The sequence below is a fragment of the Crassostrea angulata genome, chromosome 8 (assembly GCF_025612915.1).
Source record: "Crassostrea angulata isolate pt1a10 chromosome 8, ASM2561291v2, whole genome shotgun sequence".
In the NCBI taxonomy this organism is placed as follows: domain Eukaryota; kingdom Metazoa; phylum Mollusca; class Bivalvia; order Ostreida; family Ostreidae; genus Magallana; species Magallana angulata.
This window is the reverse complement of record NC_069118.1, coordinates 35,960,437-36,032,525: the sequence shown is the minus strand read 5'-3', so window position 1 is coordinate 36,032,525 and position 72,089 is coordinate 35,960,437. Positions and strand designations below refer to the sequence as shown.

General features: G+C 34.0%; 1 long non-coding RNA gene and 1 pseudogene across 2 annotated transcripts; one reads left to right on the top strand and one right to left on the bottom strand.

The window, feature by feature from the left end:
* Positions 1-14,147: 14,147 nt before the first annotated feature.
* LOC128157900 (uncharacterized) lies at positions 14,148-36,537 on the bottom strand. 2 transcript variants are annotated; one of them, XR_008239879.1, is made up of 3 exons: positions 33,282-36,522; positions 31,626-32,871; positions 14,148-14,370 (listed from the first exon to the last, which is right to left on the bottom strand). It is a non-coding gene; the product is annotated as an uncharacterized LOC128157900 (long non-coding RNA). The 2 variants fall into 2 exon arrangements; XR_008239878.1 differs by lacking the exon at positions 14,148-14,370 and having other exon boundaries at positions 30,573-32,871; positions 33,282-36,537.
* A 12,142-nt stretch (positions 36,538-48,679) lies between these two features.
* LOC128157896 (uncharacterized) lies at positions 48,680-58,595 on the top strand (annotated as a pseudogene).
* The last annotated feature ends 13,494 nt before the right edge of the window (positions 58,596-72,089 follow it).

The following is a 72,089-nucleotide window of genomic DNA, read 5'->3' as shown; positions in this document are numbered from 1 at the left end:
TTTTCAGAGCTTATTGGTAGTTACTATTTCTCCATATTTAAGGAAAATCGTTGAAATCGACATTTCCGGTACCGAGTTATTCCCCTTTTTCCCCAAAATATAGGCATTCTTGTGCACGCAAAGGCTCTGAAACTGCTCACAGCATGTGTTACAAAGTCACAAATCTTTAAAATAGAGAGTTTGAACGTTGTCCTCCCGAGTTTTGTTTTTACAATTTTTCTCCTTTAAAGTTTCAAAAATTAATTTGAATTTGTTTCAAAAAATGCTGATTTTTGGTTGTGTTTTTGTTATGTAGCTCTTTAGTTTAAAATTTTCTATTAACACATATAGAACAAAATATGTGCAAAATATCAAGGGCTTTCACTTGACACCATTGAAAAAGGGCTGGTCCCTTAAATTAGGGGTCTAGAGCCCTTAAAAGTCTTCGCTTTATAACTAAAAAATGGTTAATATTTCGCTATAGCTGTCGATAGAAAAGTTGTTCATTATTGTGTTATCAATGTCGTTACAAAATTATTTTGTACTGGTAATGCGTAATATGAGTGTAAAAAGCTTGTCTTGTTAACATGTACCTGTATTCATTTGGCAAGTAAGCGAATCGTCTTCGTGCGCATAACGTACATAAATTAACAGCTGAAAGTGTACCAGTACATACGGGATGCTTTGATTCATTTGAAAAAGTGTCTAAAAAGTAATACGTGTACATGTTTTTTTTGGAGTCACCTCTGTTAAGGTCCTACAGTGGACAACCGTTAAGAAAAACAAAAACGAGAAAATATAAACATTCTTTTTCTTATCTAGTGAGATACATAAACTAGATTTAAAAAAAAAACTTCCATGAAATAGATTTGAGTCATTTTACTGCAAGCATTTCAAATCGACCTAAATTCTTAGTTGTGTGCGTCATTACATAACCCATCTCGCCCGCGGCCGAGAAAATCGATCGCCTAGGTCGCGGCTGGACTACCTAGCGGTCAGCGGTTATCTAATACACAAGAATCGCCTCTGTCATATGTAATTTTATTTAGCCGCAAACACAAGAATTATACACAATGACATTAAAGCTAACTCTTCTTAATTTGAATTAAACGATAGAGTGTCAATAAGAAATCGTTCTGTTTAATCATAAAAGCAATGCCATTCTCGAACTGAAGCAGTATCAGACAGATAGATCAACTGTGGGATTAAAGGGGGAAAAAACTTATATTAATTAGAGTTTAGTCATTATACTGCAAACATTGTAAATCTTCCTGGGTTCTGAGCTCTCTATGTGTGTTTTACCTTTACGCAAGTTATCCGATCCCTCATCCGCGGCCGAGGAAATCGGTCGCGGCTGCACTACCTAGAGGTCAGCGGTTATCTAATAACAAGATATATATACAAGAACTGTTTCAATTTTATGTTCTTAAAGTTTGTTCACCTTCAATCTATTTAATTAAACATTAGAATGTGAATTGAGAAGCCCCTCTAAAAATTGATAAAAGCGATATCATTCCAAATCAGAAACATCATCAGACATAAATCAATAGTGAATTTGTAATTCTAAAATGTTCTAAAAACTATACATGTACTAATAATGTTATAGATAAACAACGAAAAACCACAAAGATTAAACCTTAAAATGATGATCACCCCTAGAACATAGCCAAGGAGATCCCGCGCGAGTGGACAAGTGATCTGCGGTAGCTTCGTGTTCTTCTACATGTACTTTATCACACGTGCATGTTTATTGATATTTTGTATGATTCCAACTATTTGTTTATTCGAGATTTGACCAGTACATGTAAGATTGACTTGTGTTTCAATTTAAGATTTTTTTATTTACCCACGAATATTTCCGCTAAATACTGCTGAGAGGTTTTATAGATATCGTAGAAAGTAGTTGATGTCTTCATAAGGTTGCACATAAAATGAGAGAGAGAGAGCGCTCAAAATTGGAAGCATTATTTAGCCGAATTTAGAAAATGAAACAGTCCCCAAGCGTTCAAGGCAGGATAAAAAAAATCAAATATCAAATTAACACATGCGGTAGAGGCAATTGCAACTTCTCTGGCCTTTCCGGCAAGTTTGAAAAAACACCTCGAATGTATTAACATCATCGGATGTTAGAATTTTATACAAAATGGAGTCGCTTCCCATTAAAATAAGTATCGGCAAGAAGTCTTGTATGTCGTTTCTGTGTTATATTTTAGTGTACATGTATATTGATACCTTTAATGAAGTATAGCTCTCAACAGATCATAAAATGTGTTGTAATTATATCAAGTTTTATAAAAAAGGGGGTTGTCATGGACGCCTAGGTAATACATTCGAAGTGTTTTTCCGAGCTTGCCGGAAAGGCCCGAGAAGTTGCGATTGGCGGTAGAGGCTGACACGATAAAAGAATTGTCCAGAATTGAGGGATTTAGTGATTATTTTTAGAATGTTCACATGAGTTTTTAAAACAAGATTTGTTTAGATTTTATCGGTTTCATGATCACAGTGCAAGGGCTTATTTTTTTTCAAAATGTGGCGAAGACCTATTTTTGGCGACTACTTAACATGTGTACATTTTTCTCCTGAATGTATGTCACTTTCCCACCCGTGTGTTTATTCGGTCAGTCTATGCTAAGTCAATCCGCTCCACGTGCGACCGAAAATCTCGTGTCGCGTCAGCGCACATAGCTCAGAATATTGCCCCCGGGCTGCAGATCAGCAATTGATAAATAATTGAGTAACATTTGGAAGGATGCTTTCACTGCAGCGGTCAATTGTTAAACAATAAGTGTCTAAATATTCGATGTCAATCAACCTCACATTAAAGGTGCGATATCGTAATCTGAGAATGTGGCTAAAATTTAACCTGTTGAACACGCTAAACTTCAATAGTTATGAACAGAATAAAATATATATTATCAGAGACATAAATAACTTAATAAGTTATTTATGTCTCTGGTTTTACAAGTTAACAGTTTTAAGTCAAAGATTAAATAAAATTTGTACTCAAGATTTGAGTTGTCTAAAATATAATAATGATAAAATTTTGTGATTAAACATTGATATATTTTATATACTTAAATTATACATAAACTGAAAGAATAAAAACTATTTTCATGAAGTATATTACAGTTCTAGAAATCTTTCCTTCCTTTACCGCTATATTTGCGCCTTTACACACAGTAGATGCTCTTTATGACCATAAAACAGGTAATGAAAGTCCATGCGGTCCGAACCATCCATGTGAAAATTAAATGTCTATGGTGTGTGGTGTCCAATTTTAGAGAAACGGTTGAAATTTAGTTTCAACAAAGAATATCTGTTTGAAATGCCCTGAGAAGATACGAAAAAGGTATCAATAGGACTTGAAGCGCGCACGAGGGGGGGTGGGAGTGTGTGCACTGAAGTCTTAATCTCGAACACGGTCGAAGAAGCATCACCATTATCTCCAAATAAGTTATTACATGCAGTTCTTGTTTTTCTGTCCAAAGATTCAGTTTTGTTCTTTCACATGCATGAAAACTACAGTAAAATGTCACCAGATGGAATTTTTTTTAATGTTGATCATCTGGCTTAAATTTTGTTCTAGGGTCATATCAAAGTAATTTTTTCAGTGCCCCATTCCTCCTTATTTGGCATATCGCAGTTTATATTGCTGTTCATTAATTAACTCTGAATGAAAAAAATACATATGAAGTATATGCTTCCTTTGGTGCTCTATCAATATTTCAATTCTAAGTAAAAAAAAATAGACACACGGTCTCCTTCAAGCGATTCATATTCTCTCGATTTCTTGCATAGTATACAATACCAGAGAACGATGCTGTATGTAGTAGCTTTTTACCCGATTTATGTTTTAAATAAAAAAAAAACTCATGGATAATACCGATCTGTTTTATTTGATTTTTTTAATCAGCACTAACGGCAGCATGAAAATAAAAAAGTCATGCACACTCGAATTATACTCGGCCTTCGGTGGTGGACTAAAGTATTGTATTTTGACAGTATTTAAGATTATCCTAAGCTATGACAAATTTATGAGCTATGGTGAGATCTTATGAAAAATATTTGGTCTTAAGATAGATTTTAGTCAAAAGTCGGTTACGTTAAACGAGCCCCAGGTTTATGTGGCAGAGTAGGAAAAAGTATGATTGGTCGTGCTCTTGTGGAGGGGGGGGGGGGGCATTTCCTTTGGTCCAGGTTGTGCATTAGGACAGATATTATTTTCCGGTTCTAACGGAAATGTCCTGGGGATGTATTCACAAAAACCAAACGCCAGCCATGGTAAAACGCAGACAACGAGTTGGCGCTGTGTGACGTAGTGACGTTATGATTATGATGTCAATTTTTACGTTGTGACGTTATCAGCAGTATTTCACTAAACACATAGATCATACGATGTATATTGATACAAATTATGTAAACAAGACTCATGCCATGGTTTTGTTTACACAGATTCAATATTACTGTAAAAAATCTTTTTCGAGCTGATTTGTCTATATCATTTTCAGAATATAAAAAACATTTCCTAACACATTCATTTTAGGTCTAAAACTGGAAATTTTCAATTCAAATTTCCTAACACATTCATTTTAGGTCTTAAACTAGACTTTTCAATTCAAACATTAAGGCTTTGTTTTCAAAGCAAAGAATTTGTAAGCTTTAACATCATCAATTAAAATCAGTTGAAAATTATTTTTGACCAAAATCGCGACAATGCCTCTTTAAAAATCATATCAAAAACGCGTCCAACCGAGCAATTAAGTGACGAAAAGAATAATTGGCATTATATATGGGATCTAGATAAAAAGCAAAAACAATACAGATAATATAAGTTTTACATCTCATAGAAACAATTAATTCTTTACAGACGAGCCATATTAATTTAATATTAGTAAATAGATAACTATAGGAGATGAAATTTTATTAGACTCCCAATTATACCTACAACGCACAATGCAAAACGTCGAGAAGAAAATTCCAGCTAGCTTAGCGACAAACCCAGGACACAAAAAAACTTTGAAAACTTTAGTAAGAATCAAAATCCACTTTTAATGCATGTATCAAGGAACATAATGTCTCTGTCAATTTAAAAAACTACAGAAACTACAGAACACTGTAAAATCCTGAATATTGCTTTTATTTGAACATTTATAAATGGTTTGGACAAAAATTTAAAAAACGCACGAGTCTTCTGTTAATTTGAATAATTAATGTAAAACTAAAGTAAATAAAAAGCAATGAAGTCAATGAAGGGAATTGTGATGATTATGAAATCGATCTTGACGATATTGTCATATCCCTGCGAACGAAATTTTACAAGTTTTCAGAAAACAATGATACCCCAAAGTATGACAGGTTATGTAAGGAATATATATGTACAACAGAATTACATGTTTTGTCATGGTAAATATACTTTTTTTTAATTTGGTTCATGCATTATGCTTATTGGTATTATTAAACCAATATTTGAAAAAAAAAGCTTTGGACAAGAAAATATGTAATTTGTTTATACAAATCATTTAATATCTGACGCTTTAACTCAATTTGATTCTCATTAAGATGTGCATGTTTACGCACCTTCACGTATGCCCCATTACAAATGTTATAAATGGATATGTATAAGCCGGTGTAAAGTAGAATTAATGACCTCCGTGGAATAATTGACCGGGGGTCATTTTTCAACGTAGAAAATTTTAGCATATTCAGTCTAGCCGAAAATGTTTGTCTATTAACTTGTTCCGGACAAGTTGCATATTGCATCACATTCTAAAATGCAATGAAATTCATCGGCTATACGTTTTGTTTTACAGCGAGGACAAAATCTTTCATTTAATGTAATACCTTCCCATCTTCCCAGTTTAACTGGCCTGTATGTGTGGATTATAATTAAGATTGACAGGATAAGAAAGTGATTATTTTAAAAACTGCACGTATTTGTAAAAGATTGGGAACATGCATCATTAATGGAGTAATTCATATTTTTTGAAAGACGTGGGGATTTTTTTACATTTCTTTTTCATTTGGAGACGCTAAGAAAGAAAGAAAAAAAATAATGGCGTAACGTCTTATTTGAAATGACAGAGAAAAAGATAAAAAGCCATTGTTTTCGATAATAACATTAGAAATTATTAATTAAACACAAAACTGCATCCCGCAACGCAAAAAAAAAAAAATGGTACGGCGCGTTGTGTCAGATTGTTACGTCAAAACATGAATTTGATAACGTCATGCTTAGCACTGAAGCGTAATAACGTCTTTTTTGACGTGGCAGCGAAAGGGTTAATTATGATATATTATTTATATTTACAGTAAAATTGAAAGAAAAATAAGAACTCTGAAAAGGAATTTTGTTTTTAAAGCACCCACCCACTCAACAGCTAGGAGTGTGATGACGTCAAATATAAACAGAACGACGTCATGTATGGTATGCCATTGCGCGCAAAAAATTATGGCGCTAATCATGAGTCAAGCCAAAATATAATATTGCTATAATAATTTGATTTATTTTATATTCTAAATTAATCTTATTATTTAATAAACTCCTCAAAATCACATTAAGATTTTAGTGATCAAACTTGCAATCTATTAGATATGAAATATGATAGTTATGGATGTGTAACATGTGTACACATTTTGAGTCATTGTATTCTAATAAATGGATAACTTGCACTATAGAACATGCGATATTTGTGAGAGTAGTTGCAGACATGTTTAACATACAAAATAATTAATCACGATTCGATACCTTTGCACATTTTTATTTCCATATCATTCTACCCATTTTTTTTATTCCAGTCTGCTTTTATTTCTGATACATGCAGTAAACTGCTTGGGATTTCCACGATTTTATATTCTTACAATATGTATAACGACCACATTTTGTACCTAATAAATGAATGGTCTGACATTCTTAATCATGATATCATTTTGAAGGTGATATCAAATAAAAATACTCCACCAAAGGAATTTTCAAAATTTTGATTATGGTTCAACTAATAACACCTTGAATTTTGCATTGAGGTCTATGGGCAACGTATGTTTTATTAAGATATTCTAAAAAGTAACTTGAAATTCGTAAAACTCTCTTGGTTAATGCATGCATAAACTTTCTCTTTATTAAAATATGAAATAAAATTAATCATTTACCGCAGATATTTTGAAGAAATTAAAATTTTCTTTTTTTCATCAAGGGGAAATAACTCTTTAAAAAATTTAAAGGTGCAAAATGACCGGTTTTTTATATGTTGTCAATCATGTGAATTTGGTTTATTTCACTTTCATTGCTATTTAGCAATACAAAGTTAAATAGTTAAAAATGATTCAAAATTGTACAATAATTCGCTCACGTGATTTAAAACAAAATAGAAACAATACAGGATAAATGCTCACATAAAATATGAAAATATACAATATCAGAAATATTGATTTACACATAAAAAGTAAACAAAATTAACTACGTTGAAGAGTTTCAATTATGGCAATAAACGTGGGATTAAAGAAACATACGTTTCGATCCAGGACAAATGATTAAATTTGAAATAAAGTTTATCTCATTCAGTTTCGCTTCAATTTTAATTTAAACACAATGACGAATTTATTGAAATGTACGTGAATCTGTATCGACATTATCAGGTTTACTATTAAGATGTAGTCCCCATTTAGTTTTGCAAGTGCCTACGCTTATTTTTAAACTCGAGAGCTTGCGAAGCTGATTATTATTTTATAGATAAGAGCAAAACGTCCCGGAAATCTTATTAAGCTTGCTGCCTATTTTCATAAATCGGAACGGGGCAGCAAACCTGAATCAAAGTAGAATATGCTTAACAATAATATGAAAACACCAAAGTGACAAATCATGTGTAGATGTACAGAAGAAAAGTAGTTAAAACAATATGATAAAAAGAAAGATCGACTTTTGGCGAAGTTTCTTTTTTATTTGGAACCATACATTTTTTAAATGCCATGTTCTTAGCTAATGATATTGAATAATTTTTAGAAACCATGAAGTCTTTTTAGCGCACATTCATTTTTTCTAAGATATGATTTATTTAGATAAAATGAATGTGCGTTAAAAAAAACTTCATAGTTTTCGTGACAGTTACATTTTCAATAATATTAATACCACATTAATAATTATATTAAAAAAATGTATTGATATAAATGCATAATTATTGTAGTTATTAAATAAAATTTTAGTAAGATATCTTCAAAAGCAAAAGAATATAACAAATAAAATGGAGCATATAACCTAACATATAAATGACGTTGATGAAATTATAACGTAACGTCGCAAGGCACGGTTAAAATAAATCCATAGCTTTAAATGCCAAATAAAGATAGTCATTGATAAATAGTTATTTGATCTTCATGAAACTTTAATCTTCTGACAAATATAAGTATAAATCAATTAAAATCTGGAAATTTGAACACAAAGGCCATTTTTCATGGACGCAATCATATGTAAAAACTAATAAATTTTAATTAAACTAACTTAAGTTATAAATATTGATTCGTTAATTTGCATTTCTTTACTGTTGAATTTTGAACCGGTTTCATGATCAAAAATCCACGATGCGGGTCAATTTTCGACGGATTAGGGTCTTTATTCAACACATTTAGTCTCAACATTAAACCCGGGTATCTTCGTTACATCGGAGATATGAACTCGAACGCTTACATAACCGCCTATGGTAAATGTATTTGTGAACTATACCCATGCATGTTATATCAATTAAAATGAGTACCGTATGTTACATCGCTCGCGTATGTTACTTTCGATTTTGTGATCAATAGTTGCTGTAAACATTATTTCTTGCATATAAAAAAAAAAAACTAAATACATTATTAATATCCTCGTTTGACACAGTCCTATATTACGTTATCAAAATGCCAACCGAATTTATCTTTTTTCATTTTTCAATACAGATATAAAATACTAATCTAAAACACCAAATATTGAAATGAAAATAAAATGTCTTCGTTCTGATTATTTATGTAGTTGGAAAAATCTAAAATAGCCTATTACTACAGTTTCGGTATCTGTAATCTCAAAGGTGCGTGAAATTATTTACACTATTTTCCCTAACAAACAAACAATTTTTAAAATTTCATTTAGCATTTATTTTGCCAGACACTTTATGTGGGGCAATTGTGCAGATTCTAATTTATATTTACAAAATATGCAATTTACATATTCCCCAATGTTAGTAATGGGGCCTTAGCCTGTTAGTCTCCTTTCTTTGTAATACCCGGCTGGGAGTTAGGACATCTGTGCAATGGGTGAAGACTTCATATAACATATACAGTTATATTGCAGTCACCCCCGAATGTCCAGCATTAACTCCTCCCAGAAGCCCCCGAAGGAACTCAGACACAGATATGAAAGGAGGTGTATATACATGTGAAAATAAATAAAAACATGTACTTGGTTGTCACCGTTAGGTGTCCGTACATGTTATACTATACCTGGGCAATTCGAAAATTTGCTCATATAAGATATACTTTATTTTCAATTTATAAAAATTTTATACATAAAAAATAAAACTTTATAAAAGTTCACTAATTAGTAGCGGAAATTAAGGAAACAAAATTACGGATTGCTTTTCCCGACATCAAATCGGCTCTGAAACAAAATTGCATACAAAAGTATCTTTAATTAATTTAAGAGGCGTCAGAACCGGGGGGGGGCGGTGGGGGGGGGGGGGGCTTGGAGCATTAGGCACATAGCATTAGGCAGAGTCATAAGTATACTTCCCCCCCCCCCTACGGATTTGGAATTTCATGATTTTCGAAAAAAAAAATTGGTAGCCCCTCTAAGCCCCCCTTAGCCCCTTTTGGTAGCCCCACCTAGCCCCCCCCCCCCCCGAACCGGGGGGTGGCTGGGGGGCTTGGAGTCCTAGGTATACTAGCCACCCCCTACGGATTAGGAATTTCATGATTTGCGAAAAAAAAATTGGTAGCCCATTCCCCCTCCCCCTTAGCCCCCCCTTTTTCTGCAAAGTTAGACCTGAGCATTAGGCACATAGCATCAGAGAGGGTTCATTTTTTCTCGCAGCAAAGATAATTGTTCCTAAATCAACCTTTATTAGATGGAAATATTGAGAAGTTGAAGTCATAGGTAAAATAGTCCCCCAACCTTCGGATTAGAAATTTCATGATTTGCGAAACATTTTTTTGGAAGCCCCGCCCCCTAGCCCCCCCCCTTTTTTGTTTGCAAAGTTACACCTAAGCATTGGGCACATAGCATCAGAAAGGGTTATTATCCCCCCTTTTGCTCGCAGCAAAGATTATTGTTCCTGAATTTACCTTGAAAAGATAGAAATAATGAGAAGTTGGAGTCATAGGTTTACTGCCCCACCCCCACCCCCTACGGATTTGGAATTTCATGATTTGCGAAAAAAACTTTGATACCCCTCCCTTTTCCCCCTAAAACCCAGCCCTTAGCCCCCCCCCCTTTTTGGTGACCCCCTTACCCCCTGTAGAACAGGGGGGAGACAGGGGGGCTTGGAGTCCTAGGTATACTAGCCACCCCCTATGGATAAGGAATTTAATGATTTGCGGAAAAAAAAAAATTGGTAGCCCCCCTAAGCCCCTTAGCCAAACCCTTAGCCCCCCTTTTGTTAGCCCCCCTTAGCTCCACCACCTTTTAATTTTTGCAAAGTTAGACCTTAGCATTATGCACATAGCATCAGAGAGGGTTCATCCCCCCACTTTTTCTCGCAGCAAATATAATTGTTCCTAAATCAACCTTTATCAGATGGAAATATTGAGAAGTTGAAGTCATAAGTATACTGCCCCCCCCCCCCCCCTACGGATTTGAAATTTCATGATTTCCAAAAAAAAAATTGGTAGCCCCCTAAGCCCCCCTTAGCCGAGCCCTTAGCCCCTTTTGGAAGCCCCCATTAGCCCCCCTCCTGAACCGGGGGGGTGGCTGCGGGGCTTGGAGTCCAAGGCATACTAGCCACCCCTTACGGATGAGGAATTTCATGATTTGCGAAAAAAAAAATTTAGTACCCCACCTTTTTCTGCAAAGTTAGACCTAAACATTAGGTACATAGCATCAGAGAGGGTTCATTTTTTCTCGTAGCAAAGATAATTGTTCCTAAATCATCCTTTATTAGATGGAAATATTGAGAAGTTGGAGTCAAATTTATAATAGCCCCCCACCCTTCGGATTAGAAATTTCATGATTTGCGAAGCATTTTTTTTGGTAGCTCCCCAGCCCCCCCCCCCCTTTTTTTTTGCAAAGTTAGACCTAAGCATTGGGCATATAGCATCAGAAAGGGTTCATCCCTCACTTTTTCTCGCACCAAAGATAATTGTTTCTAAATTAACCTTGAAAAGATGGCAATATTGAGAAATTGGAGTCATAGGTATACTATCCCTCCCCACCCCCACCCCCCTTACGGATTAGGAATTTCATTATTTGCGAAGAAAAAAAATTGGTACCCCCTTAGCTCTCCCTTTTTTTACCTGACCAGTTAGACCTGAGCATTAGGCACATAGCATCAGAGAGGGTTTACCCCCCCCCTCACTTTTTTTACCTTTAATAGATGGAAATATTGAGAAGTTAGAGTCATAGGTATACAAGCCCCCCCCCCCCCCCTACGGAATAGAAGTTATATGATTTGCAAATTTTTTTTAGGTAGCCCCCCTTAGTCCCTTAGCCCAGCCATTAGTCCCCCTTTTGGTAGCCCCCCTTTTTTGCAAAGTTAGACTGAAGCATTAGGCACATAGCATCAGAGAGGGTTCATCGCCCCCACTTTTTCTCGCAGCAAATATAATTGTTCCTAAATTTACCTTGAAAAAGATGGATATATTGAGAAGTTGGAGTCACAGGTATACTACCCACCCCCCTTCCTACGGTTTAGGAATTCCATGATTTGCGAAAAAAAGTAGTCCCCCCCCCCCTTAGCCTCCCCCCCCTAAGCCCAGCCCTTAGCCCCCTTTTGGTTGTCCCCCTTTTTTGCAAAGTTAGACCTAAGCATTAGGCACATAGCATCAAAGAGGTGTCATCCCCCCACTTTTTCTCGCAGCAAAGATAATTGTTCTTATATTTACCTCTAATATATGGAAATAATGAGAAGTTGGAGTCATAGGTTTACTAGCCCCCCTCCCCCTTACGGATGAGGAATTTCATGAATTGCAAATAATTTTTTGTAGCCCCCCTTAGCCCCCTTAACCCAGCCCTTAGCCCCCCCTTTTGGTAGCCCCCACGTAAGCATTAGGCACATAACATCAGAGAGGGTTCATCCCCCCACTTTTTTCTCGCAGCAAAGATAATTGTTCCTAAATTTACCTTGAAAAGATGGAAATATTGAAAAGTTGGAGTCATAGGTATACTGCCCCCTCCCCCCCCCCTCTAACGGATTAGGAATTTCATGACTTGGGAATAATTTTTTTCGTAATCCGCCTTACCCCACCCATTAGCCCCCCTTTTGGTAGCCTCCTTAGCCAGCCCCCTCCCCCCCGTTTTTTGCAAAGATAGACCTAGGCATTAAGCACATAGCATCAGAGAGGGTTCATCCCCCCCACTTTTTCTCGCAGCAAATATAATTGTTCCTAAATTTACCTTGAAAAGATGGAAATATTGAGAAGCTGGAGTCATAGGTATACTAGCCCCCCCCCCCCTCCCTACGGAGCAGGAATTTCATGATTTGCGAGAAAAAAAATTTGGTAGCCCCCTTTAGCCCCTTAGCCCAGCCCTTAGCCCCCCTTTTTTTAAAGTCCCCTTAGCCCCCCCCCCCCCTCTTTTTTGCAAAGTTAGACCTAAGCATTAGGCACATAGCATCAGAGAGGGTTCATCCCCCCCCCCCACTTTTTCTCGCAGCAAAGATATATTTACCTTGAAAAGATGGAAATATTGAGAAGTTGGAGTCATAGGTATAATAGCCCCCCCTCCCTACGAATTAGGAATATCATGATTTGCAAAATGTTTTTTTTGGTAGCCCCCCCGTAGCCCAGCCCTTAGCCCCATTTTTGGTAGCCCCTTTAGCCCCCCCCCCCATTTTTTGCAAAGTAATACCTAAGCATTAGGCACATAGCATCAGAGAGGGTCCACCCCCCCCCCCCCACTTTTTCTAGCAGCAAAGATAATTGTCCCTATATTTACCTTGAAAAGATGGAAATATTGAGAAGTTGGAGTCATAGGTATACAAGCCCCATCCCCCCCCCCCCCCTTACGGATTAAGAATTTCATGATTTGCGAAAAAAAAAATTGGTAGCCCCCCTTAGCCCCTTAGCCCAGCCCTTAACCCCCCCCCCTTTTAGTTAGACCTAAGCATTAGGCACATAGCATCAGAGAGGGTTCACCCCCCCCCCCCCCACTTTTTCTTGCAGCAAAGATAATTGTTCCTATATTTACCTTGAAAAAGATGGAAATATTGAGATGTTTGAGTCATAGGTATACTTAACGTACAGGCACGTAGTATCGCTTTTGGAAGGGGGTAGACTCATCCAAAAAATCTTGACCAAAACAAAAAAGGGTTATTTTAAAAATCCAAAATCCGAGGGGGTGGGGTTGGGGTGGGGGGTATACTGTTCACTTCACTTCAATTTCACTGTTCATTTCCCCTCATTTTCAATTCATTTCTTACGTGGTCCCATAAAAGTGGGGGGGGGGGGCAACTACATGTTATTTGAAATTTTTGTATGTAAATCTAATAAAAATTTGCACCGCAAAAACGTAGTTGGGGCAGCCCCCTGGCCCGTCCCCCGATGCTTCATGCCTGACGTGTACTATAAGTAAGGAAAACTGTATAAGTAAGGAAAAGCTGACATTGTAATTGCGAAATTCTGCACTTTTTATACTGACTGGTTCTTTTTTCAAAAATTATGAAAAATCAGCTTGACGTACAGGCACGTAGTATCGTTTTTGGAAGGGGGCAGACTCATCCAAAAAATCTTGATCAAGAAAAAAGAGGGTTATTTCAAAAATCCAAAATCCCGAAAATCCTAATCCGGGGGGAGGGGGGGGGGGGTGTTATACCGTTCACTTCACTTCAATTTCACTGTTCATTTCCTCATTTTCAATTCATTTTATTACGTGGTCCAATAAAAGTGTGTGTGTGTGGGGGGGGGGGCAACTCCATGTTATTTCATTTTTTTGTATGTAAATCTAAAAAAAAACTCTTTGCAGCGCAAAAGCGTGGGTGGGTCAGCCCCCCCCCCTCCTACCCCACCCCCCTCTCCCACGATGCTACGTGCCTAACGTATACTATTAGTAAGAAAAAACTGTTTAAGTAAAGAAAAACTGACATTGTAATTGCGAAATTCTGCACTTTTTATACTGACTGGTTCTGATCTTCCTGGTGATGAGACGATAATGAAGAATTTTAGCAAATTTGTCTTTGATGTTATCCATGGCTTGGTGAAAACCAAGTTTGCTGTCCTCTGTAAACAAATAAAAATTAAAATTTTAGAGATCAGGCACAGAAACACCGTTATCAGTAATGATGGTTCATACGACTTGTATATCAATTATACATGCGTTCACATATTTTTCTTAATTTTGTAATTATTTTTTTCTTTCACTTTAATATTCATTGTCATTTTTTGTTTGATGTCATCTAATCAAGCGTATCTCCATCCTATCGTATCTAAATGAGAAGCTAAAATCCATCACAACACCCCTCCCCCGCCGAGATTCTTAGAAAACCAATTTATCATGTTTAATGAATTAAAGAAATTGTGATTTTAACTTTAAAATGTTATCCGTTCCGTTCCGTTTTCCGTTCCGCATTTTAGCAACACCCTGCAGGTGGTATTTAGCGGGTATTTGTTTTACCCAGTTAACTTGCACGTGCTAGTAATGTACTTTCCGGTGTTTTCCATATGCAGAAAAGGATTAATTAACATGCATAAACGTTTCTTTTGTGATGAAAAGCAAAAAGGATCCATATTATTGTGCTCTAATTGGATTATCATTATGATGTTGACCAATATAGGTAAGCATTTTAAGAACCTATTCTGTTTCGCGCGAAGATGACTCGCACCTCGATGTTTCGCACCTCTATTAGAGCGAAACATCTCACTGTATTAAGATATTTTCCTCGTGTTATTATTGCTCTGTAATTAATTATAACCTATAAAAGAATTGAAATAAGTTATAAAACCCTGTTTTGCATTCATAAATAACAAATAACAAATAACAAATATTTTATTGGCACAGACACAATTACAATAATTGGCAAAGGCCCAATGAATATATAAGAACATCATTGTATGTTTACAATAGTTGCATGTACAGTATATATATTTTTACTGATCTATATAGATCAGTTTAACATTTCCTTAGACTAATTGACATCTGTGTTCAAAGCAGTCATTAATGAATTTAACAGTAATATTTAAAATAGTATGTATTTCACTATTTAAACATACATGTAAAATGTATCTTTCTTTGTCCAAGTTATTGGCAATATTTATGTTACTTATATTATAAAAATTACTAAAATAATTGTTCCTTAGATGAGAATAGGCTTTACATTGAAAAAGAAAATGAGTTTCATCTTCAATTGCACCAGTTTTACAAGCATTACAATATCTTTCATTCCTAATTGTGGCATTATATCTACCACTTTCTATTGCAAGTTTATGTGCACTTAATCTTATTCTACTAATAGAGGATCTCTCAGATCTTTTCCTGAGTATATCAACATAAGGACTTCTTTTTCTTAAGAAATGAACTCAATGTCTACCCAAGTTATACTCGTATAACCTGGGTTGGGGCAATTTACGCTTTATAATCCGCGAAGCGGATTATAAAAAAGCGTAAATTGCTCCAACCCAGGTTATACGAGTATAACTTGGGTAGATATTGAGTTCATTCCTTATAATTTAATTTTCTGGAATTCGCTGTACAAATTGAGTCCGTTTTACTTTTAAAAATGATATAAATCTGTTCAAAATTCAAACGTAATGTCAAGTGAATTAGTACGTTGGTGCATTGTGACGTGTCTTGTGACGTGCAAACCAGGTTATACAAATTTAACTAAATTTTTCTATCCAATCAAATGCCGCGTTACAACCATAATTAAATTATTCATATATAATTTTTGAAAAAATGAAAGTTTCTCTGAACTAAAAATTTTTGATGATTGCTCTTGGATACATTGGTCAATGATTCTTTGCTTTATGTTTGGTAAAAAGTGTTGGATTGTGCTTTTATAATTACTAATGTTTGAGAATCCCAAATTGTCTAGGATGCCATAAATTTTCTTAGTCCAGGAATTGGAATTGATCGTTCCCTGATATAATTTAAATGCCAAAGAATTAGATGTTATCAAGTGATTCCAATATTTAATGCTTGAGAATGAGATTTTAGACCAAAGTGGTAACCTGTTTAATTCTGCCAAACAACCAGCATTAGATGCTTTGCAATGTAATCCAAGTATATCTTTAAGAAATTTTACATGAAATTTTTCGATAACTGAAATATCTTTCAATGAGAGATCCACTCCCCATATTTCACAACAATAAAGAAGTACAGGAAGTACAATAGAATCAAAAAGTTTTTCTAAGAGCTTACATGGATTATCAATACCAATTATTTTTTTCATTTTAAAATATGCTTTTCTGGCCTTTTCAACAAGCACAGATGTTGCTAAATTAAACTTCCCATTACTTTTCAATACAATACCCAAATAACAGTATTTTGATACAACTTGCATAGTATTTCCATTGAAAGTGAAATTGATGCTTTGATGTTTACTATTTGAGTTAAAAACCATGATTTTAGATTTATCAACATTGACTTGTAATTTCCAATTTGAACAATAGTTGTAAAGAATATCTAAACTAGTTTGTAAACCACTTTTGCTCTCTGATAAAATAACAATATCATCAGCATAAAGCAGACAGTTTACATTGAGATTATTTACATGTACAGGTTCACATTTTACATTTTGTTTCAAGTCACTGACAATACCATCAATAAATATATTGAAAAGTGTAGGGCTAAGAACATCCCCTTGTTTGACACCACATTCAGAGTTAAATATTTTACCTAACCCATCAGAAAATTTTATCCTACTGGTTGTGTTGCTGTACATGGAAAAAAGAATATTAAATAATTTTTTAGAAATATTAGAGTTAAGGAGCTTATAAAATAAACCTTCTCTCCATACAGTGTCAAATGCTTTTCTAAGGTCAATGAAAGCAGCATATACTTTTTTACTTTTATAATGGTCAATGATAGTTTTTATAGAGAACAAGTGGTCTGATGTTCTACAGTTTTCTTTGAAGCCAATTTGATTTTCACTTATAAGTGACATGGATGCACATAGAACCATTATAACAGGAGCTTGGACTTGGGTAGTTGTGTCAAACAGCAATGTCACGTATGCCTGTCTATTTCATTGCTGCCCACTCAGTGAAAGCTCATTGAAATCAACACGATTTGTCTGGCTTCTGAGCTAAGACTACGCAATCGGTGCATATTTCACTTGAATCCAGCATCATTTTTAACATGTTTTGACGCAAGAAGTGATAGCTACGTCCTACGGAAAGTCCAAGGCCTTGTAATCACTGTCGTGTATCCGCGCCGGTAGTGACATGTTTGGATAACGTGAAAATGGCGTATCCACTTCAAAAACAATGAGTGTTGTGTCCTTTTTTCTATCGACAACGAGGTAAATATTAAGGTAGCTGCAGATCTGTAGCTCTCTGGTTGAAAAAATTCGGATAGACAAACCAGAGAGCTACAGTTCCAAGCGTTGTAAAAACCTCCGATTTACGCCGCCGTTTTTGTGTCGCTCGCTTTGGGAATTATATCCGACTTTAAAAGCATTCAACCGCCTAAAAAATTGGATTTATTAATTAAACATATAGTTTACCCTAAGTCTGCTAACTTTGTTTTCCTTTCAATGGTTCACAACGGCCATCCTTCGCCATGGAATGTCATCGTTTTAAAAAACTCGCCTTATGACAACCATGTTTACCTAGTAGCGAGATCTCGGGTGCGTCGATTTACCCAAATGGACCCAAATGAACCCAAATGGACCCAAATTCAAGCGGAAAATAATAATAATTAAAATTGTTTTAAAAAGTTATTTTATTTTTATATAATATATATATTTATATTATTTGAATATACATGTAATTACATACATTATTTACTTTTACAAATAATTTTAATTATTGTTTTGGACCTTCGGCTTTTATTTTTCCAAATTTCCCTAATTTATGAGGATTTTATTATAATTGTTTTCCGCTTGAATCGCCATTTGGGTCGCCATTTGGGTCTTTATTTTTCTTAATAACGGCTAACAACCCCATGAAATGACTAAAACAAGTGATAATAATAGTAATAAGGATTTTATTACAATTGTTTTCCACTTTAATCGCCATTTGGGTCCATAAAAAAAATATCGTAATAATCATTCATATTTTTCTGAAGGTTTTGCAGTTGAAAAAAGTGTGCGTTATTTTTGTTCATCGTAAATAATAACGACTTCTTTATAGGAATATCAATCGTTAACGTGTCATTTAAACGCAAAAACCAAGATCTATTTCGAGATAACGTTGATAATATAACACCTACTAAAAATCTGAAGCAGCCAAAATTAATTTAAAACACCACACTAACAAAATGAAATCATTTCAATATCTTTTTAATACATAAATATGTATAAAAATAGCAATAACTTCATGCACCTGCCAAAAAAGAAGTACGGTTTGGATAATTAAATTATTCCGGTTTGGATGCTTAAATATAAATTGTGCAAATGGTACGGTTTGAATAATTTAAAGATATAGCATTTTTTTTATATTTTAGACATAAATGGAGCAGTTTGCATTTTATCGGTGTGCAATCGAAGATACATCTTTTTAAAAGATAGTTGACCATTCAATTACACAGCATGCAAAAGATCAAAAGAACTTAATATACAGACGGTGAATTTTTCTTTCCTGTCCGACAGTTTCATAAACGTCATGAAAACAAAATACTTCCACCTGTTCGAAGTGGACTAAAACTGGATGACTAAGTTCATTTCTGTAGACAAGCATGTTTTTATTTCTTCTGATAAAATGGTATATTTAGTATATAATTGATAATTTTGGTCGGGGCATGGTCAAATCCAATAAAGCCCGAAGTGAAATTATCACCTCACAGTATCCAAAGAATGATTCCATATTACTTATATTAATTTAATTCACAGCAATTGTACGATTAAATATTTGAATACAAATAAGCAAACCCAGCTTGCACCTCAATTACACGTCATTTGAATTTATTGGACTGAATATAGTATACAAAATTGATACGTTTGTGTTATCACATGAAAAAAAAAATGAAAATGTATAAATTATATAGTTATATGAATTTTTTTTTACTAACATTTCAAAGGAATACTTTCTTTAATTTTAAATTATAAAGAAAATATGTGATAAAACTTGAGGAACACAATAAAACTATATAAAACAATGTAAAAAAAAGTTGTTCACTTTTAACCTAAAAAGCAATACATGTACATCATATAAACACCTTAACAGACAACTATCTACTACTTTTATGGCAAGCGACTGTATGATGTGTATTTTTAGTTATTCTGATATATTTAATATTTATAATCGTGTATGTTAATTTTTTAAACAATGTGACTTCATATGTCTATCACATGACGATCTCCATAATATTGAAAGCATGATTTGCAGTGAGGGCATGTATATCGCACAGTAGCGATGCTATATCCCCTTTGCGAGGAGATAACTAAAAGAACTGTTTGCACTCACATTGTAGTACTGTAAGGCCGTTTGCAGGTACCCCACTATATTTTTTTAATGTTTCATGGGAGATAACTCTACTTCCCAGAATTATGAAATCCAGAGCATTCTGAATAATATGTGTGCCTGCTAAATAAACGTGCCGAGCCTGACACTCTCCTCTGCAATCGCAACTTCTCGGGCCTTTCCGGCAAGCTCGGAAAAACACCTCGAATGTATTACCTAGGCGTCCATGACAACCCCCTTTTTATAAAACGATATAAATACAACACATTTTACGATCTGTTGAGATGTGAGCTATACTTCATCAAAGTAAACGATATACACGAAAATATAACACAGAAGCGACATACAAGACTGTCTAGCCGATACTTATTTTAATGGGAATGTGATGTTATTACATTCGAGGTGTTTTCCGAGCTTGCTGGAAAGGCCCGATAAGTTGCGATTGTCTCCTCTGTTCTTTTTAGGGATAACAACCTATTAACCCATCCAAACCGTATCAGATGCGTATCCAAACCGTTCCTATTTAGAAAAACAAGGTCATCCAAACCTGTTCCGTTGTTCAAAATTAATCGACATAAACTGCTTATTTACATAATTTTAACATAAACTTCGTAGAACTTTGAAGATTTAATATGCTTTTAAATAGATTTGACGATCTTTTTAATGTAAAAGTAAACAATGTAAGCCTTAAATAACACATAAACTTATCAAGAAACAAACGGAGCCGCCATTTTCACTTTATCCAAACGCGTCACTACCGGCGCGGATACACGACAGTGGTAATAATGGTTCTAATATGCTTTGCCGGTGCTACCGTTGTGGCGATTGCATCTTTAGCAAGAATTACACATACCTTGCATCATTGTCATGTTATTTAGTTATCAACTATAAACAAGAATTTGAGAGACAGACAGACGGACAGAGGGAGAAAAATAGACAGAGAACAGAGAGAGAGAGGGAAATTATTAGATTTCTATAAAAGTTTAAAAAAAAATCTTACAAAATACATAGATTTGCTTCCACCTAAGGTAGCAAGGGACAGTTTCGGATATAGTACCCGTCAATATTTTTGTAAAATTGATAGTTGCTGTACTAATGAGTGTTGCTGAAATTCATCAAATGATTTTTAAAGATTATCATTAGTTAGAGGGGTGTCTCTTGTTGAAATTGATATGCAATATGTAGGCCCCATATGTTAGGTACATGAGAATCAGAAGTAAAATGCGAAACCTGCAGAGTTGACTTTACACAGTGAAATTGCAAGTTACAGACGGGAATTTAAAAAAAATTCCAAAAAGTAGATGGGTGGGACATTGTAAACTATACACTGGTAAGTTTCTAACATGTGAAAGTGCAACATGCACGCGGTACGGATGGTCAACCCTCTGCAGAGAATTAGCTGGGGGAGGACTGAAAAGCTGAAAAATCATGAAAAATTAGCAAAATATGAAAGGGTCAAATTCTCATAAAAACTAGTATGTAGAGAATTTTACAGGTTTTGACTAGTAATTTTCTTCAGAAATTGGTGATTTGCCTTATAAAGAGTGAATTAAAGATACAGTAAAACACGGTTATAGCGAACATGCTTATAATGAATTGACGCTTACAGCGAAGTGAATTTCATTCCCCAAGTCTCTATTTCATGTTGTAAACTTGACGGAGATAACGAATTACGCTTTTAATGAAGTAATATTGCCCGTCCCTGGGACTTCGTTATAATCGTGTTTTAGTGTATTTGTGCTGAATGGGAACTGAGGAAATTCTAGAGTTCCGAAGACATGCATCCCTTGGCTACAATGAATTGTATAAAAAAAAACTGTCCCGTGCCACCTTCAAGACTACATGGTATTTTCAGATTTCTCCTTTAAGTGTAATTTTGAGTGGATTTTGTACCATTAGTAATATATTTTGTGATAATGGATGATATTTTTGGCTATAGATGTCATAACGTGATTTATTAGAAAAAATATTCAAGGGGAATAACTCCCCTTAAATGTGTAGAATGACCACCACTAGAGTAAATTGGCTTAGATATTTCCTATCCTGATGACAATTAATAGACTTAAGTTAATTACTGAGATAAGAATAAATACTTTAAGGTATTCGATGTAATTAAAAAATTAACGACCACATTTTGTACCTTATAAATGAATGGCCCAATGTTCTTAATCATGATATCATTTTGAAGGTGTTAATTATCAAATAAATATACTCCACCAAAGGAATTTTCAAAATTTTGATTATGGCCCAACTAATTACACCTTGAATTTTGCATTGAAGTCTATGGGCAATGTATGTTTTATTAAGATATTGTAAAAAGTAAACTAAAATTCATAAAACTCTTTTGGTTAATACATGCATAAACTTCCTCTTTATTTAAATATGAAATAAAATGAATCATTTACCGCAGATATTTTGAGGAAATTAAAATTTTGTTTTTTTCATCAAGGGGAGATAACTCTTTTTAAAAAATTTAAAGTGCAAAATGACCAGCTCCTTATAGGTTTTCTGTCATGTGAATTTGGTTCATTTCACTTTCATAGTTATCTAGCAATACATATTTAACTAGTTTAAAATGATTCAAAATTGTTCAATATCCCTTCATTATACATTGAATACCTTAAAACAGTTTTTATCAATTAAATCATTAAATTTATGAATTTGCAGCCATTTTGCTGTCATATTTTATGAAATACCATTAAACCACCTGACTTATATCATTCATTTTTTTTAAAACAGCAAATCAGAACATGTCTTTAAATCTCAAGACACTGTAATTATGAGTTAAAATATGTCGCCATTTTTTACATAGCACCATTAGAGAGCATTATGGGACGTAGACAAAAAGTTTGTTTGATGAATCTATAGGTTAAGCTAGTTCTTTTTGCTGTGCACACTGGTTCTTAAGTAAGACACGCGCGTTATGACCCCTTTTCAAGATTAAGGAAATCGCCCAACTGAACGAAAATCGGGTCACACCCCGCTTTGGCGATTTAGTTTCTCCAGTGAACATTCGAGCTGTATATATATAAACATGTATATATTTGTTTTAACTCTCTTGTAATAATGATAATCCAGCACCAATTATTACTTACATATTATACCGTTATAGACAATATGTATTTAAAAGGAAATCATTAATATCATTATTAAAAAAAGAAGTGAACTATTTTTAGAAGTTGTTTAAATTTATTAGTCAAGTAAATTGATGAAGTGACCCTATAGGGAATTTAATTTATTACTGATATGATTGTAGTGTTTCCGCAATTTTAAAATTGTTTGTAATATTAAATGTTCTTTCTTACATATTTTTACGTAGTATTTTTACGTAGTAGGGTGCGTCTTTTAACCCCAAGGAACCCCAAGGAAACCCCAAGGAACTCCAAGGAACCCCAATGATAGAAATTATTAACCACTGAAAATCCAGGGGTCTCATTCAAATCCAAGGCTCACCCCAAGGTACCCCCAATGATAGAAATTAATAACTATTAATACTGAAGGGATCTCACTGGAATCCAAAGGTCCCCTCCAAGTATCCCAAGGATACCCCAAGTATCCTTTGGGTTCTATGGTGTATCAGAAGTTATAAATCTGTATTATTAGGGTATCCTTGGAGTTCCTTGGATATCCATGGGATTCCCTGGGGTTCTTAGAGGTGGGTCTTGGATACTAATGAGTCCCCAGGGGTACCAAGAGTTTGAATTTTTTATTTTTAGGGTATCCTTGAGGTTCCTTTGGGTTCTATGGTGTATCAAAAGTTATAAATCTGTATTATTTCGGCATCTTGGGGTATCCTTGGGGTAACGAGGGGTGACCCTTGCACTCTAATGAGACCCCCTAGGGTATTGATAGTTATTAAATTCTATAATTGGGGTTCCTTGGGGTTTCTTTGGGGTTCCTTGGGGTTAAAAGACGTGCCGTAGTATGGTAATTATGGTAATGTTTTGGGAGTTTATTAAATTTAACAAGCCTGTCAAAGAAAATCATATATAAAGTCCTATGGGATCAATTTTCTGATATGGAGTTCCATTGTACCATAGCAGAAAGTGAGGAAAATTTGAAACAACTAACTGCATCTGTGAAGACTCTAATTAGAAAGATATTCAAAGTTTTATCAACAGAAGAGCATTGCTTGGCTACCGGTATTTCCATTTACTGCAAAGGGTGGGATTATTGTCATTTTGTTGGTTTTTCATTAAAACAATTACAAAAAAATAAATATCAGATACATTAATTTGTAAATATATTACTGTTATACATATGTATTTAAAGTGATAAGTAGCCCAAAGAACCCAAATGAATCCCAAGTATACCAATGAGAACCCCAAGGATACCCTTGAGAACCCCATAGATACCTCAATGATGGAAAGTAAATTTGATGACCAAGGCCGGTCTCATTAAAAATCAAAGGGTCACTCCTGATACCCCAAGGATACCCCAATTATAAAAATTGATAACTATTGATACCCCAGGATACTCATTGGAGTCCAAAGGTCAACTATTGGTACCCCAAGGATACCTGTAGGAACCCCAATTGCAAGGTACCCAATTGATAGAATTTAATAACCACCCAAATGGTTGTACTGTAAAACATATTACTAATTAATACCCAATTACTCAATGGAATATCATAAAAACATCTTGGCAACCCAAGGAACACTTGTGATACCCCAATACATACTGGTATGATAAAAATAATGTTTCTCCTGACTTAAAATATCTGTTCACTTTGGATGAATTTAACAATTAGTGTTGTCAAATGGTTGAAAATCATAATCGAGTACGGTTAATCGGCAGAATTTGTTGTCTCTTACCAACTGATGATCAGCCAATATTGAATCAGTAACAAATTATATCAAATTCATGAAAATAGGGCACTAAATTTTATGTCACCACAAGGAAGTCTGCAATTCTTCCGGTGAACCATTCATATGAACACTTAATATGACAATGTTTCTTCGGTGAAATTTTCAAATGAAGTGGGGAAAGATATTGTTCAGTTACAAAGACCCAAACTTGTTTTACTATTGACATAGGGGGTGTTACCCTGATTGGAGTACTTTTGAGAAAAGACAAGAAGTGATCATGGAAGTGTGGAGTGGGGCTATCTCCCCTTCATGGGTACAACACAATGGATTGACCAATTAGGCGTGCAGAATGTTCACCTGAGAGGCACCAAAATACCTGTTAATTGCAGGTAGACATCCGTTGTATATTGGTGGTAGCTCTTGGACAGGGATTAAAGGGCCAACATAACCCTTTACATGTATACACAATGGCTTCACCATCACTGTTGCAATATATTTACCTACACCTACATCTCCTTGTTTATTGGTAGACAACCCTTGTGAATTTTGGGTGTCTTCCCACTTTGCTATAATTCTGAAATTTTTATGGGTGACTGATTTTAGCTAAGTGGGAATGGTGCTCAGGTAAGGGTTTCAAAGAACAAAGGAAATTAATTACAGGTAAATTATAGTCTGTTCAATTATTGACCTTAAGCAAATTTTTAATAAAAAAAAAATAACAGGCAGTTTTTTGAGATTATGTTTAAAATAAAGTTAAAAAAATTAATTAGATACTTGTAATAGAAGTAAATTTTGATAATTAAAAAGGGTTTGTTCTATGATTGATCGTACAAGCTAATTTTTATTTCATGTAAAATTACTCAATATTCATTCTTTTGAGGAGAAGGAAAACTATGACATTACTACCCCTTCTATGTCCCTTAGGCCTAAAAAAAAAATAGGTTTGTTTCCGCTTTCAGGCTGAAAAAAATTAGGGTCGGTCGGTCGGCTTTTTTTTTTTTTTTAATCTTTTTTTTTTCCCTCTCCATCTGTTCAATTGCGCATATTAAACCATTTATCTATTAAACTGGGTAAGATAAAAAAAAACAAGTATTTGTTGTCATTATTTAAATGATGTGATGAACTTTTTCCCCGGCTGGTGGGAACATTTCTCGAGCTCAACTGGCATGTGCTGCCATTTGTAAATAACAAACATCTACACAACACTGATGACATCTCAATAAGTTCTATAAGCGTTTTTACGACTTAAATTTGGAGGACACAATAAATTTTTAAATCGGATAAAAACGAAATTTTAACAAAAAACGGATAAAAACGGAAATTTACGAAAAAACTATTTTTTTTTTAGGCCTTATTAAGAACCTTGAAAAAATAAACATTATATGGTTCAAGTTTTGGGCTGTTGATTTTGATAATGAAAAAAAACTATAAATGTTAATTTTATAAGAAATGCAGAGGAATTAACACGTACATCATACAATTTGGCTATAGTGGTTATGATATAAAAGAATTAAATGCTCAACGACATGTACATTTAGGACTACATTTTCAGACTGATGGAACTATTTCAATATTTTACCCCTGAAATTCAGAAAAAAGGACTATATATATGATATGGGCCTAAAATGGCCCCCTAAAATGAACATCATCATTTTTCTTTGTACAGATATATATGTGATGTTTTTACATAATGTTCATTTTGATTCAACTGCCCAGAATTTAGAAATAAGACATCGTAAAGACAACCTTTTCCTGCCATTTTTGCATTTTTAGCATAAAACAGCTTGTTTTCAAGCAGTTTTTCTTTCAGAAAAAACAGAGAGCATGCTTGAACAAACAAAATATTTTAATCAGAGATGTATCTAGCCAAGGCTAATAAGTGACAAAAAAATTTTCCCTGTTCAAGCATGCCCTCTATATTTCCCATTCATAAAAAGATAAGAAAAATGTAAATTTTTGACTGAAATATAGAAATAGCGTCACTTCTGACATCATTTTCTGCCAGTGAGTGCAAAAAAATCAAATAAATAGGTGAAAAATAAATTTTACATCAACTCTTCTAAAATATAACATAACATTTTATTGTACCTGAAACACTTTAAAAAATTGCGAATAATGGGGGCCAAATTTAACTCATATCATATATAGTTCGTACTTCAAATCACCATCTACCAGTTGAAGTGGAAAGATGGGAAGGTATCCCATTAAATGAAAGATTTTGTCCTCTCTGTTACAAAAAACATATAGCCGATGAATTTCATTATATTTTAGAATGTGATGCAATATCACAAGTCCGAAACAAATTTATAGACAAATTTTTTTCGGCTAGACCAAATGTGTTTTAAAGTATTACATATTAGGGTATCCTTGGGGTTGTATGGTGTATCAAGAGTTATAAATCTGTATGATTAGGGTATCTATTGGAGTTCCTTGGGATTTCTGTGGGGTTCCCTAGGGTTTATAGAGGTTTTTAGAGGCGTGTCTGGGATACCAATGAGTATCAAGAATTTTTAATTTGAATTATTAGGCTATATCCTTGGGGTTCCATTGGGTTCTATGGGTATCAAGTTTTATGAATCTGTATTATAAGGGTATCCTTTAAGTTCCTTGGGGTATCCATGGGGTTCCGTGGAATACCTATTGGTGTCTGGGATATCAAAAAGCCCCGAGGGTGTATCCAGAGATATAAAATTGTGTTACATGTATTAGGGTATCCTTGGGGTTCATTTGGGTATCAAAAGTTATATTACTGGTATCAAAAGTTATATTACTGGGTATCCTTAGAGTTCCTTGAGGTGTCCATAGGGTGTGTCAGGGATAACAATGGGGTATCTGTATTATTACTATTAGAGTACTATTAGGGTATCCTTTAGGTTTCTTGGGGTACCCATGGGGTTCCCTGGGATACCTTGTGATTTGTCTAGGATAACAAAGAGACCCAAAAAGTATCAAGAAATATAGTGTATCCTTGGAGTTCCATAGGATATCAAGAGTTATAAAATTTATATAACCAATACATGTATAAGAGTATCCCTAGGGCCAGCATTTTTTTAACCTACAATTTTTTTACTTTTAGGTTTACGAATCACAAAATTGTAAAGTTCTATAGGAGAAAAAAAAACTTTTATGACATCATCTTTTAATATTCTAATATAAATATAATGAATGACAACTTCATGATAGTGGTGTGTAACTGCATCAAGTGTAGCATGTGAAAAGTATGTCATCTGTGTAACATATCTCTGAAATAGTACAATAGAATATTAGACATACAGCTTTGATATTACATGTACATATAGCAATGTCAGGGGTGTGCAATTACAAAATTTGGCCACAAAGTTACTAGCCCAAGATTCAAAGTTACCAGTCAAACTATTGTCGGACATGTCAACATTTCATTAAAAAAAAACAACCTAAATTTTATGTACCGTATTTTTCGGGGCATAGGCCGGTATTTTTTTCCTCCGAGGAGCGAGCCCCGGCCTATCCCCCGGGATCGGCTATTCTTAGACTCGAAGTTAAAAAAATTTAACAGTAAAATATAAAATCTACTGTTTTTATCCGTTGTACTGTTGTAGCAATTTATTATGAGGGTTGGTTTTTTTTCATCCGTTTGAACTATTGTTCGATAGTTGTCCCGTTGATAAATTTTGTAATGACATCGTGAGTAATAAAATGTACAGTACTGTACAAGGTATTTCTTTACAATCCCAATCAAAAGAATTTTTTCCCACGTTCGTGTATGAACCCTGGAAACTATTATTGCGTAGTAAAAAAGAAAACGAAACCGGGTAGAATGTAATATGACGGAATTTTGGTGAATTCTTCATTTCTGCGTTCGTAGGAATCACTGGTCTTGGGTGTAGAAAAAATCAAATGCTATGTGTTTTTACAATTAATTTTCTGTTGGATGAAATAACGGTATTCTGGTGTGGTATGTATATACAAAGGTGTGAAACCCGTGACTAAAACACAGTCTGGGGGCACGTAGTGTACACCGTTACACTTCATTGCATTAACTGTGTTTTTAACATTACAACTTCTCTGCATAACGGCAAGTCACTATTTAATTAATTAATGGAAAGAACACAAATTAAATATTTTATGTTTGGTATTTCGTTTTCTCATTCATAGCGATTATGGGGGATATATCTATTTGGATATGAAACCACGTGTTGAGCTAATGGACGCCATACCCCGTATTTACAAGTAGCTTTCAAAGTATAACTTGATTAAATGAGATTTAGCAATAAGGTATTAATAAAATATAAAAGGTTTGGTAAAATATTATACTTAGTTCTACCAGACAGAACCACGGAGGTTGGTGTTGCAATTAAATTTACACTATGTAAAATTACGATACACAACGATACACCGACGAATACGGAAGAGACCAAACAGCCACAAAACACAGATTAATTTTTAAAAATTGCTTGAAATATATATGTTAAGCAAATTTAATAACTTTAATTACTCTTTTGACTTTCTACATCGATATTCTGAAAGTATATACTTAATACAGTGACTTTCTTAATCAGCGGTCATACTTTCACTATAGTAATCATCGATTGAAAATCGGCTTATCCCCCAATTAGGCTAGTCTAAGGATTTTTCTTGAATTTTGTCTAAAAATTAGCAATTCGGCCTATGCCCCACATCACCATATGCCCCGAAAAATACGGTACATAAAGTAATAATGTTTTCTCCTGTATTATACTAGTATTTAAGTATTAATATACAAAATATTTATTACTTTCATGTTTTCTGCAGTTAAAAAATATTCAACTTCATTGATCTCTCACATTTTTTTTACAGAAATTGGTTTGGGTGTTTATATGTGAGAAAACTCAAACATAACATTGTGAATGTGAACAGACTCTATAAAATCACTGCAACTATATGTGTGCATGTATTTTATCCTGTTGAATTTCCATGTACAAAGTACAACTATGCAATTAATTATGTAATGGTAAATTTTAATTGAAAATAACGGAAAATGCACAAACAATAATATGATTTTTTTAGGCAGGTCACTTTAAAATGTGTTCATGAGAATAGTTACTGCAGAATATCTCTAATACATCTCTCTCTCTCTCTCTCTCTCTCTCTCTCTCTCTCTCTCTGTAAAATAAATTTTTAAAAAGCCAATGAATACATATGCCAATTCAACACAAAAAGAAAGGGAATCATTTTACATTGATGTACTTGAAAACAGCTGCACAGGTAACTATCGAAGCCATGTTCAGTGAGGTGTGACTATCTCGTCTAGCCACTGGTCAACACTGTCGGTAAAACTTCAAAGTATGAAACTTACAGCAGAGTGTTTGTAGAAGCTTCTCTGAAGAATGTAGCACGAGAAAAAGATGCGTAAGAAATTTTTAGGCTATCATGACACAAAAAGAGCAGATTTTATGCCTCTGTGATAACAATGACGATACACTTTTCCTACTAGAAAAAATTTGCTGTCGGGGAGAAAAAAAAGATCTTTTTTGTAATTTTATTTTTTTTCTAAAAACTCAGAAAACCGAGCGGCGGGTTTGTAAACCTAAAAATAAAAAAATGCTGGCCTAGAGTTCCTTGGGGTATCCGTGGGTTTTGTCTGAGATACCAATGAGTCCCTACGGGTATCAAGAATTTAAATTTGTATTATTAAGTTATCCTTTAAGTTCCTTGAGGTATCCTTGGGGTTCTGTGGTGTATCAAGAGTTATGAATCTGTATTATTAGGGTATTCTTGGAGTTCCTTGGGATATCCCTGGGGTTCCCTGGGATTCTTAGAAGTGTATCTGGAAAACCAATGAGTCCCCAGGGTTATCAAGAGTTTTAAATTTGTATTACAACGTATTACGGTATCCTTGGGGTTCTATGGAGTATCAAGATTTATGATTCTGTATTATTAGGGTATTCTTGGAGTTCCTTGGGATATCCCTGGCGTTCCCTGGGATTCTTAGAAGTGTATCTTGAATACAAATGAGTCCCCAGGGTTAATAAGAGTTTTAAATTTGTATTATTAGGGTATCCTTGGGGTTCTATGGAGTATCAAGATTTATGATTCTGTATTATTAGGGTATTCTTGGAGTTCCTTGGGATATCCCTGGGGTTCCCTGGGGTTCTTAGAGGTGTGTCTGGAATACCAGTGAGTCCCCAGGGGTACCAAGAGTTTAAAATTTGTATTATTAGGGTATCCTTGAGGTTCCTTGGAGTTCTATGGTGTATCAGGAGTTATAAATCTGTATTATTAGGTTATCTTTGGGGTTCCTTGGGGTATAATTGGGGTACCAAGGATAAGGGGTAACCCTTTCACTCTAATGAGACCCCCTTGGGTATCAATAGTTATTCATTTCTGTCATTGGGGTATCCTTGGGGTATCCTTGGGGTTTCCTTGGGGTTCCTTGGGGTTAAAAGACGTGCCATGTTAGAACGATGACCCCCTCCCCCTTTTCCACCGTTCAATTATGGTGGGATGCTGATCTATTTTTAAATCAGGGTTACACACATGCACTGCATGTTGAACATCCCTTTTACTTGAAAACTCTTGCTGGCTGTTGTTATTACATTATCCCATATAACATTTTCATCAATTGTGAATATAAATGCAGACACCTTAATTAATCATGCATCGGACTCGGTTAATCTTTTATGTGAAATATCATGATATTGCCAGTCGTAACTACTCGGCCATTTCCGTCACCGCAAATAACTTTTTAATCAGTTATGTAAAAGGGCATCAGGCAATAAAACAGTTGTAAATGGGTCAAAGGGTTGGACAGATACCTCCAAAATATACAGAAATACAGAGACCGATTTTATTTGTCATTTGGCTAACACAATAACATAACATTTCATCAATGAAATTACATAAAAAGAATTAATTTTAATAAATTGGATCTCATTCAAATTAATAATGGCACTTAACAATTTTTATTTGATATTTTAAACTAACTTCGTTGTGAATATCAGTGGGCCCCTAAAAATTATTGTGGGCTTGTATAAATTAAAAAAAAAGATGGGAGCCCGCATGGCTCCTGGGTTTGAAAATGTTATTTGCAACCCTAGAGGTGGTATTGAATGTTTAAAGCAGTGAAAGTTATGTATTAATTATCCCTACCTTTAGATCTGTGGTATAACACCCCTTATCTATACTTATAAATTAAGGCATTTTGCAAATAAACTACAAAATGCTTGCACCAGAGTACTTGCTTACACCTTTGGTATTTCAACACATGTTAGATGATGTCCGTAAGGCATATTTTGATTTTCACTTGTTAGTAATTATTGTGAAATTAATAAAAAACCTACTTTCATTTTTGATAAACAAGCCCAAAATAGCAAAAATGAGAGTAAGGTGGTGGACACGCTTTGGCGGATCAAAGTCAGGGGTAATTTGCATCAAAATATATGCTTGGAATGAAATAATATCAAATGATTACGTAAACAGTAAATATATTTTTAAGGAACCAGGGATTTATCTAGCTATTTTATTTTACTACCCTTTTCATATTTAAAGGGGAAAATTTGAGTCGTAGGTTCGATTTGAGCGCCAAAGGCGCGAGAATGCTACCCATACCAAAACATTCTCACAATTTGCTCATGAGCAGCTCATGTGAGGACTAACAAGATTTTCTCACGTGAGTTGCTCATGATAGTCTTATGTGCAATTTAACATGCAAATTAGGTAAAATGCTCACGTGAGAAAAATTCTGCACACGAGCTTTTTTTTGCTCACATGAGGAATAGATCTGCTTACCAAGAGTTTTGCTCACATGAGGCTCATGAGGCTTATGAGACTCATGAGGCTCATGTGCAACAGTTGCTCACTTCAAAGACAATGGACAAAAATTGAAATTAAAATCATCAATATATATTTACATCAGTCATATTAAAAATACAATTTCATACATTGTTTAACATTACATTTTAGAAAGTTTACCAATAATAAATGCTGGCATGTTGAAACTTGTATTGCAGTTTGATCACACAAATCGCACAGACGGACTTGGAAAAAAAATCACAGTTCACAGTAGGCAAAGTTCAATTTAACGATACAAAGTAGTTCATAAGTGCTGCATGAGCACTGGCTGCATTACAATCGATCGAGGCATTCGTCTCCAACATTCCAAATGTCCTTTTTTTTACAGTCTCGTGTCTCACATGCTCTCTGATTTCACACATAAACAACCACACAAACAGCTGACTACCAGAACATCACAATAATATCCAAATTGACATAACCAGACTTCAGCATGTATACTTCTCCATTACTTAAATAACGTCTTCACTTTTTTTGTTGCATCATTCATAAAATCAGTGAGCTTTTCATGGTTTTCTTCAGGTCTGTACAACTCAGGGCAGGCCTATTGGGAAGATAAATAAATTTGATATCAGTAAAATTGTTAAAAGTTTTCATATTTCAAGCAGTTTTTAATATTATATAATACTGCAACTATTAATATTATTAGATTCTACACAAGAAGAACATGAACTCTTTTCTTTGTGTCATAAAAACATTAATCAGTGTTAATGATAAAAAATATGTATAGTTAGAATTATTTGTTCAAAAATTATTGTCAAGTAAAATGTCAAAGAAAAAATAAATAACGTGTGTTTTACATTCAATACATCAGTATTTGCCCGATGGTCAGTTGTAAATTGTTCAACCCTGTTTTAAAGGTAGATGCTAAGACAACATCCTAATTACAAACATGTTTAACTGCCATTCAAGTGATTCAAAGAATATATTTTAACAAGTTAATGCTCAACTTACTTGAAGTGCTCATACAGAAGATGCAGGGGGTGTCGACACTCGATTCATTCATTCAGATTCTTCCTCTGTTCAGCCGTGGATTTTTCACACTAAAACACTCCATTGATGAATACCCCACGTAGTTTTTAACCTTATCAACCGGTAGTACCGTACAGATTCAGATAATTCCCTTTTTAATTCATTTCACCGTCATCTGTGATATATAGACAACATGGGGGAATCGAATATGAAAATTGGCGGCTGGCATTTAATCGACCAATGAGCGCGCGCGTAGCATAGACTGGTTCCCCCGCCACATCGTTTTGGGCGGGAGTGAGACCAGACTAGCGGGTAACTTTACATTAAAACAAAAGTAAAAGTAGAAACAAACAGCTTACGAAAAATCACAATATCAAGCGGTTTTGTCAGATTCTCATATCTAAATAGTAAGTTGAGTGATAATTGAATTTAGGAAAAAAGGAATATAACGTTACCAAAAAAAAAAAACCCGACAGTTTGGTGTTCACGAAAAAAAAATTGGGGTGGGGGTGTCAAAATGTACTTGTTAACAGAATTTTGCAATTGCTTACGTGAGGAAAAAGGACGTAATTTTTTTATCATTTAGATTTAACTTTGATACTGCCTATACTGACGAAGTCCAATTTCCTAACCTCTTGCTCACGTGAGAAAGTTGAACTTAGAAAAAAAATCTACCGTCAATGTATCTGTATAGCCTGTTGCTTACGTGAGCAATTCGAATAGAATTTTGCTCATGAGCAATCAGGTGAGCAAATTTTTGCACATGTGCATTTTGGTTAGTATTTTCCTCCCTAACAAAGACTAACAATCTGCACATGAGCAAAATGAAATCCTACCTAATTTGCATACATTTCTTACTAGATTCTCATGTGCTTCTCATGAGCTGCTCATGAGCATTTGTTAGAATGTTTGGTACCGGGTAGGGGGGAAAAGTGTAGGATGGGTTCATTATGCATCGCGGGTAGATATTCATACCTTGGGTGGGACATCTTTGGTTAATACAAAAAAGTTAATACAGGTAACTCTCAATAGCTTGAAGTCCATGGGACCGAGGAAAAAGTTCAAGGTTTCAAGAGTTCGAGTTTTCAAGAGTTCGGAATTTTACGGGTTGATTGACAGTTTTTAAAGTTAGTCTTACCGGATGTTATAATCAAGCCATTTATTTAGTGCTAACCTTACGCACGTGCTGAATGAACGTTTTCTTTTCACTAATATATACAGAACGGGATGTTTTTAAAACTAAATACAAACAACTATTGAATAGATTCATATTAAATATTTATTTTATGCATCATATTAATACCAGATTGCTCAGTACTACTGTACTGTGAGATGATCGACATGTCATAAATGTGATAACTGAGTATCACTCATTGTTTCCATCGTACGGGTCCTGTAAGAAGTTGTTCAGCAATAATCATTCTTAAATGACTTTTTACACTTTTTACAGTTTGATAAATCTAAAATTTGACCATGACTCATTATTATCGTTTCGTCTCAATTAATTTCACATTTTCATTGCGTCTCAAAATTATCGTAAAACGGTTGGTGTTGATTATAGATTAGGTATCGATATGGCCAATCATCAAACAATTATCACCTTGCAGGACAAGTGTCGCCTGAATAAAGGGTCCCGCGTCTAATGCCTGGAGCCATTTAAATGACCAAGTAGGTGTTAATTAGGTATAACGCTTGGAGATACACGGCGACTTCGAGGTATCAAGAGTAAGAAGCTATAGATTTTGAACAACGGGACTGCAGTTTGACTTTGAGTGATCAAGGGTTTCGAGAGATCAGGACTTGAGAAATCAAGAGTAAATTTGCTTAGTTATATAGGGAAAAAATCAGGACCCTAGACTCACTTCAAGCGATCAAGAACTTCGAGCGTTCGAAGTTCGAGCCATCGAGAGTTACCTGTATATAAAATGGAAAAAATTGAGGCGATTTCAGTTTTGATCAAAAGAATTTATTTTCCAAAACGGGGTGTCCAGGAACGCGGTTTAAGTAAATTACACAATGTCGTAAAGTTTAGAGCGAGATACTTTGAAAAGACAACTTTGGTTTAAAAAAAATGCAAATAAATATGCATACACTAGCTTTTTTTTTTTAATTCCATAGATTTTATTACCATGACAGATTGGTAGTAAACTTTATACATTGTGTTATCAAACAGGGAAGTTAATTTTGGGGGGGGGGGGGGGGGAAGAGGGTATCCTCCCCAATATTTTTACAAAACAGTCTTTTATCTGAACCCGGGAGTCTGATGCCTGTGGCCTGGTAAATTTGCAGGCGGGCATGTAAAAATTGCCAAATTACATGCCCGGAGGGCATGTGTAAATTTTCTGTCAATGTACAATATGTTTACTTGCCATTTCTTCCATCGTACCAAAGTTACGACTTGTCAAATAAGCGTCAATCGTAATCATTGAAGTGTTTAGTTAAACCTACTGTATATATGTTTGCTAAATTACAAGACGTACATGTACCGGTAAATATAACAATTACGGGTTGGGCATGTAAAAATTTGAATGGGCTGGGTTAAAATGATGGGTTTACATGCCCGAAGGGCATGTGCTGAAAAAATTTTGTCGTGAAGACTGTACTGGTATATTCTTGTTTTTAAAGTCATTATGTTGCATCAAATGGTGTAAAGTATATGACCCCCAGGTGTTGTCTTTAAACCAAACCCACCTCCTCTGAAATAGGAAATAATGATATATTTTGATAACTTTTGAGATCCCCATCTCTAAACCATATTTATTCTTAAAAGCTTGCTCTTTGTGTTATTGCTCATCAAATGGTATAGGTTATACCTTTTTGGAGACACCCTGAATTATAGAAATGGAAATAATAAAGTATTTCATCTTATTCTGACATATGTAATGTTTGACTCATGTGGGTAATCCTAGCCTAATGATGAACTTGCTTTGTTTAGGCGACATTACAATTGCTCTGAATATATATTACATTTTGTTTATCTTAAAACTTACAAAGCAAAAAATTCTTAATGTGCATCTAGAGAAAAATACCAATCAAGAAATGATTTATAAATTGCTACTGTACACATGTAAGAATGAAAGAAGCCCATACCAAAACATTCTCACAATTTGCTCATGAGCAGCTCACGTGAGGACTAACAAGATTTCCTCACGTGAGTTGCTCATGATAGTCTTATGTGCAATTTAACATGCAAATTAGGTAAAATGCTCACGTGAGAAAAATTCTGCACACGAGCATTTTTTGCTCACGTGAGGAATAGATCTGCTCATCAAGAGTTTTGCTCACATGAGGCTCATGAGGCTTATGAGACTCATGAGGCTCATGTGCAACAGTTGCTCACTTCAAAGACAATGAACAAAAATTGAAATTAAAATCATCAGTCATTTTAAAAATACAATTTCATACATTGTTTAACATTACATTTACATAAATCTTTAGAAAGTTTACCAATAATAAATGCTGGCATGTTGAAACTTGTATTGCAGTTTGATCACACAAAGCAGTGTAGCACACAGACGGACTTGGAAAAAAAATCACAGTTCACAGTAGGCAAAGTTCAATTTAACCATACAAAGTAGTTCATAAGTGCTGCACAAACACTGGCTGCATTACAATCGATCGAGGCATTCGTCTCCAACATTCCAAATGTCCTTTCTTTGACAGTCTCGTGTCTCACATGCTCTCTGATTTCACACATAAACAACCACACAAACAGCTGACTACCAGAACATCACAATAATATCCAAATTGACACAACCAGACTTCAGCATGTATAACTTCTCCATTACTTAAATTACGTCTCCACTTTTTTTGTTGCATCATTCATAAAATCAGCGAGCTTTTCATGGTTTTCTTCAGGTCTGTGCAACTCAGGGCAAGCCTATTGGAAAGATAAATAAATTTAATATCAGTGAAATTGTTAAAAGTTTTCATAATTCAAGCAGTTTTTAAGAAAATCATTATATAATACTGCAACTATTAATATTATCAGATTCTACACAAGAAAAACATGAGCTCTTTTCTTCGTGTCATAAAATCGTTAATCAGTGTTAATAATAAAAAAATGTAGTTAGAATTATTTGTTCAAAAATTATTGTCAAGTAAAATGTCAAAGAAAAAAATAACGAGTGTTTAACATTCGAGACACCGGTATTTGCCCGATGGTCAGTTGTAAATTGTTTAACCCCGTTTTAAAGGTAGATGCTAAGACAACATTCTAATTACAAACACGTTTAACTGCCATTCAAGTGATTCAAAGAATATATTTTAACAAGTTAATGCTCAACTTACTTAATGAGTGCTCATACAGAAGATGCAGGGGGTGTCGACACTCGATTCATTCATTCAGATTCTTCCTCTGTTCAGCCGTGGATTTTTCACACTAAAACACTCCATAGACGAATACCCCATTGACAACGTAGTTTTTAACCTTATCAACCGGTAGTACCGTACAGAATCAGATAATTCCCTTTTCAATTCATTTCACCGTCATCTGTGATGGTAGACAACATGGCGGAATCGAATATGAAAATTGGCGGCTGGCATTTAATCGACCAATGAGCGCGCGCGTAGCTTAGACTGGTTCCCCCGCCACTGCGTTATTTACTTCGTTTTGGGCGGAAGCGAGAACCAGACTAGCGGGTAACTTTACATTAAAACAAAAGTAAAAGTAGAAACAAACAGCGTACGAAAAATCACAATATCAAGCGGTTTTGTCAGATTCTCATATCTAAATAGTAAGTTGAGTGATAATTCAATTTAGGAAAAAAAGAATATAACGTTACCAAAAAAAAAAAAAAAAAACCTGACAGTTTGGTGTTCACGAAAAAAAATGGGGTGGGGGAGAGGGTGTCAAAATGTACTTGTTAACAAAATTTTGCAATTGCTTACGTGAGGAAAAAGGACGTAAATTTTTTTTTCTTTCATTTTGATTTAACTTTGATACTGCATATACTGACTAAGTCCAATTTCCTAAACACTTGCTCACGTGAGAAAGTTGAACTTAGAAAAAAAATCTACCGTCAATGTATCTGTATAGCCTGTTGCTTACGTGAGCAATTCGAATAGAATTTTGCTCATGAGCAATCAGGTGAGCAAAGTTTTGCACATGTGCATTTTGGTTAGTATTTTCCTCCCTAACAGAGACTAACAATCTGCACATGAGCAAAATGAATTCCTACCTAATTTGCATACATTTCTTACTAGATTCTCATGTGCTTCTCATGAGCTGCTCATGAGCATTTGTTAGAATGTTTGGTACGGGTGACTACCGGTATATATATAAAAATCTTTAGAACCAGGTTTGATTGCGGGGGTTGATGTGGAGGATAAACATTAAATTATTTGTTGTTGTCAATTTTAACATGAATATTAGTTATTGATCCCCATGTAGAAAATAAGACTTTTAAAAAAATACCTTACACTCTGATTTCTTCAGCAATGATATCTGCTGTAAATGTCCTCAGCAATGAGTTCTAATTCTTAGTGACTGGGTATTTAAATCACAGGGAGAAGTGTTCACTGTAATAATAGCCAATGGATTCACTGAGTTAGCCATGCATGGATAAGTTGTAATTGTATAGTATGGTCTGCAGGTGTACTGGTGAACACTATTTAAGCTTTCCCCCACCCCCCCCCCCCCCCCCCCCCCCCCTTTACAACACACACACTGCTTGACCCTATTTGATTTGTATAAAAAGTCACTAAATTTTACATGTATAAATTATTTTATTTAACATTATATATACCTTGAAAACAACAATTAGAATGAAATTGCATTTAGCTTGAAATTACTATCACTACCCATAAATTATTACAAATGCTTGCCCATCAATGTTAAGGTGCATATATAGTAATTTTAATACATCTCAAACCATCTATATTCTTCTGGCTCATGTCAGATAAATTGTTAATTTTATGACTCTTGCCCCACAAGGGGCTTAGGAGCAGGGCCAATTAAAAGTTGCACAACAATATTAATTTTTACTATATATTCTTACCAAAATTACGCAACTTTAGATACGGGTAGCAAGTTTAAAACAAACTTCTGGGAAAATTCCTCTTTACAACTTTTAAAACAATTGTTCCTCACCAATTAAGTAGCAAAAAACACACAGCCCTCCACAAAGGCACGAGAGTTTGTTTACATCAAAGTTACACATGTGCTTGAAAATCATGTCCGAGCCCTTTCACCCCCCTGCCTAAACAACTGGCATCAAAAATTCAAGTGACCTCGTATTTTTACAAAGGTGGGAAAATCAGGCATTTTACACGTTGTTTTTATCTCATAAAAAAGTACAGTCCCTGTCGCTGGCGGAAAACTCCTAAAAACGAAGGGGAATTTGGGAATTATTTTCACTCAGCCATGTTTTGACGTGAACCTTCGAAAAAATAGTGTTGTGATACCTGCAAGTAATCTATTATTTTACACTCGCAAAAATAAAATCTGAAAACACAAAAACATTTATTGTGGAACACATGTGGAAAGTTTTACTGAATTCTGTAGCTATATCAAAAAGTTATGAGCGCTTATTAAAACCATGGTGCTCGCGGTGGCCTCTGATTTATGAAAATATGTTCAAAGTTATACTGTATGTAATTTCACGGCGTGTTAATTTTGAATGATTTTCTTGGTTCTAATTTGTGCAAATATGCATGTCTATTCACAAGACATAGCAAACTTGTTTATATCATGACCACCCGAGACTATATACATGTACAAGTTTAGGGAACCTTGCCTTTTGGGGGAGGGGTTGAAAAACTGCCGTTATATTATTCAATTTTAAAGAATTGGTGTGCATTTTCATATAAATTAGCATTGTCGGGTTCTAATAAAACTAATGCGGGTGCTGAATCATATCTAAATTCATATTTCACTTTAATATTGGCGTTTTAGGGGCATACTTTTATAGATTCTGTATACCATACAAGCGTCTAAATAACTCATTTTACAAAAAATTCGTATTACATAGAAGCTTTTTTGGTTTACGACGATAAAACCAACTTTCTAGATAAGCTGCTGTATATTTTTGGGGCAGTTTGGACGGTCCGATACACTATATAATCGGATCGCTGTTTGATGTTCTACGAAATTTCAGAGGAAATCTGGGCTAATTTTGTATGCGCCATTGACAGCAAAATAAGAGAGGTGCCGGACACAAAGGCTCATTGTTGGTGATTTCTAATCTACACACATCGATAGAACGCCAAAAAACTCCACTTTATGACTTAAAACACATCATAACAATTTTCCTTCAGGTTGCACAACACTATTAATTTTTACTTTATATTCTTACCAAAATTACGCAACTTTAGATACGGGTAGCAAGTTTAAAACAAACTTCTGGGAAAATTCCTCTTTACAACTTTGAAAACAATTGTTCCTAACCAATTTAGTAGCAAAAAACACACAGCCATCCACAAAGGCACGAGAGTTTGTTTACATCAAAGTTACACATGTGCTTGAAAATCATATTGTCCGAGCCCTTTCACCCCCCTGCCTAAACAACTGGCATCAAAAATTCAAGTGACCTCGTATTTTTACAAAGGTGGGAAAATCAGGCATTTTACACGTTGTTTTTTATCTCATAAAAAAGTACAGTCCCTGTCGCTGGCGGAAAACTCCTAAAATCGAAGGGGAATTTGGGAATTATTTTCACTCAGCCATGTTTTGACGTGAACCTTCGAAAAAATAGTGTTGTGATACCTTAAATAGTCAATACTTGACCATTTTTAGCCGGGCTCTGCTGAAAGCAGAGTCCTGGCTGTAGGCAGGCAAATTGCCAATGTTACTATAAATAGCACAACTTCAAAAGTAAACAACAAACCGAACAGCATCAAAGTAAAAGCTTCTGCTATACCGATTAGTTACACAAAGAGCCACGTTTTGTCAAAAGGGTTGGGTTTTTTTTGTTTTGTTTTTTTTAATTTCAAAAGTATTGTCTATCTTTTTTAGTTTTCTTATTAATTACGTGTTTTAAAAACAGGCTATGCATTTTGGACACATACCACATGCGCATGAATTTCCATGAAGTACTTTGCTGCGCAGTGAAGAAATCGGATTTGAATTTATAACGCTTGTTGCAAAATTCAAGGCAGCAATTGTTGAATTTTTTTCTACTAGACAGACATATTTTCGTTTATAGCCGCTTACAAAATTTGGTTGCTCTCTGACGCTTTGCCGACATTAAAAGCATGAGAGAGAGAGAGAGAGAGAGAGAGAGAGAGAGAGAGAGAGAGAGAGAGATTTTCAGTCTTTACAACACCATATACATAAACACATATCAAAAGAGCCCGGCTTTCAGTACTTCAGTACTTTGATTTAAAGTCTTCTTCTCGACTGTACCTCTGCACATCTAAAAGAAAATATGAGTTCATAGTTATGAAGACCAGGAAGCCCTCTTCAAAAATAGTGAATTTCATGTGCCTTGGGGTAGGGGTTTTTAATCTAGGGAAGGGCTAATTTAATAGTCATATAGTGTGACTGTAGATAATGTTTAAAAACCATCATCTTTTCTTCTGCTGATACTGAATAAAAACTGGCTGCATATCAATGAAGAAAATAAAGCCATCTACCAAAATTGTAAATTTCAGGCCCCCATTGGCCAAGGTAGGGGTGTTGGCCCTAGGGCAGGCCAAAACAGTCATAGTGGTATTAAGTCTCCCAAACGAAGTTTGGAGACATATTGTTTTTGTACGGTTCTTCTTCTTTTTCTTCTTTCCTACTCTGAACTTGTTCGTCGCGTTTATCAGAGATGACTGAAAAGAATTGTACAAATTTCTAGGATACAATAGGCCTGCATGTGCATGCTGGTTTGATTTTTCTCACTTGGGGTTGGCCAACCACTTTCCTGGGGTGTCAAAAGGTGGTGGGGTTTAACATTGAACCTTATGGGAAAAATCGTAGACTCTATTGTAAATGGTTACAACTTGAAAACGGACAAAGATAATAATATAGGGTTTTCGGAATCATATATTAACTGTTACAGGCAATATATAGGGTTTATTAGATCTGACCCCTAGGGTCATCCCCACCCCCAGGAATTTGAAATGACAATATATCTCAGAAACTGTTAGAATCCCTAAACCATGTATATTGTTGTTCCTGTGTAAGGAGCATCAAATAGTATGTAGGTTATGGGCCCTGGGTGTTGGTCCTGACCACCTTCAAACAGGAAGTGCCCAAATAACTTGAAAATGGTTAAGATCCCCACCCCTAAACCATGTATATTCTTGTTCCTTGTGTCAAGCGGCATCAAAGGGTATGTAGGTTATGGGCCCTGGGGGTTGTCCTGACCCCCCTCAAACAGGAAGTGCCCAAATATCTTGAAAACGGTGGAGATCCCCACCCCTTCACCATATATATTCTTCTTCCTTAGGTCATGTTGGTTCACCTGATATATAGTAAAGGACCCCTGGGGAACATCATGAAACTTCAGAAATAAAAATAATCAAGTTCTTAATCTTTTTGTCTGTAAGGTTTGACCTATGTGGGTTATCCATACTCCAAATGATGGCCTTGTCCGTTTGGGAGACTTTATAATTGCCCCAATTATAATTACATCTTGGTACCGTATTTTCGGGGCATAGGCCGGTATTTTTTGTCCTCGGATGAGCGAGCCCCGGCCTATCCCCCGGGATCGGCTATTCTTGGACTCAAAGTTAAAAAAATTTAACAGTAAAATATAAAATCCACTGTTTTTATCCGTTGTACTGTTGTAGCAATTTATTATGAGGGTTGTTTTTTTTTCATCCGTTTGAACTATTGTTCGATAGTTGTCCCGTTGATAATTTTTGTAATGACATCGTGAGTAATAAAATGTACAGTATTGTACAAGGTATTTCTTTTCAATCCCAATCAAAAGAATTTTTTCCCACGTTCGTGTATGAACCCTGGAAACTATTATTGCGTAGTAAAAAAGAAAATGAAACCGAGTAGAATGTGATATGACGAAATTTTGGTGAATTCTTCATGTCTGCGTTCGTAGGAATCACTGGTCTTGGGTGTAGAATAAATCAAATGCTATGTGTTTTTACAATTAATTTTCTGTTGGATGAAATAACGGTATTCTGGTGTCGTGTGTATATACAAAGGTGTGAAACCTGTGACTAAAACACAGCCTGGGGGCACGTAGCCTAGTGAACACCGTTACACTTCATTGCATTAACTGTGTTTTTAACATTACAACTTCTCTGCATAACGACTAATGGACTCCATACCCCGTATTTACAAGTAGCTTTCAAAGTATAACTTGATTAAATGAGATTTAGCAATAAGCTATGTAAAATTACGATACACCGACGAATACGGAAGAGACCAAACAGCCACAAAACACAGATTAATTTTTAAAATTGCTTGAAATATATATGTTAAGCAAATTTAATAACTTTAATTACTCTTTTGACTTTCTACATCGATATTCTGAAAGTATATACTTAATACGGTGACTTTCTTAATCAGCGGTCATACTTTCACTATAGTAATCATCGATTGAAAATCGGCTTATCCCCCAATTAGGCTAGTCTAAGGATTTTTCTTGAATTTTGTCTAAAAATTAGCAATTCGGCCTATGCCCCACATCGACATATGCCCCGAAAAATACGGTATATATTATGTTTAAAATTCTTCTTCTTTACCTCTACTGGCACTGAATAGAAACTGACAACATATTGATATAGATAAAAAAAAAACCTCTACCAAAATTTGTGTATTTCATGACCCCCAAAGCATGGGTTATTACTTCAGCTAGGGTATGGCCAAGTATTTAAAAATCTTCTTTACATATATTTACACTTGATTGAAACTGACTGCATAATTTAAAAGCTGTCTTCTTTTAAAAATTAATTTTTCATGATAAGATAAACCATCAAAGGATGGTTTTTGGGGTGGGGTTATATATTATGTTTATAAATCTTATTCTTTTGTTCTGCTGTTGATTATTTTAATGAAAGAGACAATTTATATACCGTATTTTTCCGACGATTAGTCGGTATTTTTTTCCTCTGAAGCAGAACACCCGACTTATCGTCTTGTTCGACTTGTCGTAGGCTCGATATCAGAAATTTTTTAAAAATAGCATTTAAAATCTTGGTTTTAATCATCTTGAGTTGGCTGTGTGATTGAAAATTACGTTGTTCAATTCACTGTTTATCTTTAATTATTATATCATTTTCACTCATCTGTCAACACTAAATACATAATAATAACAACAGTTATTAAAAAATGTTACATTGTCTTTAATCAATTAAAAGTTTTACCGTTCCGTTTTTATAAACACATCGTCACATGGTTCTATGTATCACTAGTAGGAAGATAACATTGCGCAGTAAAATTGAAACCAAGTTTGAATGGAAGAAAATATTGCAGTAGGTCTGGGGGATGTTTTTTAATTTAAAAAAACTTAAAATTTAATTATTTTATTTGTAAAGAGTTGTTAGTGGAAAGTATAAATCAGAAATATTTAATGGTCAAATTCAGTCTTAAAATATGTAATCGGCAATTATCAATACTACTGTTTATACAATAGGCTGACACCGGTTGTGTTAATAATCTTGCCCTAAGGCTGAGATCTTTACGGCAATTTCACTCCCTGTGTATATAAAGAGTACCGTTATAAGAGTGATTATAGTTCATTGATTAATTATTGTCCAATTCTTTGATTATTGTTAGATAATTTTTTTAGGAAACGTATGTATGTCGTATATCGTCATTATCAAGTCGTACAAATGATCGATCTATTTCTAACAGTGTCTATGTAAAACAATAGCGTGTAACTGCATTACTGGATACAAAGTAAACAAGTTTCATCAAATCATAGTAATTGCTAAGCTTTCTGCACTTGAGACCCCCCTTTGAAGTCCGACAAGACACAGGTGCATGCCTATGACACCGGAAATTGTTAAACAAACATTGACCACGCGCCGAATCAACATGTGGCTGGTTACGTAATGACGAATACACTGGCGATAGTCAGAGTGGATACTTATTTTAATGCTTGGGAATAAAATATTTCTGACAAAGTAAGTTTAGTTTTGCATAACACGCGATATCGGGAATTGTTTAAAATGCAAGCGACTTTGTAGAAGTTGCCGGTATTTGAAAATTTGATGCATACTTATAAAGCGTAATTGTTTAAATGTTAATCATTAATAATAATTGGTAGCAATATCGGTGACATCATGGCATCATACACTAATAATGTTACTGCAGTTTTATAGGCCATTTTGAAGTGATAAGATCGACGTATGGTCTGAGATCGACGTATCGTAGGATTTTGTTAAAATTTTGGCTAAAAATGGGCAATTCGACGAGTCGTCCGCATCGACGAGTCGTCGGGAAAATACGGTATATTCAGAAAAGAGAGTGACTGAAGCTGTCTATCAAAGTTAACATATTAATTACCTGCATGAAAGTCTTTTTCTCAATTATGGATTTCATTGTCCTTGTTACAATATTTCAAGTATTTATTTAAACCATTGTACTTTGTTTTCTGTTTTTGATACCTATGTGTGTAGCATTTTAAATTATGGATGTGAAGTTTGGGGTTCCCACAAGGGACAATAAGATATTGAAAAGGTCCACCTTGAGTTTTTACGCTTTGTGCTTGGTGTCCGTAATAATACTAATACAACTATGTTATATTTCGAGACTGGGCATCTACCCTTGTATCTTATTTGTATATATATCGAATGTTTAAGTTCTGGTTTAAATTATTACGGACAGAAAATTGTATATTAAGAGCTGCTTATGGCTGGTCATATTGTATTTGTGAAAACGAAAAGCAAAATTATCAAAGCTGGGCAAAATTTACTAAGGACCAATTATATAATCTGGGACTTGGCTACATGTGGAATGGTCAAAGTAATTTAAACAGTCGTATTTGTCTACCAATTATTCAGAAAAGACTTTTAAAAGACAACTTTATTCAAACGCTGCATGGCAAGATGCAAATAGAAACAAAATGTTTTATTTACAAGCACTTAGTTGATAATTTTTGCTTACAATATTATTTAGAAAAATCAATACTAAGGTTGTATAAAAAAATGTATTTCCAAAATGAGGTTGTCCTCACATAATCTGCTTATTGAAACAGGTCGACATAAAAATATACCAAGAGACAAAAGATTTTGTAAAACTTGTATAACAGACATTGAAGATGAAAATCATTTTATACTTGTATGTCCAATGTACTTAGCATTACGATCAAAGCTTGTAAAAAAGTATTACTGGTGTAAACCATCCATGTACAAATTAATACAGTTACTAAGTGTTAACAATATCAAAGAATTGTGTAATTTAGGAAAATTCATTTACAAAGCCCTTACACTCAGAATGGTTTGACTATATCAAGTGTCATTTGCTGATTTCAATTGTTATTACTATCAATATATATAATATATATGTGTTATTTCATTCTCCAAATTCAAATTATTCTATAAACATAAGAGTGTGTGCGCACGAGTCAAGATTTGTAAGGACTGACCGTCCATTATTGCCTATATATATTCATGTATTGTTCACCATTATAAGTGCTATAAGACGTATGTCTTTTGCAATAAAGAAATTGAACTCCTCTGAAACTGCTGCACTGAATTTCATGAACCTTGGTGGATATTTAGAAAACAATGTGTAGATTTGTATATTACCAGGAAACTCTTATTCTCTTGCTCTGGGAATTTGAGTTCTTACGAGGGTTGTTCGGAAATTATTGAGACAATTACTCTAACTTCCTTGTGTAAAAAGATAAATCATTGAAATTTCACCAGGACATAAGTCAGGATGTCTTTTATTATCGTAAAAATGTTGAGGCTGATGACATCATTTGTTCATTCCTGATAAGCTAACAGGGGTCGACACTAACTTTTTTATGCATTAGTCCTGCCGGACAAGTGTCTGTTACTGTGGAATCATTAGATATCGTGGTGGCTCAATTTTCGTGGAATTCGTGGGTACCTCTCATCCACGAATTTACATCATCTACAAATTAATCAATTTTGGTTCTAATGGCATATCTCCCTTTGTAGGTGAAATAAAATACACGAAATTACGTCCCCACGAACCTGTAAAATTTAAGTATTCCACAAAAATTGGCCCCCACGAAAATTAATGATTCCACAGTAACTTTAACTAGTCCGCAGGCAATTTTATTAGTCCGTCAAAAATAAATGAAATGCATTACCGTATTTTGTCTAATAAAAAACACTGTTTTTATTAGAATTTGTAAGAAAGGGTGGGTATCACACATCACAAGGAATTTTTTGATGTTTTTTTCTTAGAGGTTAATCACTGGCTTAGTTGTATTGTACTATTCAGTACATAGCAAGAAGCTGCGTATTCACTATCTCCGTGTACATGGTAGAAGCCGCCATTACAGATGTTAAAAATAGATCTGTGCAATAGATCAGGGCGTTGAGCTACCATGTTCTTTTTGTTATTTAAGTTCTTTAAAAATTAGGTATAAATAATAAGCAATTTAAGACAAATGATTTAAACACAATTCATTTAAATTAAACAACAAGAAATTTCCTTTCACCTTTCAGTTTATTTTTTTTTAAACACCTAAGCGTCGCTATCAAAGCCAGGGTTGTTGTGAACGTGTGTGCTTGTTACCTACCCTTAGGGCAAAAAATTATCAAATCACCCATAACATCCTGCATACCTCTGTTGTTTTCACTCGGCAACTCTATAATCACCAAAATGTATCATATATCAATTTACTGTAAAAATAAACTCAGCGTTTTCCAGGAAGTTGTCAACAATATTGCCGTGGCTTTGCAACATCAATAATTAATACATTTTTTTAAGCAGATTTTTTTATTAGTCCAACCGGACTGATTAGACAGAAATTTTGTTAGTCCGACTCAAAATCAATTAGTCTATGACTAACGGACTAAGGTTAATGTCGAACCCTGGCTAACAAACTTGCCTACATCCAATGACCCAGCGCAACCACAAAATCATCGCAATGTTACTTCAACGTTTTTCCTTGGCCCTATTTTATAAACACCTTACAAACGAAAGGAAAACATAAACTATTCTTTTTTTTATGGCGTCGAGCGAAGCTCGAAAGCCATCTAGGGATCGTACGTCCGGAAGTTCAGTTTTTAGGAGCCAAACAACACAGACTATGATTGAATCCGCAAATAAAAAGTGCACAGCTTTTACTCAAGTGTTTGAAGTTGCGTGCGTTTAATTGAAAGTTGTATGATGATATTACAAGTTGGCAACATGCAAATATTTCATTTATTCGATAATAAATATATTTTCAAAATGTCGGGTGTAGTGAGTGACTAGCGAGTGAATAAAGAAGCACCGATAGCGGAGGAATATCTTTTTTATCGTAACTTATCGGACCTTTCCCACAAGCCAGCGATAAATACTGAGACATCCCATAATCCATTTGACATATGGCGCTCCGTACCGTGACTCTGCGTATGAATATCACCAGGAGAATTAATCACGTATGAAATACGATTGCAATTTGTGAAAGATATATTTATCGCCATTCCTTGAAATGATGAACAAAACCCAACAAAAACAGCAATATTTTTATGATTTCATTACAATATCATGCGAACTATATTTATAAAGTCACGTGATGTCTGGAAAAGATAGCGTGTCTAGACGAGGATAGCGTGGGTTAGAAGGAACAGAAGTCGAAGAAGAAAGAAAAAGAAATTAAAACAGTGATTAACAGACATTAAACAAAGAATTGAAAGGTAAGGGCAATCAATTGATAATATTTTACTTTTAATTCTGTTTTAGAGTAATTTTAGTCCATTTTTTAAATATATTCATACGGTAATCAATTTGAGCATGTAAACACAGCGAAGAGAAATGGATACATCATAAAATCGTCTTGTAATTTGTTGTTAAAGGAATACGATTGAGGGTTGCTGGAATTAGAAGGTTTATATGTCAAATGCCATTTTATGAAGTAGACAGTTTAATCACAACAAACAAATAGTGTGTTTTAGATACATCTACAATATGTTTAAAGGAAAGCCTGACAGTAAGAATTTGCATGATGTAACATTGTTGATACATCAATACTATTCTATTCTTATTATGTAGAAAACTGTTTGTGTGATTTGGTGTTTACATATGTTTATTTGATTTTGATTCTGGAATGCAGACATTACTCAAATTATATCACTTTAGAATTGATTTACTGAAGTAGAAAACTATTTGAGCTGGAGATAGGCTTTTATTCAATATTGAGTACAATATTACTGGAGTTGATATGCATTAAATCTGGAGTAAAAAATTATGATTTGACTTGGAGATTGACGAAATTTTTCAATTTGAGAAAATTACTGGAGTTGATTTGTATTTTGTATTAAATAGAAGACTGTTTTACTTTAGATTTTGTGTGTTTTTGATTTGACAAAGTACCAATTACTAGAGTTGATATACATTAGAACTGGAGTAGAAAACTAAAAACTATTTTGACTTGGAGATTGACTTATATTTTAAATATATCAAAAATACTGGAGTTGACTTGCATTAGATCTGGAGTTGAAAAATTTGTGACTTGGAGTTTGGCTAAATTTTTGAGTTGACAAACTTAAATTACTGGAGTGGATTTTACATTGCATCTGGAGCAGAACACTTGGAGTTTGGCTAAATTTTTGATTTGACAAACTATTAAATTACTGAAGTTGATTTTACATTGCATCTGGAGCAGAACTGTGACTTGGTAAACAAGGGAGTATTGTATCAATTATTTTGGCATTCTGTTTGAAAACAAAATCAAAGGAATTCCTGTACTTTATGTAAAAATCATTAAGACTGGAGTAGAAATTCTGATAAATTGGGTATTAGTTAAATAGAATTATATTCGCTTTGACCAAAAAGGTAGATCATGGGAGTTATTTTAGACCAATGGCGACTTAGGATAGGCTGTTTTAATCCCAATTCTAAAACAAAAGCAAAAAATACTTGGTTCTTATTAAACGAAAATGCATATGGAGGATTATGCAAAATTTTGCTATTGAGTAAGCTATTGTTGTGTGTGTCTCTACTGTTATTGGTGAGTGGTAATGTTGAAGTAAATCCTGGACCAACAGAGTTCTATTACAAAAGTTGTTTTCCAATTCAGGGAAGATTTCATCAAGGAAATGAATTATTTAGTGAAGAATCACATGGAAGGCAATTTTTACCTTGTTGTGTTGTTTTTCTTGTATCTTGCAAATTGAAACCTTTCAAAAACATAAAATGGACAAGTGACGATTTAGACAAGATTTTGCAAAGAGGGGATTATGTGTACAGATTTTCAAAAGAATTTTTAAGACCTTCAAAAGGTTTCCTTGAGCCAAGAGACTTGCCACCATTTACAAAAATAGATGGAAAATATTTCTACTGGAAAGTTAGGAACACTTTCAGTGGCAGCATTCAAGATCATTTTGTTGGGGAATATCCTTTAGTTAGGTTGGAAACCGCCATTTTAATGGGATTGTCAGGAAATGTATTGAATTGTCAATATGGTATATTTCTTTGTAAAGGAAATGCTTTAGCCATATGTAGAGATGGAGACATTTTCCTCATTTTTGATTCCCATTCTAGAGATGTTAATGGTTACAGTTGTGCAGATGGTACAAGTATCATTATTCAGAAGAAATCTATGAACGAATTGTGTGATCATCTCAGGGATTTAGTTCATGCCGGTGAAAATAATGAACAATATGATTTTCATGTTGTTAATGTGAATGAAACTTCCGAACATTGCATTAAATATGTACATAAAGCAAGTGAGGCTTTTGTATGTCACGTACCAGAAGTAATCACCTGTACAACAAATGAAAATTCAGGATTTACTCCAGCCTTAGGAAATGCTGTAAGGAGAATAGACCTTATCGAATTGCCATTTCTAAGATCTAAACAGAAAAAGAACCCGAAAAATACTTTGTCTCAAAACAGAAAAGGAAATTCAGATCATTTGAAGAAAGATTCCCTACCTCCTAAAAAGCTTTGCTCTAGCAAGACAAATATTTCAAATTTTCCTGAAAAACTTTCTTCTAGCGAGACAATTATTTCAAATTTTCATAAAGTAATTTTACATGGACCTGAATTTATTTGCATAAGTTGTAATCAAATCTTCTTTAGACATTCTGTTTTAGAATTTGATTTGACCCGTCTATCAAGCACTTTGATTAACAGTTGTACCACTTCAATTACAAGTGTTGAAAATAAGAAATGGATATGTATGCAGTGTAAAAAGTACTTGAAAGATGATAAGGTACCACCATGTTCAGTTGGAAATGGATTAAAATTTCCATGCATACCTAAGGAATTGCAAGGTCTCACAAAGCTTGAAGAAAGATTGATATCTCCTCGTATTCCATTTATGCAAATAAAGGAATTACCAAGGGGTGGCCAAATTGCTATGCATTGAAACCTAATAAATGTCCCTGCAGATGTTGATAAAACTGTGAAACTACTTCCAAGGAATATGAATGAGAGTGACGACACAATTCCTCTGAAGCTAAAAAGAAGTGTAAACTACAAAAGTCACATAGCATTTGAACATATTGTCAGACCAGAGAAAATTATTGAAGCTGCTAAATGGTTAATTCATAATACATGTAGTAGATTATTTCGAAATGAGGGTATAACATTAAATACAGAGTGGAATGCAATAAACAGAGACACCTTAATGCAAGAAAAATAGTAAATTCTATTCATAATGATAATAGAGATTCCAATGATGAGCCTGCCAGTTGTGAAGTAGAGAGTGAGCAATGGTCTGAAAATGATGAAGCTGTTCAGAAACCTGCGGGCAATTTCGATACAGTCATGCAACCAGCTGATTTTCGAGAGTTTAACAGAATTTTGAGTGTTGCGCCTGCAGAGGGAAATTCTCCTTTAGGCATGTTCCAAGACATAAATGCTGAATTTTTATCATTTCCTACTATATACTGTGGCGAGTCTAGACAAAATAACAATTCAAGAATCACACCTATTCATTACAGCACCATCTGCAAATGGGAGTTGCGCAACGCTGATAGGAGAGTTGCTTATAATGTAACAAATATATTTTTTAAACTGAAGAAGTTACAAATTAAGCAAATTTCTGATAAAGTGTCTTTAGCTGTAAGAAAAGGCAAGTTGAATGGCAAAAAACTGACTGTTGATGATGTACTTACTGAGGGTTCTGTTAACAATATTGTTAAACATAATGAAGGTTATCGCGTATTGCGCACATTACGAGGTTCACCACCTTATTGGGAGAAGACTAAGAAGGATATTTATTCAATGATTCACCAGTTGGGCATTCCTACATGGTTTTGTTCGTTTTCAGCCGCAGAAACAAAATGGAAAGTTCTCTTGTGTGTTTTGGGAAAGCTAGTTAAAAATAAAACTTACTCTGATTCAGAAATTGACAATATGGCTTGGTCTGAGAAAAATGAGCTTATAAAGTCTGATCCAGTAACATGTGCAAGATATTTTGATTTTCGTCTCCAGATGTTCTTCAACAATGTTTTAAAACATGAAAGTGCACCAGTTGGTAAGATTAAAGATGTTTTCTTTCGCATTGAGTTTCAACAAAGAGGTTCCCCTCATGTGCACATTTTACTCTGGATTGATGGAGCTCCTAAACTTGGTCAAAATTCTGAAGAAGAAATTGGGTCTTTTATCGACAAACATGTCACTTGCAAGAAAAATCCTACCATACCAAATTTGGTAAATTATCAGACCCATAGACATGCACGTACATGTAGAAAGAAAGGCAAGTCCATTTGTAGATTTGGTTTTCCTATGCCGCCATTGGACAAAACTTTGATCCTTGAAGGATTAGATGAAAATGAATCTGAACAAATTTCTGCAGCACAAAAAAATTATGAGAACATACTGGCTTCTTTGAATAATTATAAACCGGGGGATAATTCTGATGTAAGTTTTAAGGATTTTCTTCTGTCAATGAAATTATCATACAAAGATTACATCATGGCATGTCAATTGGAAAAGGATTTCTTTTCTAATCAAGTTGATGACCCCGTAGTCACTGAACTGCAACATGAAGATGAGCGTGATGCAAATGAAGGTTCTTGTCAATCGCAAGATTTTGGTTGTTTTAATCCAGGAAACACTTCCGAAACCAGAGAGTACGATCTTGCATTAGATATGAATATAGGAAGAAAGCAAATTTCTAATGACGAACATCTAACTGGAGAATTAAATGATGATGAATATAGAGATTTGGTTCAGAAATTGAATATTAAACAAAAGGAATTCTTTTACCATGTGTTACATTGGATGAAAACAAAGGATGACCCAATTTATCATTTTCTTAGTGGTGGTGCTGGTGTTGGTAAAAGTGTATTGCTAAAAGCTCTTTATCAAGCTCTTACAAAATTTTTCTCACACAAAGCTGGAGAAAACCCTGATGAAGTCAAGGTCATAATTTGTGCACCAACAGGTAAAGCTGCATTTAATGTTGGTGGATCAACTATTCATTCAGTATTTAACATCCCTGCGGAACAAGGCTTCAACTACAGACCATTAGATATGCAACAACTTGGCACATTTTAATCAAACTTAAAATCACTTAAAGTAGTATTTATTGATGAAATTTCTATGGTAGGTAGAAAATGTTTAAGTACATAAATTTGCGACTTCAAGAAATATTGGGGTGTTTGAAACCATTTGGAGGAGTTTCAGTTATTGCATTTGGTGATTTGTATCAACTGAAACCAGTCATGGATCAGTGGATTTTTAAATCTAATATCAGCAGTGAATTCAGGATATATTGGCACCAAACTTAAGGGTTGATAATTTCCTTTTGTTTGAATTAGATGAAATAATGAGGCAAAAAGATGATGTTTTATTTGCTCAAATTCTCAACAGGTTAAGAGAAGGTCAACATAATGTTGATGATGTCCAAATATTAAGTAGGAGAATAGTAGAAGAAAATGAAATAACCAAAAATGTGCCACATCTTTTTCCAACTAGAAATGTCTTCAGTTTCTAATCATAACAGAAATATATTTGATCAATTAGATGAATCTAAAAAGACAATTGTTCAGGCAATTGATACAATATCAGGAGAACTTCCAAATTCAATGATTCAAAAAATATTGTCAAAAGTTCCAGACCATGCAACAAAAACTAAGGGATTGATGAAATACTTGTGTTTGGGTGAAGAACTTCCTGCAGAAATATGTGTTAATATTGATGTAAAAGATGGAATGACAAATGGCACACCATGCACTGTTAAAAGGCTAGACTTTTGAGTGCTTGGTTCTAAAAGATGTAGCATTGTATGGGTAAAATTTTGTTCTGAAGATATTGGCAAAACATGTAGGTCGCGTTTCAAACACTTGTTTAATAATCTTGTTTCATCTTCATGGACACCAATATTAGAGATAGCAAGAAAGTTTAGTTTCAATTATTATAAGTCTTTCTGTATTACACGTCGCCAGTTTCCATTAACTCTTGCTGCAGCAAAAACTGTGCACAAATCACAGGGCTCCACGTTAGAAAGTGCAGTAATTGGACTTGGAAATAAAAAATTAGAGCACCTCTATTATGTTGCTTTAAGTCGTGTGCAAAAATTGGCATCTGTTTATTTATTGAACTTCGAGGAAAAAAGCATAAAAGTTTCAGAGTTAGTTATAGAAGAAATGAATAGATTGAGAACATCAGCTAAAATTTCTATTTCAATTCCTGTATTGTACTATCTTCCTCAAAATGTCACAACAATCTTATATCAAAATTGTAGATCATTGAAAAGACACATGTGCGATATAAGAAAAGAAAAAAGTTTGCTCACAGCTGATATAATAGCATTTGCTGAAACATGTCTGAACTCTAATGATAACTCATCAGATTATGAACTAGATGGGTATGCTTTATTTCGAAATGATGACATTTGCTGTCAAGATAGGCCATACCATGGAACTATTGTTTACTCTAAACTCTCTCCAAATGCATTCAATGTTGAGAACGCTTTGAATATAGAATTGACTTGTGGGTATATTTTTCATGAAAACTCAAAAATAAATGTCTGCTTTGTTTACTGCCCTCCCAAAATTGCAACTTTTTAAGGAAATGTTTGTTTATTTACATAACAAATTTGATCTTTTACAACCCTGTATAATTATGGGAGACTTCAATTTAGATTTCCTTCAAGTAAAAATGTTGCCCAATCACTTGAGAGCTACTTACTCCCTTTACCAGTTAATCAACTCTGCAACTACAAACTATGATACAGTCTTAGACCATGTTTATACAAATATTGATAAGAGTTTAATAAGTATCTCTGGAGTTTTGGAATCATATTTTTCTGATTATAAGCCTGTCTTTATTGCTTTACAATAAATTTTTCAAAATATAATGAACTGAATTCTTTGTAGATGAAAACTCTGAAAGACGTGTTTGACGATGGTGGTGCATCAAGTGCACCCTACACCACTGCACTAAAAGTGCAAATTTGTGGCATTGCGGACATTAAAAACTATAGAAATGCCAATGGAGAACAAAGGCAGTCAATCACTGTTGGATTTGCCGACCATACAATGTCTGTAAAGGGTATTTTATATGACGTTTCTAAGGCCAATGTTCTTAGGAATGGAGGGACTGTCATGCTACTAAACGTCATCCTCAAGAAGGACTTGAAGACCCTTGTGATGACCAATCGGTCCAAGGTACTCAAAACTGGCCCCTTCCAACAGGCAGTACCAGAGTACTTCCTGAAACAAGGACAGGACTTGGCATGCCCGCCACCTGCTGAATTGGTGGCGATAAACAAAATTAAGACGTCGCCAGTGAAGACGATGGTCTCCATTAGAGGACAAGTTGTTTCTGTAAGTATATTTATATTTTCAAAACTTTAAAAATTGTTTTTAATATAACTATTATAAAATAATATTTTTTTATTTGCATAAATTATCATGTAATAATTTTGTAATAGGAGGAGATGGAAAGAAAAGTAAAGGTTGCAGGAGAAGACACAGCAGTCTGCACCTTAAAGATTAAAGATCAGACAGCTGCTTGTAAGGTGTCCCTGTGGAGAGATCTGAGTAAAATCAAAACCACCGTAGGCCAGCACATTGAGCTTACCAATGTTATCGTTCAAGTCTGTCAGGAGGAAAAGTCAGTTTCCACGACTTCAAGGACAAAACTGGTGGTAAGTTTTATTTCACAATATTACAGTGATTTTGCACTTAAGCTGATTGCAAGGTTTGCATCCAGTTTGAATCTTTGTTAACCTTTGTTTGCATATTTAACAAAACTCTAAATTATATCAAATTCAACTATATGAAAAGTAGCTATTTATATATTTTTATTTTTTTAGGAAATTGCTGCACCAGAAGTTGTAAGGAAGATAACTGTAATAGCTTATGATGTCATTGACGGGGAATTTCTCACCTTGACATCAGACGTTGCAGACGTTGAAGACGAGGACTATCCAGAATTTGAAGTGCCCTTGCCCTCCTTGCAAAAGCCTTTCCATGCGAGTTAGAAGTGGAAACAACTCTTTTATCGAAGTTGCCAATGACAACAGAGATTACTGTGAAGGAAAGGGAAATTAAGGATTTGACTGTTCTACCATCATCCGTCTAATCTTAATGATGTAATGGACTTTCTCACGATAACAAAGCAGACATTGACGTATCATTACAGTGATTTTGGCCATGTCCTATTTTGAAATGCAGCGATAACTAAAATTATGTACTTTCTAAGTTTTTCCATATACACAAACATGATAAATTCATTCGCTGTACCGTAATCCGGTGAATATAATACACAGTAGTGTACAATACGCACCCCCCACTTTGGGCCTGAAAATGGTGAAAAAAAGCTTGTTGGGATGTATAATACGCATTAAAAAAAATGACCAAACGGTAATCCTGAGTATCAACAAAGCAGTTACACTTTGAATGCACGCTCAACTTCATCGCGGGAATACGCTACCGGAAATAAGAAAAACAATATTTTCTTAGATACGGATTTATTGTAACTAATACATCGTGGTAATATCTTTAATTCATAATCAATGTTTTAAAAAGACCTAGTATTAAATATTCTACCGTAAATAAAATCAACTACTTTTAAAAAGCGTTATATAGTTGTTTAGTCATTACAATCCATGTGAAGTGAAAAACGGACGATGTACAGGTATGGAGATAACGGACCTAATTAAATTCTTAAATGATTCCGATGATGATCAAAGTGATCAATTATAGGTCTGGAACATAATAAAATATATGCACAAATAGTTATGTTGTGTATAGTACACATAGCCTAAGGGGGGTGTCTGAGATACCCAAAGTGTCAAGCGTTAGCGGTGGGGGAGCTCAACTGTTTCAATGGCTTCAATTAACGGAATAGGTTATAGAATTATTTATTTTCATAATTATTTGCAATTAATCAGTTAGCATTACATGAAAATGGTTAAAAATGAGCCAAATGATGTGCAAGCTGTTTTCAAAGATCGGTTACAAATAGCACGTGGGCATCCAAGTCCGCATTCTATTAATAACATCTGTAATGGCGGCGTACACGGAGATAAAGAATAGGCAGTTCAAATTAATTTTTAAAGGCCATTTTGAAACAGTTTATTTATTAATAGACTTCAAGTATACATTTTCTTTAATTACATGCTATAACAATAATTTCCTAAGGGTTAAATAATAATATATATGTGATAATGAAGGAATGTTACGATGTATAGTGGGGTATCGGTCCTGTCTGTGAACAGCGTAGGTAATACGGCAGAATGATACCCCGTGCTTCAGCTAGGGAAAAAATATGTCCAAATCCTATAGGGATGTATAATACGCACCCCTTTCTCACGGTAAAAAATGCTGGGAAAAAAGTGCGTATTATATTCACCGGATTACGGTAATTGGAAATATGAAGTTTATGAAGGCCAGTTCCAAGTCCACGTCGTTCAATTGAATATTTTTTATCTGATTCTTTATTGCAAAACTCGGCCTCCTTTTTGATTGAGCATCATGATTTTCTATGTAGTTAACATGGAAACACTACATAATTTTGCTAAAACTGTTGCATAAATCATACACTTAAAAAGCTTTTGCTCGAAAGTTTTAAAATGCAAAAGTTGATAGATATTGTATAGAACTTTGATCAAATTCCAGTCATTGCATTACAAAATAATCCTATTGTCATATGTGCCAGTTGAAAAAAATAGTTCTTGCTTTAATTTCTTACAAAATTCTTTGCATAGTGCAAAACTGGTATCTATCTTTATTCTTGGTGCAATATAAGGCTTTGGAATTCTATTGTTTAAAAATCTTTGATTTGTATGTATATGCAAAACAAACAAAAAAGCATTGTTTGTTGCTTATTATTCATTGGGTTTTTTTTCAATGTATTTTTCGATGTTTTCATTTTGCATGAAGGACATTGATGCCTTTCTTTTTGTATGTTAGAGTAGTTAAATTTTAGAAACAAACATATAAACCAAAGCAAATAATCAAGTTTGCAACTTTTTATGTAAATTTTCATTTATTTGTAAACATTTTTCCTTGAAGTATTCCAGTACCCTTGCCTTTATCTTAACATTGAGATCCAGTTTTACATGTTTCTTTTTATCCTACTGACTTAAACATAACATTTGCAGTGTGAAAAGTGGATATTATAGTTATAGTAAAAACAATTGGGTAAACATTTCCATTCATTTTAACAAATGTTTGGCTGAATATGTTCAAATATGTAACGTACATGTCAAATCATATTCCTTTAAAGTATACGTAACATTGCTGACTTCACATGAGTATACTATATTTTGCATTCCATGTTCTTGATGCAGTCTTTTTTTACATTGTTGTTGTACATGTTGTAAATAATTTTTCTCAGTTTTTGTTTTGCTTAGTTCTTAGCTTTAATTTATTTTTACTTATTTTTTTAATTGTAGTTTTTTTACTATACAGTATTATAACAATATTGATCCACCTTGCTTTCAAACTCCATTAAACTGTGCCAAATTGAACATTTCTGTCATGCCATGCAATGCTTTGTGTTGATATATGTTGTGATTAAGTAGTGTTAACCTTCATCTCTAACTTGGTGCTCAACAATAGAAAATGACTGACTATGAAAGTTACGACTGTCTCTTCTATTTGAAAATTGTGAATTTATCCATCTTTTTTAGTTTTCGTTTTTTTTTTCATTAAGTTTTTGGTGATAATAAATATGCATTCCAATTTATACAAACACCTTGTGTTCAAAATGGCTGCTCTTTTGTCATCCATTTCCAATGTCTTGCTTTACAATTTTTCATGAGAATTTTGTATGTAGTTGTATTTTAGTGCATGTTTTAGCTCAGGAAGTTTGATAATATTTTAACAGGTACCACATGATATCTCAAAATGTTCTGTATTTACTATCAAAACCGGTTCATTGTTGAACAGTTCATACAATATAAAGGATTATGACTGCTGATATTTATTTTACCTTGATCTTGAAAAAACATGTCTACTTGTTATTGTATAGAGTTTATTGAAATCTATGCTTTCATATATATATATATATATATATATATATATATATATATATATACTATGTGTTCAAAATGGCTGATCTTTTGTCACCATTTCCACTAGTCATGCTGTACAATTTTTCATGAGAATTTTGTATGTAGTTGTATTTTAGTGCAATTGCTTTACCTCAGGAAGTTTAATAATATTTTAACAGCTACCACATGAGATCTCAAAATATTCTGTATTTACTATCAAAACCGGTTCATTATTGAATAGTTCATTCAATATAAAGGATTATGACTGCTGATATTTATTTTACCTTGATCTTGAGAACATTTGTTATTGTAAAGAGTTTATTGAAAAATTTAAATTTTCAGTATGTAGTTAACCTGCATATTTGGAATAATGTGCTCTGTTATATACTTGTATTAAAGAACTTTTTACACTTAACAATTCTTTTTGTCAATTACTATATGGCAAATTTGTCAGAAAATCAATTTTAAGACAATCAGGTTTCCCAAATATCTATATCATATTTCATTTCCCAATTTCATATTATTTATGTAAAGGAAATCTACCGTTAAGTTTTGAAAGGTGACATCTCAAAAATGAACCACCAAATTTTGCTGTTTTATTTGGTATTAAATCAATACATTGATTACGGTACAAGGAATTGTAAAAGAAACAAAATTCCATTGGTATTGCATCGGTACATTGATTACAAAAACTTGTAAAAAAAAATTGATTTCAATCCCAATATTCTTGTACGAAATACAAGTTTTTAAGGTCTTCCGTTTCCAACGGAAGACCTTTCTATTATTGTGCGGGTTAAGATTTTTCTTATTTTTCTTTTTTTTTTTTGTTTCCTAGACGCGAACTTTGAGGCTTCATATCTTGCTCATTTCTGAACGGTTTTCGCTCAAATTTTCAGGGCTAATGTACTTTACAAAACACTATCTTAAGCAATTCATAAAATTTAGAATTCCCTTTCCGTTAAAGAGTTATTCCCCTTTTAAAATTTTTTATGGCCTTTTGTTTCCAGACAAAGGCTCCGAGACTATGATAGCAGGGAATGGGAATCCAACGCATTTGAATAGCAGAGACATTGTAGTAGTGCACATCGGTTTTTGTTTTTAGATTACGTTTTTTTATTTAGGAAAGGGTAGGGGGTCAAAAAACAGGATTCAAAAAAGTGCAAAAATTTAGACATGTCTTCCTTTATATCTTTTAAACGAAAAATATTTTGTTAAGACATGTAGAATAAAAGTTGTGCAAAATGTCAAGGGCTTTCATTTGACACCAATAAAAAAGGGCTGGCCTCTTAAATTAAGGGCCAATGGCCCCTAAAAAATTTTGCTTAATAACTCAAAAACGTTTAGGATTTTGATATGGCTGTCGCTGGAAAAGTTGTTTGTTGGGATCTCATAAAGGTCGTTACAATGTTATTTTGTATGAGATTTGTGTAGTATGAGTGTAAAAAGCTTTACATGTTAACATGTACCTGTTTTCATTTGACAAGTTAACGAAAGTCTTTCCGCGTACAACTGGCATAAAGTTACCGCAAAAAATGTATGCTGATGTATACAAACGGCATTAATTCATAAGAATTTTTTTTTAGAATACGTGCTTTATTTTAGGAGTTTAAGTCATTGTTGTTAAGTTCTTATAATGCACAATCCTTAAAAAACGGGATTTGGAAAACAAATCATTGTTTTTCTTTTCTAGTAAACCACAAAATATGGAATTAAAAAAAAAGCTATGCATTACATTTTAGTTATTAACTCCATGCATTTAAAATCTACCTTGAACAGTTGAATCAGTGCTGTGTGTGTGTACCATTACGTAAGGTCTCCCTCGCCCGCGGTCGAGAAAATCGGTCACCATGGTCGCGGCTGGACTACCTAGCGATCAGCGGTTATCTAATACACGAGAGTTGCGTCTCTCTTAAATGAGTTTATTTATCCGCAAACTCAAGAATTGTTTTCGTTTTGATAATACATTATTTTTTATGGATTAATTGATTGGGTGTCAATTAAGAAATCGTTCAGTTAATTAATAAAGGAATGTCATTTTCAATCTAAAGCAATAATAGACATAGATGATCAATTGTGGGTTTTAAGTTTAAAATAAATAACTTCTATTTGATAGAGTAAGGTCATTATACTGCAATCTTTTCAAAGCTTCCTGGGTTCTGAGCTGTACGGGTCTGTGCGTTTTACCTTACGTAATCTATCGTTCGCCCACGGCCGAGGATCTCGGCCACGGCTGCACTACATAGCGGTTATTCAATACACAAGATTCGCACACCGAGACGCACACTCCCATGCATATGAACGTGTTTGAGTTAATATAGCCGTAAATACAAGAACTGTTTTAATTTTATATGTTATCAAAGTTTGTCCATTTTGTATTTATCTAATTAAATTTGAGTGTAAATGAATATTAATGAACGATATTACTCCAAGTCGGAAACATCGTCAGACATAAATCAATGGTTGGTTTGTTTATGTAAAATATTTTTATAAACTGTACAAATAATGCTTTAAATCAACAACAACAACCCCTAAATATTAAACATTTAAATGATGATCATCCATCGCACATGGCGGTCGGTTCGTGATCTTCTACATGCACCTTATCACGCGTTCATGTTTCATATTTTGCACGGACACAGCTATATTTTATTATGTTTTCAACTGTTATATTGGTTTAAGGTGAAAAGATAAATTTGTTTTACGTGTACAGTTGATTAAGCATTGATGTATATGATAGCGTACAAGGTAGTTTAAAAATCAAATCAAATGATTTGATTTGAACATATTTTTATTGTACAAAATACAATTGGGATTGGGCACAAGTTCTATAACTTAGATCGACCGCCCTCTCCCAATACAAAGATATAATACAAAATATGTGTACACAACATAAATAAAGGTCAGTGGATAGAATGGACGTATACATATATGCAATTGACATGTATATAGTAAACAACGGTGTACTAGTAGTTATAAGATCAGTTAAATCTTTCAGTATTTTTGATAAAATTATAAACTTATGTAAATAAATGCTTGTTTTCATTGTCACTTATTGAACTGTCACCCCAAAGTAAAACATGAGTATTGACAATGTTAAGATTTACAATTTGAAAAACGTCATTAAATAGAACATTTCTAGCATCTTTATATTTATTACATGTGAAGAAATAATGGTAAGTATCTTCGAGCTTACTACACGAACAGAGTGGACTGTTGATAATATTACATCGAAATAAATCAAAATCAAATTATAATCAAAGTTCCATGTTAAATGTTTGCGGTAGGTGCTAGCACGATAAAAGAATGTCCTGAGTTGAGGCATTCGATGATTATTTAAAAAAATATTCACATGAGTTTTAAACAACTTTAGATTAGTGCTATCGGTCACATATTAATCACTTCTGTAGTTTTTCTACATGCATGTTCGTTTCATCGTGGAAGCGAACTCATTGCTGCCCCCACCCCCTCCTCCCGCCCCGCTGACAGGAGCTCGCGCTGTATTTTTTTTTTTGATTGGCGAAACGATATCAAGATCTGTCGAAAATCATTTTTGGTGGCTTCTTCTTATGTGTAACATTTGGTTTCACTTTCCCACCCATTTGTTTATTCGGTCAGTCTGTGTTAATTCAATCGCCACGTGCGACCCTTACATGTACATGTATAACGGCGTACATTGTATAGATTATGATGATCTATTTGAATTAAGTACCATACGTAAAGATTCCCATAATAATTAATTGCATGACTGTGTACATTGTAGGCAAATCCCTGTGCGTTAATTACTTTTAAGACCTCTTGTTTTCCGTTAACAGTGGTTTAAATAATTAAAATAATTACTTGTAAAAATATCTATAATCGGGATCCCAAAGAACTTACTTCCCGCAATTCATAGAAATGATCAGTATGTTTTCTTTCTATGTTTACATTTAATTTTGTTCAAATAATTAATAAATTTTCTATCATTTAAATTGTGTGCTTCATCAAATACTGATTCCGACTACCTTGAAGTCATTAATTTTTCCATTGGCTATTGACAAAAAAAGAGACGCTTGACCATCCAATGAAAACAAATACACAGAGTGTGATTGACAGGTTCAGCCAGGTGCAGGTCTCACCCGATGTCTGAGGTTATGTGTGCCGCTTGTACAAAGCCGAATGGTCTTAGTAAGAGTTATCGAATCGGATGTAAAAAAAATAAAATAAAAAATACATGCTTATCAAAACATGCTCGTGTAAGTTAAAGTTGATTAAGGCTTGTTCCAACAGAAATCATGTTTTGCTAATTGTATTTAATAATGTTTATGTATAGCGAATTTTAATATTGTACAGTCATTTTACCGGTAACGAATCAGTATGCTGTTTCGTCGTGCATGCAACTATTATTATCGGAATTCCAAATAAAAAATTTTATGTTTAAATCGCGTTTCTTTGTCCTTCTAAACTGTAGTATCAAACTTCCGAAAATATAAAGGAAGTAATTTCAACACCCCCTCCATTTTCCTAGTTTCGAATTCGTTTCCCAGTATCGAATTAAGCGCCCTTTATCACTTCTGACCGAATATTTTGCGGCGAATTAATTTCAAAAATATACTAGAAGTACATGTTAATGGAGTATAAATGAAGAAGGAAAAACAAGTGTGGGAATATGTCATTTAAACAAATAATATGATCGTTATATTTTTTTCATACCGTTTTCCCGTCAAATTAAAACTGGACTTGAACAGTTTTCATTTGCGTTACTTTATAATATTGAATTTTCATAAAAACACTTTATGATAGTAATTGATGATAAGTAGTTGCCATTTTCCTTTGTTTTTCCCGTATATCTATCAATATATGCAGCCAAATAATACTTCTGTCGCAATGAACCGAAACTAGGAAAACTACATGTGGTTCTATTTGAAGTCGTAATTTCATTCAAAGCTCCATTATTATTTGATATGATGCATTATCTTTTTAAATGAATTATATTTACTAATTATCCACTAAATAGGGATCAATAACAAACTTATTTTCATAGTTAGGCTTAATTGTTTTCACACTTTCGTTTTTTTCTGCTTTGAACTTCCGGCAGCTCATATCTGGGTCACATTTTTAATTTATAAGCAATTCGGTAAATAATCGTGCAAATGGCAAGCAACTTCACGCACTGATAGAATATTTATTTCTGTTTTATAATTACCTAGCTAGGATTTTTAAAACCTCAACTTCGTCTTCCACTAGTAATTTTTCTAAATATTATTCGATACTGGCAAATATTCGTTGTAAAAATATAAGTATATCATTTCCTCTAGATTTTTTTTCATCTTGAAACAAATTGTCAGAGAGTTCCGAATGAAATCTGATTAACGTTTCACAATGTTCTCGCAAGCTTTGCTCGAAACGATTTACAAGCTTTGTCCGAAACTCTGCACGCTTTGTCCGAAACGCTAAACGGTTTACACGAAACGCTTCACGATTCACACGAAACGCTAAACGGTTAACACGAAACGTTTCTTGCACGTAAGTCGCACGCTTTTTAGGTGTAGTAGTACGTTTCAGGGTGTGTAAATTTTGTCAGCACGCAACATTTCTAAATTGTACATTGTTTTCAAAAATTTAGAAATATTTAAATAAAGAAGTTATCTTAGAGAAAAGTAGCTGCAGAACTGTAGCTCTCCGGGAAAAAAATATATTGACAGACCGGAGAGCTACAGGACCATCCATTGAAAAAATTGTATATTTAGTGCGCAGAAAAACGTGCACTAGTTTTCGACTGATTTACCTTATTTATACGCAAATTCTGTGAAAACTATTAATACCATTAAATTCTTCATGCAATTTACTACTGATATCGCCTCTTTATTTGCCTCAGACTTTCTCCGAAACACGCTACCGACCTCGGAAAATCAAGTTTGTTGAATTTACATCGAGATCGAGAGTCGCCATTTTTACATGTAAACAAAGTGCACCACATGAATTTACGGGACTGGTGATGGTGTTTAAAAGACTATCCGAGGCAAGTGAAGAGACGATATCAGTAGTAAATTTCATGAAGAATTTAATGGTACTAATTGTTTTTACAGAATTTGCGTATAGATAAGGTAAATTAGTCGAAAACTAGCGCACGTTTTTCTGCGCAATAAATATACAATTTTTTCAATGGGTGGCCCTGTAGCTCTCCGGTCTGTCAATATTTTTTTTTCCCGGAGAGCTACAGTTCTGCAGCTAAGAGAAAAGGTTACGTGTTTTGTAAACGGGTTCGGTTTAATAAAAAAAAACCACAATTCCTGACATGACCCATGAGTACATACTGTTCACAACAATGCTTGCTACCCTCTGAAAATTTAATTCGCCATTAAATATTTCATTTTTTAAATAATGTTTGTTACGATTACATAAACTGTGTGCGACAAATACGGTAGTTTTCCTAAAACATTTTCTTATTTTCTTTTTCAATACACGTTTTATACGCAGGCTTTCAATCACAACACGTTTTTATAACAAAAGCAGAACTGAAAGTTTAGTAATTATAATCGTTTGACACCACATCACATATATTTTCAACTCGCAGCAACAACGGAAGACCTACTCGTGGCTTTGCCACGAGCTCTGCTCTAGTTGTATCTCAATTTATGAGACATGGTACTTCTTCAAACGTTCAAATGGCATGAATGCACAATGACAATGTTCCCCAACTGATCAAAAGAGAAATATTAACGACTTATCCCCCCAATACAATGTTCTACCTCTCATATGGTATAAAAATACTTTCTAAATACAGAATGCTAAAAATAAAAGATTGCATATTCACATGTATTCAGTGCTTAAAATCTGAACCAAAAACTTTGATACTTTAATGCATTATATAATAATATGTGTTCAGCGCCCGGCTGTAAAACTTCCATGGAATTCTATGGATATTCCATGAAAATCCATGGAAAAAGTGTCCATGGAAAAAGCCTGGAGTATTTGGACTCCTTGTCCAGGATATATTTGACAAAATAAGGGTGGAAAATAACTGGAAAATGTCCATGGCAATTTAGCACAAAATGCCATGGACATTCCATGGAACCATGGACAATCCATGGAACTACCCTCTCACATTTCCATGGAATTACATGGCATTTCCCTGGAAGGTTTTTCATGGAAGGTCCATGGAAATAGCATGGAAATCCATGGAAATAGCCTGGAAATCAGTACATTACAAATATTGCTCAAATTTCAATATCAAAACTGCCTTACTTGATTAAAGGTTCAATGAACATAAATAGTATATTGTCCAAGAATCATACAAATCTTCAGTATAACTACAAATAAAAAAACTACAACATTTTAAATTATGTAATCATGTATTCTTAAATTTTCAAAAATTTCAAGACAATATTTTTTTTCTCAAAACATAACCCGAAACATAAACGGATTATGCATAATCAATATCAATGAGGTATAATGAAAGAAAAATTAAATCCAATGCAGAACTATCCACAGATATCCTGGGACATCCACATTATAATAAAATATATAATAGAAGCAAAACTATAAAAGCCTATATATATATATTATATATTTTTCCTGAGAAAAATATTACTGGTATAATTCCAAACACTCCAGGTTTAAATGCAATAAAAATGTTGGAACAAAACAGGATAATACTACAAACTGGCTTAAATTTCAGCGTAGTTCTTTGTTCCTTCATAATCAGTCTCTCTTATATGTCCTTGTTCTTATTTTCTTTTCTCTTTGTCCTTGTTCTTCTTACTTTTTTCTCTTTTTTGTATCCATCCATCTTTGTAGCTAGAGTAAAAAAAAATCGATATAATTCTCTAATATATAACTACGTAACTTTATCTATACACAAAAATATATATCCCAACAATTTAAAATCGCCATTTTGAAATGATTAACAAAACATTACTTGATTTGTTTCATTAATTTAAAGTTACCATGTTAATCTCATTTACACTAAAAGTGATTTCAAAATGAATTATTTTACCTTTCTTATCATTACTCTGAACTACATTTGCTGCATCATCTTGATTTTTCAATGTTCCATACCACTTGTTGAAGATCTGTCTGCTTCTTTTAAAAGTGCGTCATCATTAGGCGGAAGTGACGTTTAGAGAATCAAAACAACACGTTGACATAATATTCTGATAAATTTGGACTTCGATTTGGTTTTACTTATACAAACTTTTTGAAACAGAAGTTGATCATAATAAATTAATTCGTTTAAATTAGACTGAATTTAAGGTACCAAAGGTGTCATTATCATATTTTCAGAATTTGATGGAACGTACGAGTTGTTAAGTACGCAGTTAACACAAGTCGTGTCTGTTTAATTTAAACCCCTCTGGTTTTGAACCCGCAGGCTTTTGAAGTTATTAAATCATTGGAACTCAAATAAATATAATATAATACTTTATTTCTTTATCTTTGTACTAAGTTTAGTAAGTAATATCTACATTTTTACCGAACATTAAGTTTCTTGCATCTTGAAGTTCATTATGCATTTTGTAACGGCGACGAATTGACCAGACACCTCATTAACAATGGCGGACACTTAGAAAATAAGAGCGTAACTGCTGGAGTTTTAATCGTTTCTGAGCAAATGCATGAGTGACAGTGGTCATACAAATATTTACGAAACAGAGTGATAACATCTTCGAGATGAATTGCTTTCAAATGTGTGCTACAGTGATGCCATTCACATACAAATAACATTTCGCGACCGAGTATAAATTACAACGGAATGCATCTTTCGTTCTCGCAGGTTGTATACATAAAGTTACTGATATACAGAACTGACCATGTATTAACGGTGTATTAACTTGCTAAAATGCACCTCAATCAAGTATAAAATTAACTATAGTTTTCCCTAGAAACCAAAGATGTGAAACAAACTAATTTAATTTATTATGACAGTGTTGTGAAATAATTAAGTGAGCATTAGTTCACATTCCCTATTTTTCGTATAAAATTTTATGTACTTGACAATGCTGTACATAATGAATGGCTGGCAGGGTATGCATTAAGGAGGCTAGATGTAAACAAATTAACCACCAGATCTACCTAAAAAAAATTAGTAAAGAAAATATCCTTATTATTTTTATTTTTATATTAATTTTATAATTTGTTTATAATTCATATTTTCATATAGAGCTTTTCTTCTAAAGGAGATTAATGTTAAGTCTTACAATGACCATGGCCATTGGTTGAACCCTCAAACAATTTTATTTTAAAATGAGCATTACTCCTAAATAATCATCAAATCAAAACTTCCTGCAAGTACAAACATTACACATCTACATGTATAATTTTGTATTAACTACAACAAAGTTGTAAATTCTCATTTGAAAGGGTACAAGCGTTAACTTAGCTTCATAAAGCAAAAATCTATTTTTGGATACAATAACAGTGGAACAAGTTACAGATTTTAAAAAAAAAATTCATTGAATGTCACAATTTTCGACTTAGAAAAAATTCACAACTGACTTCTGAAGTGTCCATGTTATTCCAGCTTGTAAAATTTCTAAGTTCAATTATTATGGTAAATTTCTAAGTTCAATTATTATGATAAAAAATCGAAGTCCAACTTTCCAGTAATTTACCACCCTTTTCCATGATATTTATGTTATCCATGGACATTGTACATGGAAGTCCAGTCTGTTCTTGTCCATGTATCCTGGACTATGTCCATGTTTTCCAGGCATTTCCATGGAATTTCTATGGAAAAGCCTGGAATCCATGGAAAAAAGAGACATGTCCATGGAAGTTCACATATTAATATATACCAGTTGTTTACAAAAGCAAACAACAGATATTGTTTAATACTGTCCAACTGTTTCTACTTGCAACGACGCCATTGTGGCCCTTCAGGCCTTTGATTCTTCTTTTCTTTTTATTTTAAAATTGCAACAGTTAAATATATTTTCCATTTTTAGATGGGGTCACGTGACCTTGTCTATTGGTTTACTGTCAGCCGAAGTCTCAAACCGGAAGGCACGTGTAGAACACATGAATTGAGTCTATGCGTAAGAAAATAGTGCAGAAAGTTTTCATGCATTTCAGTAAATATGTATTATAGAAACACGCATTAAATCTTTTTAAGTCCTCTGTGTATAAACAAAATTCTATTTAGAAAATAAACAAATAGTTTTATTAATCAAAATATTCTTGCTCGGGTTTAAATGTGGAATGAGTTACGTAACTGAATGCACAGCGCCGTTGACGATTCAGTTGGTGTACGAGCTCATTAATCAATAGAAGAGGTTGATGGTGGAATCGAAATTAAAGTTCCCAAACGCAATGTGCCATTTTTGAAAAGTTGTGAATTTTATTTTGACAATCTTTCACCTTAGTACTACCAAACTTCATGCGCAAGCCGAAGTTAAAATCGGGACGGGTTATACACAGATGTTTTACAAATTAAATAGGTGTTTCATTGGCTTCCAGTCTACTTGCGGTATGGCTGCTGTTCGTCTCTAAAGGAATTTGTACAAAGAAAATACAAACAAGTCTGAATTTGCCTTCTCGTTTGTTGCTCTTTAGTTGATTAAACTGAATTTAGATTTTAAACAATGCCTTGTAAGCAAAATCTATAATAGATTATACATTTTGGAAGACTTGTACATCATATTATATATACAATCTTATCGATTGAAGAACCAAGTTAAATGTTAATGTTCATGTGTTCCGGCTAAGTTGGAATCAGGCTTGGGGTGAATTACATTGTAAAATAATGCATTATATTACCATTACTTCATGAATTAGGGCATTAAATTACCATTACCATTACTTGATTTTCTTGAAGTAATGCATTACATTACCATTACATGAGTAAAGTAATGCAGTACCACTACTTTGTAAAAAGTCAATAAGTTTTAAAAAAGTAATTTAAAAACTAATTAAGAGTTTTTGTAAATATTTCATAAATAAAACATGCTTAAAATATTAACAGGTTCATGTTCACTATCAGGTTCAAATTTAATGATTTATACAAGATTGCTGTTGCACTTGTAGTTCTCAAAGTAAGGTTGGTCCCGTAACATTTACACGCTAATGGCGGAGTTGACAATCTCTGTTATATATGTCTCTGATTTTCGGAGTATGATTTTTAGGTCACCTGAGTGACTATTGCAATTGGTCTTCGTCCGTCGTCGTGCGTCATGTGTTAACAATTTTACATTTTTAACTTCTTTTTGAAAACTACAAGGCCAATCGTTACCATTTTTGGTGTGAAGCATCTCTATGGTAAGAAGAATCTAAATTGTGAAATTTATGGCTCTACCACCCCTGGGGTGCCACGGGCGGGGCCAAATATGCAAAAAAGCCAAATTTTCAAAAATCTTCTTCTCTACTTCCACACATGTGAGGAAAAAACTGAATGCATGGTTATGATGTCCATGAGGCCCTCTACCTAAATTGTGAAATTCATGACCCCTGGGTCAGGGGTTCAGGCTCTAGGGTGGGGCCAATATGGCCAAATTGTAAAAATGTATTCAATCTTAGAAAATCTTCTTCTCTACTATCATATATATTTGTTAAAAACTAAATGCATGATAATGATGTCCATGAAACCCTCAACCTAAATTGTGAAATTCATGGCCCCTGGGTCAGGGGTTCAGGACATGAGGGGGGGGGGCAATATGGCAATAAAGTGTTAATGCATATAATGTTTAAAAATCTTCTTCTCTATTCCCACACATCTGTATAAAAAAAACGACTATTAATAATTATGTTTACCAGGAAGTCCTCTACTGAAATTTTAATTTTCATGTCCCCTGGGGTATGGGTGTATGGGTTTTGACTCTAGGGCAGGGCCAAACTGGATGTATAGATGTTAATGGATATAACGTTAAAAAATTATCTTCTTTACTCCCACACACCTGAAAGGAAAACTGAATTCATTATTTTGTAGACCAGATCTTTTAGTTTTTCACCAAAATTATAGGTTTCACAGTTTTTTTGAATTAAATGTGGTTGTCATTACAAATTCATAATTTTTCTACTCCAGTATGAAACCTAATTAATAAGATGCATATATGAGACTCCATGACAAGTTTGTGTATTGGATATATGCTACTCAGGTGACCGTTAAGGCCAATTGGCCTCTTGTTAATGAAAGGAACGGTTGTATCGTAATTCTTGTAGGTGATGCACGAGTTTACACAAAAAAGCAGTAAGTGGTGAACGGATTTATTTTCACCTAATAATTTTGCATGAATCGCAAATGAAGAAAATTGTGTCAGATAAGTCGGTCTTAAAAATCAAAATGGCGACCGTGACAAATCTTCTTATTGTCAAAGTTCTTGGAATCTTATTGTAAAAA